The sequence below is a fragment of the Humulus lupulus genome, chromosome 2 (assembly GCF_963169125.1).
Source record: "Humulus lupulus chromosome 2, drHumLupu1.1, whole genome shotgun sequence".
Classification (NCBI taxonomy): domain Eukaryota; kingdom Viridiplantae; phylum Streptophyta; class Magnoliopsida; order Rosales; family Cannabaceae; genus Humulus; species Humulus lupulus.
This window is the reverse complement of record NC_084794.1, coordinates 76,487,126-76,559,214: the sequence shown is the minus strand read 5'-3', so window position 1 is coordinate 76,559,214 and position 72,089 is coordinate 76,487,126. Positions and strand designations below refer to the sequence as shown.

At 38.2% G+C, this 72,089-nt stretch overlaps 1 protein-coding gene across 2 annotated transcripts; it reads left to right on the top strand.

Moving 5' to 3' along the window:
• The first annotated feature begins 30,178 nt into the window (after positions 1-30,178).
• Positions 30,179-34,479, top strand: LOC133818058 (AAA-ATPase ASD, mitochondrial-like). 2 transcript variants are annotated; one of them, XM_062250745.1, is made up of 3 exons: positions 30,179-30,728; positions 32,836-33,896; positions 34,235-34,479. In XM_062250745.1, exons 1-3 carry the CDS (start codon positions 30,328-30,330, stop codon positions 34,321-34,323), a joined length of 1,551 nt encoding a protein of 516 aa, XP_062106729.1. In that variant the 5' UTR covers positions 30,179-30,327; the 3' UTR covers positions 34,324-34,479. The 2 variants fall into 2 exon arrangements, with proteins under 2 accessions (XP_062106729.1, XP_062106728.1); XM_062250744.1 differs by having other exon boundaries at positions 32,836-34,479.
• The last annotated feature ends 37,610 nt before the right edge of the window (positions 34,480-72,089 follow it).

The window sequence follows — 72,089 nt, the reverse complement described above, 5'->3', positions numbered from 1 at the left end:
ATTTAACTTGAGTGTACAGACTCAAGGGTCTGTCGCAGGGGCAGTGGGCCCTTGCAAGAGCGATATTTTTGGATTACAATGAGATGCCTATGTTGTATTGTATTACATCGAAATATGCATTGTGATTATAATTTTATGTTTTATGATTATGTTCACTATCATGTGTTTATGAATTGGTTATGTTTTGGGCTTGAGGGTTGTCTCCTATATAGCTCTTCTTGTTGGGCCTTGGCTCATGACTACTCTGTATGCAGATAAAGAGAAAGGAAGAGTGAGAGAGTTGTGGTGCCCTGAGTACATGTTAGGGACAATGTGACTATGAGTCCACTTGATATATTATGTTATGTTTTAATCAAGTACTTTGGTTGTAAAATAATTATGAGACTCTGGAGTCTTCATTTTCTTTTGAATGATGTTTTACTTTTTTCTAAATCAAATAAAGTAAACTTATGGTCTTTTGGGTCAAAGTAATTATTTTTATCTCGCGTAAGTAACCATCGGTAAGTTGGGGCGTTATAGTAGCGTTTGTAGAGCCAAACACTTCTTGTCTACTAGACTATAAAACAGATCATCCTGAGTACCTTTAGGATAGCCAACAAACAAGAAAACCTTGGTTATCTATTCGATCTTTCCTACTTTTTTCCTCACGACACCCCCAAATTTCCTAATGGCATAAACTAGGTTCACAACCATTCCATAATTCTAGTGGTGTCTTGGAGACAGCTTTCAAACGACACATCATTTAAAAAATGTCTGATGCGGTCTAGGCTGTATGCCTCCAAAAAAGATCTGGGTAAGAATTCGGTAGAGTTTAATAGCTTATCATAGAACACACATTTTCATAAACATGCGATTCACACCGCTCAGCAACATTGTTCTATTGCAAAGTCCCAGGTGCAGTTGTTTTAGACCGTTCTCCAGGTTCAATAAAAAAATGTTGGTTTTGATTATCCAAATATCCTCCACCCCTATCAGATTGCAAGATCTTTAGCTTTTTACCTGATTTGGTTTTAAAGCCATAGCAATGAATTTTTTGAACTTCTTAACAAATTCTCATAATTCCTATGCTTTAGGTACTTACATGAGTCTCTAGAGAAATCGTCAATGAAGGTGACAAAATACTCATAACCCCCCTCGCTTGAACATTCATTTCTCCCCAGACATCTGAATATACTAGCCCTAGTGGTTCCTTGGCCCTTTCTCCAATCACAAAGAATGGGCACTTTGTCTTTTTTCCCTCGATACTAGATTCACTTATAGGTAAGTCACCCTAGGTGAGTTCCCTCAAAGGCCTAGCCTTTTGTTAGTCTTTGAATCCAAACATAGCAAATATGACCAAAGCAAAGATGTCAAAGGTAAATTATTTTTAATGTTATTGATCTTTTGTCGTTTAACAGTCCTAGGTTTAGCTAACTTAAACAATCCATTATTTAGTACATAGGGTTCGTTTGGTTGCAATAAGTATAGCTCGTTTTCCATACATCCACCCCACAATTCACATCCATTTAAAGAAATAGGATTTTAATACTTGTGAAAGTAACTACACATTGTTGTTTATGTAATAAGGAAAACAAAAATTAAAATTTCTACTGAAAAATCCGAATAAAATAAACATTGTCTTAAAACAATATATTTATTTCCAAAACTCATTCAAGCTTATCGTTTTGCCTGGTTTGATATGAACAACCTTTGTTAGATTCTAAGCTTTAGCTTTTCATCCTTCACGACTTTCCTAATGCTAAAAAGTTGTAAAAAAGTACATGCATGTTTAGTAGATCATGATTCAACGATCTAAAACCGAAGAATCATCCTCTAAAATCTCATGCATCCAAGACAAATATTTCAATAGCTTGGTTTCCATATGCCTTGAGTATCGAGAAATCTTGTCCCAATTCCTAATCTCCTTGCATTTGGACACACTCCCCTTTAGTGTACTTATAATCAAGCCTTGCTCCAAGAAGCTTTGCAGTATTTGGTGCCTTGTCAGTTGACTTCTTGTTCATTTTGTTTGAATTTCTTCCTCATTTATCCTTTGAAGAGGAAGCTTAAGGCCACTTCTCCTTGAGCATGTTTGGTAGTATTAGTAGTTTTTTTCTTTGCTCAGTCAACCATCAAAAATCATCTTTGAAGGATTTGGTAATCATTGCATACGAAAAAATAGGAATATCTTTGATTATGATGAACTCAATGTTTTCCATAATCAACGCCATGTTGATGTTGGACAAACATTTCGTGAGGTTCTCACCATAAAGTAACTTTTTAGAGCTTAGAGAAAGTATGGGGTGGGAAGCCTAATGCCACGATTATCAACTAAGTAGAAATTAACACATTTCTTGATAAACATTTCTTCATCAAATTTTTAGAAATAGCATAACATAAAAAATGTTTTGAGATAAGAAAAATACTAAAACATTTATCTTCAATTTATTAGGTACTTCAACTAGCCATGAACCCATGTGTCCCGATAGGCGAGAGTCAGAATTATTCACTTAGTTAAATAGAGAAACATCTCAATTAATAAAAGGTCCTAGACTTTTATTAACTACATATACATTTGATCAAAGTAACAAAAACTCATGTGTTCTGGTAGGCAAGAGTCACAAATATTTCTTACTTTAGGAGTTTGATCACGGTTTCAATTATTATAGACTTAATTCCTATAGTCACTGTAGGGATGAGTCTATAGAGGGTCCATCTATCCTAAGAAATTTAACCATGTTAAGAAGTCCAATGTACACCTTCCGTAGGGAGACGAAATCAAAGCGCCGTGAGGCCTCACTGAACTCTAACCTTATTAAATAAATGGTGAACATCGAATTCAAATTTTAAAAAACTCATTATCAAATCTTTTAGTATTTTATTCTTTTGAAAATTACAAACTTAGGTGTTCCAAATTATTAACATAATCAATAAACCATAGTTTATAAATTTCCTATTAATTCTAAAAATACCATAAAAAAATTAATCCAAAAGTTAAAATTAATTTGTTTATAATAAATTATTAGGTCCAACTAAAAAGAGTAACCTAAATCAAGTCCAAGCTAGGTAAATGGATCTTAACAGTTCGAGCTTGTATGAAGGAGAGCTGGCTTCAGTATGTGGTACCCACTACTAAGGCTCCCTAACTTCCACACAAAACCCAAAAAGACAGAAATTTGAACATTCGTTTTATTAATTGTTATTCAATTGATTAAGCTCAATCTAGTAATGCAAAGCAAATGAATATTCACAAGTAGAACCACCCACAAGAGATGAATTTAAACTTTACATGTTCAATTGGGCCTAAATAAAACCTATCAAGATTATGACCCATTTTATTAGATCTTTTTCCCATTATCTAAAACAATGGACCACACTATAAGCCTATCATCTAAGCACAAATTTGCAAAATTGACAATTATAATGATGCATGATATGTTAATTAATTGGATTGGTCTAGCATACAATCTATATGAAATGTTACTAATGTATGCATGTATACATATATTACCAAAATAAATGAATAACTAAAAAAAATTAATCAATCACTTTTACAAATTCAATTAATTAATTAATCAGAATTAATTTTAACTCAACCAATCTTAAAATATTAATCAAATTCAAAATTAATTCAATTATTCCAATTTAAAAAAATATCATTATTCTCTTTTTAGAAAATAAATTACGAGAAAGATATTGCACATAAATGTACCATGATTTTTTTAATCAACCACCATATACAAAAATATGTTAACTAATCTGTATATATAGTTTCCAAAAAAAAAACGTCATTAATGTGTAGCGCACTTTTTGTTTTTTATTTTTTATATTCATAAATGTTAAAAACGTATAATATGTTATATATATATATATATATATAACTTTAAAATATAATAATAAAACATATATACATATTTTGTAGGCTAAAATAATATTTTTGTGAAATTTTCAAATTTTGATATCATGTACAGAATTTATGTGTTTTATATAACAAAATAATACACACATAAACATACAAAACTCATGAATAATATTCTTTTAGCATCACACATACATAAAACTTAAACATGCAAGCAATTACGCTACTATCCAATTAACCAATCTAACATCTCAAAATATCACATACATGTATATAAACATATAAACTAGCAACCATTGGCTCTAAAGGCATTTGTAGGAATTTATTTATAAGTCTAGATGCATGTTTCCTATAAATATATATCGAAAACAATATACATAGTAAAAAACATAAAATCATACAAACATGTGAATATTATAGAAACACGTGAGTACTTACAAGATGCATAGCAGAACAAGGACTATGCCCTTTTGATTTCCTAACTTTTTGTTCTTATTAAATGCTAAGTATTGCAATGGATCCAAACCGTTTTGACACAATACCACAGTCTTCCAAGTCTTTCTCTAAAAGAATCTAGTCTTCCAAGTATTTCTCTAAAACAACCTAGTGTTAAATGCTATATATATAAAGTATTATTCATTCATTTTATTTTGTAATATATGTCCAAATATTATTAATATTTTTTTTCTTAATAGGTCATTAATTTAACTTAATCTTGCCAAATATTTTTTTTTAATTAATTAAATTTACATAAGTATTTAACAAATTATATATATTTATATAATTAATTTTGTAGAATATATTTTTTTATCATTTAAATTTATAAATTATATATTGAAAAAATCTATATGTTATACATATATAAAGTAGGTGACTTATATGAGAATAAGTGAAGAAAAAAAAAGTATTAGGAAATTGAAAAAGAATTTAATTTTTTTGATAGCTTAAGTGATGAGCTAATATTTATACTTACAGAAATGAGAGTTATAAGGAGGTGAGTAGCTTAGAATCATTTATATATGATTTTGTGATTTTTTTTAAAAAACTTATTTAGCAAAAGAATTAATTAACAAATTAAAAAATTTATATAATCTCACATGGTTTACAATACATTGTGATGTTATACTTTTAAGGTATATATATAAAACACCATTCATTCATTTTAATTTTTAATATGTCCAAATATTAGTATTTTTTTTCTCATATAAGTGATTGATTTAACTTTTTTATTTAGCAAAGGAATTAATTAAAAATTTAAAAAATTCATATAGTCCCATATGGTTTACAAACCATTGTGATGTTATACTTTTAGGCTATATATAAAGTACCATTCATTCAATTTAATTTATAATATCTCCAAATACTAGTATTTTTTTCATATATTAGTCATTGATTTAACTCAATCTTGCCAATTTTTTTAGTTAATTAAATTTATAAGTATTTAATATATTATTTATATTTATATAGTTAATTTTGTAGGATATATTTTTATATCATTTAAATTTGTAAATTATATATTGAAAAAATCTATATGTTATACTTATATAAACGAGAGATACGGTGGTGATTTATATGAGAATAAGTGAAAGAAAAAGTATTAGGATACTGGAAAAAAAATTGAAATTTTTTAATAGCTTAAGTGATGAGTTAATATCTAAATCTATATCTATATATTTATATAAAGAAGAGCTATAAAGATGTGATGTGGCTTCCTAGAATCATTTATATAGGATTTATCTATTTTGTCATAATTTGTGATTTTTTTTTCTAATTTTTTTGTTCGAGGAAAAAAATATTATGAAATTGAAAAAAAAATTGAATTTTTTAGATAGTTTAAGTGATGAGTAGTTAATATATATGTTACATCCAGATTTCGAGAATAGAGATTTTGATCTCGAAACTCAAGCTCGTAAGGTGTAAGCTTGAAATAAGCATACTCGTCATGTAATCGGCATTAATGAGAAAGTCAAGGACAATCTCGCTAAGTAGTACATGCGATAACATCGGGATTGGTGAGCTCAGAAACTACGTGGTCTCGAAAGCCATAATGACAGTAGTTCAAACACTTGTATAAATCTCCCGATTTACTTCCTGCCATCAAACAAGACGGTTCGAGCTCAAGGATTGTGAGCTCGAAGAAGATGATCTCGGCAATGTTACTTGTTGAGAACATAGGCAAACCGAGGTATCGAGCTCGCGATGGGTGAACAGTCTTGATGGAATACGAGTCTAGTGTACAAGCTCGTAAGTTGTGTGTGAACATGTTTATTGTTATAGAATCCCTATGTTTAAGGGATCATATATAATCTGTTGTCAAATCCCAAATATCATGGGATTTATACGCATATTTTTATTTGCATTTATTTAATTGATTTGTATCATAACTCTCCAAAATCTGTGGGGAGATATTCAATAAACCACTCTATAAATATAGTGGGACAATTCATTTGTAAGGACTGAGAAATTTGTATTAAGAAGACTCTGCATAATTACTTCTAGAAAGTTTTGAGAGAATTCCAAAAAGTGAATAACACAGACCCGTGGACTAGGCAGATTTTAGCTACTGAACCACGTAAAAAATCGTGTCTATATTGTTTGTTTCCTATAGTATTTTTGTTTAATTGCTCTTCATTTCTAAGTTGACGAATAATGACATCAACAGTTTGGTGCTTTCATTGAGAGCCATTAGACAAGACGTGAGCCTGTTTAATCAAAAGGCCTCCTGAAACATCAATGGTCGCTGCAAGTAACCCCAGTACTGGTGAGCGACCATTGCCCCAGATACTTGAGGAGCAGACTCCTCATGCTGAGGACTACCCCCGATGGCTTGGAAAGCAGCCCATGGTGGATCTGAATCCTGAAGAAAGAAGTAATTCTTCCAAATCTCGGGGGCCACCTGCCCCCAGTCCTAATGAGGATTTGTATTACAATCCTAAAAGATATGTTCCTATTGTGGAACTTGAAAATTGCCAACCGCACAAACAGTTGGCAGAGGTAACAAAACGCAACGAAGAATTAGCTAGACAGGCTGCTAACGCCTAGGCACCTCCCTGGAGGCCTAGGGGACGTCCCCGTGGGAGCATGGCTGCCAGGAGGGCGGAGCAAGCGCCGCAGCCGACGTCTCAACCAAGGCCCCAGAGGAGTAACCGGGCTGAGGCTACAACCAACCCGACTACATAGTACCAACAGGAACGGGTAATAGCCGAGCCCCCTCGGCGGCTCAAAACCCGAAATCTGATGCTGCGTGAAACAACCCGGAGCCTAACCAGGAAAACTCTGGACCATCCAGACCCAACAATGGGAGACAGCCACTGTCACCCATAAGGCATCCACCATCACCAATAAGGCACCCATCACCAGTCTGAGGGTCCCACGAACTGCACATCGAAGGCATCTCGCAGCGGCAATCAAGATGGAAACCGACAGGCTAGGCCTGGACAGGGGAACGAAAGAGAGGCTACCTGAGACCGCAGGGCTTCTCAGCCTTTGGGAATCCAAATGTCAAGATCACAAACTTCTGGAACAAGAAGGTCAGTAGGCGACCCACCTCGTAATCATCGAGCCACACGTCTAGAGAGGGCTACAAGTTACGTAAGCGAAAGTTCTGACTACACTCAGTCTGTGAGCATTTATAACACTGAGCCAAGGCATACAGGGAATCGAGGGAATCACCCTGATCAACGGGATCATATAAATAATTGGGGTCGAGATAATCCCCCAAACCCTGATCTGCGCGACCATCTAAATGGTCGCAAACAACCAGCATATAACCCTATACCGAGACAGGGAGCTGGAGTTTTTATTAACGATAACTACCGCCCTTAGGTCCAGGCTTGACCTCCAGTGTATTTAGTCCAAGAAAGGATTGACCGATTGTAATGAGCATTCAGGCTCCTCAAGAACGACCATAGCAGGGATAAGGCTGAAGAGTCCGATGAAGAGCTCGAGCCTTTTACCCCGCATATCTCCAGCACTCCGTTTCCTCAGGGATTCTGGATACCTCATGTCCCACCATTTCACGGAAACTCAGACCCATATAGTCATCTAAGTACCTTCAACACCATCATGCGAGCCAGCAATGTTGGGCACAAGCTCAGATGTATGTTGTTCCCAGCCACACTTAAAGGGCCAGCAAAAAACTAGTTTGAGAAGTTTAAAAGGCATTCGATCTTGTCCTGGGATCAACTATCTAGAGACTTGAAGAAACAATTTAAGGCTATGATTGGCGTCAGGCCCGAGGCCTCAGCCTTAACGAATGTCCGACAACAGCAAAATGAGTCATTAAAGAGTTACCTCACAAGGTTTAACCTAGAAGTGGCCTGAGCTCAAGATGTAGATGATAGCGGTCACCTAATGGCTATTAGAGCGGGTATACTGCCAGGAAGACTTACAAAGGAAACCTATCAGGTCGCTAACCAAATTCAACCGGAGGGTTCAGAGGTTTGTCAATGTAGAAGAGGCGAGGTCAGCACTGAACATGACCTCTCAACCCATAACAACAACGACGAACATAAACTTTGCCTCGACCTCAGTGGCCCCACCAACTTCGAAACCCTCTGGGGATAACCCTTCTAAAAGAAAGAAATACGAAAGGAATAACCCCGAGGCTGATGGAGGAAAGAAGAAGAAAGGGGATAAATATTTCTCCTTATACAAAGTGTATACCGAGCTCAACAAGTCTCGGGAGAATATCTACTTGGCTAATGAAAACTAGGTCCCGTTCAGACGACCTGACCCCATGAGGAACCAAAAGGCAAAGAGAGATTCAAATAAATACTATAGATTCCATAGAGATATCGGACACATAACCACTAAATGTCGACAACTAAAAGACGAGATCGAAGGTTTGATCTCGAGGGGTTATTTCGGATAGTACGTCAGGAACTGAAACCCCAATCGAGCTTCAATAAGCAAAAGGGCATCAGCTACACAACCTGCCTAGAATAATAACTCCCAAGCTCGGGATGACGAGCGGCCCCCTCCGATTGATGGAGAGGATGTAATAACCATCTTGGGGGGACCTCATATCGCAGGTTCAGGCAGGAACGCCCAAAAAAGATACGTGAATGAGCTTAAGACAGGGGACAGTTCTCCCTAAGAACCCGAACCACGAGCTCCAAAACAATAGAAGGTTGAGACTCAACCCATAACGTTTACTGAAGAGGACACGTCACATGTCCAGTTTCCCCATAACGACCCCCTGGTCATAACTCTCCAACTCACGAACAAGAGGGTATGCCAAGTCCTAATTGATAATGGGAGTTTGGTGAATATCCTTTATAAAGCCACTCTAGAAAAGATGGGGCTCACACTTCACAATCTGAAAGCATGTGCAACAACATTGTACAATTTTTCAGGAGAAGGGATTACCTGTATGGGATCCATTGAACTCCCCATGACATTGGGAGACTATCCAATCTCAGTGACTAAGATGATGGAGTTTGTAGTAGTGGACCTCCCATCGGCCTACAACGTACTACTCGGAAGACCCGCCCTAGTTGGGCTGGGGGCAGTATCGTCTGTTAGACATTTGGCCATCAAGTTCCCGACTTCTAGTGGCATCGGGACATTGAAGGGGGACCAACTCACAGGAAGAGAATGCTATAACATCTCCATAAAGGGAAAGAAGCAAACGAGTGCATAGGAACTTGTAGTTATTCAGAACAAGGATGGGACGGTCTTCAAGATTGATGAAGAGATCGACCCCAGAATAGAAGAAAGGGCTAACCTCAAACCTCTAGAAGAGCTCGAGGAGGTCAAGCTCGAAGAAGTAAATGCCACAAAGATGGTAAAGGTGGGTAAGAATCTTTCTAAAGAAGCAAGATAGCAATTAATCTACTTCTTAAAAGAAAACCAGGACGTGTTCGCATGGTCACACTCGGACATGGTGGGAATCAGTCCAAATGTCATGAGCCATGCACTTAACATTGATAAGAGCTTCCCCCCGAAGCAGCAAAAGCGAAGACTCTTGGACGATGATAGAAAGAAGGCCCTCAAGGAAGAAGTCAACATGTTAAAGGCAAATCAATTCATACGAGATGCCTTTTAGCCTGATTGGATTGGCAATCCAGTGTTGGTTCCAAAAACCAACGGCAAATGGCGAACCTGTATCGACTACTCAGACCTTAATAAGGTATGCCCTAAAGACTGTTTCCCCTTACCTTGGATAGATCAGCTCGTAGATGCCACTGCAGGTCACGACATCATGTCATTCATGGTTGTTTATTCTGGATATAACCAGATTTCCATGCACGCGTCGGACCAAGAACATACGAGCTTTGTAACCGATAAAGGGTTGTACTGCTACAATGCCATGTCGTTCGGGCTTAAAAATGCTGGAGCCACGTACCAAAGACTAGTGAACAGGATGTTTTCCGAGCAAATAGGAAATAACATGGAAGTTTATGTTGACGACGTGCTAGTCAATTCTAAACATAACAATAACCATGTGGACGATCTTGCATAATGCTTTAATGTACTACGAAAGTATAACATGAAGCTTAACCTACAAAAGTGCTCTTTCTGAGTGTCTTCGAGAAAGTTTCTGGGATTTATAGCAAAATGCACAAGGAATAGAGGTTAATCTAGACAAGATCAACGCATTGATTGATATGCCCTCACCTCGAAAGCATAAGGATGTCCAGAGCTTAACTGGACGGATGGCGACACTAAGTAGGTTTATTTTGAAATCTACACACCGTTGTCTTTCTTTTATCAACCTTTTAAGAGGGAGCAATAAGTTCAAGTGGTCAGAGGAGCGCGAGCTTGCATTCCAAAACCTAAAGAAGCACCTCGCCGAACCACCAATCATGTCGAAACCTATCACGGGAGAAGTCTTGTATTTATACCTCCCTACAACCGAGCACACTATTAGTGTTGCGCTCGTTCGAGAAGAGAAGAAGGTACAAAAACCAGTATACAATGTCAGCAAAAGGTTACTGGGGCTGAATCGAGATACCCATTAATGGAAAAACTGGTTCTTAGCCTGATACACTCATCTCGAAAGCTCCGACCTTATTTCCAAGCTCTCCCTATTCATGTGCTAACTGACTAACCACTGCGACAAGTCTTTTCTAAACCAGAAGCTTTTGGAAGATTGTTAAAGTGGGCTGTGGAACTCGAAAAATTCGAGATCACATACCACCCGAGAACAACCATTAAGGGACAGGCCCTGGCAGATTTCATTGTCGAGTATACAGGAGTGTCTAATGATGAAGTTGTAACCCCAGCCCGCGAGTTGTGGAAAATTTTTGTCAATGGATCCTCCAACGAAAATGGATCGGGGGCAAACATATTACTGATTACCCCAGCAGGAAATCGGTTCCACTCCACTTTAAGGCTCAACTTCGAAGCATCAAATAATGAGGCTGGATACGAAGCACTAATGGCAGGACTTCGAATAGCCAAGGAATTCAAAGTAAAGGCTATACACTGCTATAGTGACTCATAGCTGGTGGTCAACCAAGTTTTAGGGGAATATCAAGCCTGTGGCGTAAAAAGGCCGCGTACCTAGAAAAAGCCAAGACTGCACTCGGACAGTTCAAATTCTACGCTATAGAGCAAGTACCTCGAGAACAAAATTCAAATGCAGACGTGTTGGCCAGACTCACTACAACCAGCGAGGCAGATACATTGAACACGGTCGCGATAGAGTTTCTATCTACCGCGAGTATCAGCAAGCCTGACGAAGAGGACGATGCATGATTGACTCTCAACCTACCTGGATGACCCCAATAGTCGATTACCTCAAAACTGAAATTCTCCCAGCAGAATGGAACGAGGCTCGGAAACTGATGTATCAGATCCTAAGGTATACTATTGTGGAAGGAAGGTTTTATCGAAGAGGGTATTCTATGCCATTACTCCGAGGTGTAACTCCACCCAAGGAAAAGAAAATTTTGGAAGAAATTCATGAAGGATTTTGTGGAGATCACACTGTGGGGCATAGTCTATCCAAAAAGGTGATAAGACAGGGGTATTTTTGGCCCACAGTCAAGGCAAATGCGTTCGAATACGTCAAAAGATGTGATAAATGCCAGAGATTTGCTTCAATTCCATGAGTTCCACCTACCGAGCTTACCATGTTGACCTCCCCGTGGCCATTTGCGGTGTGGGGAATCGACCTTATAGGCTCATTACCAACAGCCAAAGGTGGAGTAAAGTACACTGCAGTCGCGGTCGATTATTTCACGAAATGGACCGAGGCCGAACCCCTGGCCACAATTACCTCGAAAAAAGTTTTTAGACTTTGTGGTAAAAAATATCATCTGCCGATATGGGATGCCCAGAAAGATAGTGTCGGACAATGGTACCTATATTTGACAGTGACCTGGGTAATAAAAAGCTTCTCCTCCATTGCCCATTTTTGGGCATCTCATTTCTACGAAAAGAATGGGATAATAAAAAGCTTCTCCTTTGTCGCCCATCCCCAATCAAATGGCCAGGTCGAAGCAGTCAACAAAACCTTAAAAAGCTCCATAAAGAAAAGGTTAGAGGAGGGTAAGGGAAGGTGGCCCAAGGAGTTACCGCAGGTTTTGTGGGCTTATCGAACCACAGCTTGAACTTCAACAGGGCATACTCCTTTCTCCCTAGCATATGGATGCAAGGCCATGTTGCCGATTGAAGTCAAAATACCTACAATATTGAGCCATGCCTACAATCAAGCCTCGAACCAGTCCCAGCTCGAACAAAGTCTATACTTGATTAAAGAAAGACGAGAAGGAGCTCAATTGAAAAATGTTGCGTACCAGCAACGAGCTACCAGGCATTTGAATAAGAGGGTTCGAGATAGAAAATTCAGATTGGGAGATCTGTTATTAAGAAGTGTATTTTTTGGCTACACGAGACTCGTCTGCTCGGGTACTCGGGCCTAACTGGGAAGGACCTTACCAGATTGAGTCTATCATCCGGCCTGGGGTGTATAAATTGGCGAGATTGAACGGAGAGTTGATACCGCGAGCTTGGAATGGTGAACATCTATGACCTTATTATCAATAATGTAGGAAGGGTGTTTTAATGTAACCAAGCTTGTTTAATTTTCAGGCTTTTGTCAAAAAATGTTATTTTCTTTACTAAATGTTGTATTTTTTGAAAACTCTCTTAATCCAATAACCTATGGTCACACTCATAGGATATTAAGGGCGCATCAGTTGTAATGCCCCAAAATCCCTAATGAGGTATAATGGTTGGATTAGAAGGCTGGGAGGGCCATAATTGATTTATTATGCCATTAAATTATTATATACATGTTTATGTGAAATATATTATTATATGATGATAAATGCATGCATGTGGGTCCACATTTCATTATAAGGGAATTTCGATAATTGTATATTTTTATGCATGTTGGTGAATTATTGACGAGGCCACATTATAATGTGGATTTGTTCGATCTACTCGACATAAGACGATCTTTTAATGCTAGCTAGCGGTTTGGTCATAACAGGGTTAATTTCGAGGCTCGGGGTGAGTCTCGAGCTAATTTTGTGATTAGAACATTACCGGGAATTAAAGGGTAATGGGATATGATTTATTAGCATTTAAGAATATGGGGAATAACAGGAACTGGAGGACGTTAATTATGATTAACAGGATTAAAGGAGAAAGGACGGTTTTGCCCTTGGTGGCTGTTAAGGGTTTTACTTAAGCCTAGGGGTATTTTTGTCTTTTGACTAAGGTTATATATCCATTAAGAAGGCTGTAGAAAAGCTAAACCAAAACATAGCATCTTTTTCTTCTTCTCCTATTCATCATTTCTCCTTCTTTTCTCTTTGAATTTTTGAACTCCATTTGAGGAATCTAGCTAGGGAATCAAGCCTTGAGGGTCTAGGGTTGTGTTCCACCATTGAAGAGGGTTCCATATTGAGCTTGAGGTAAGATTTTCACCATAGTAACTCTGGTTCTTTCTTTGTTTTCCATTTGATTTTCAGCTGAAACTTTGATTTGGATAGTGAGAATTGATGAAAGTTTTTGGCAAAGGTTGATTTGGTTATGATGCCTGGGACTTGTATGTTGGATATTTTAGTTCATTTGTGAGTTTTAATGAGATTTTGAATCAATTTTTGAAGCTTGGAAGTGGTGAAATCGAAGGAGGAAAAACCAGGGTTGAATCAGCCTCGCTCTAGCGCTACAGCGCCCAAGGGAGGGCGCTACAGCACTGTCCAGGGCCATTCATCCCTGCTTGTAGCGCCTAGGCGCTAGGGGGGCAGCGCTACAATGCTACCCTATTTTTCCAGGGTCCTATTTTAGACACTTATGAGGGTTTTTGGCTCGGGGTTTCAATTCCCAAGGCTCGGGATCGAATCTACTAACTGTTTGGGTACGATTCGAGGTCCCGAGAGTGAGGTTTAGGTGAAGAACCTTTTATTCCTAATTTTCATTGATGGAAGTTATATTTGGTTATGACTAGGTGACTGCTAAGGAATCAAAGGATCGATCGTTCTCAAGGACCATTCTTTTATTATTTCTCGCCCGAACCAAAGGTAAGAAAACTGCACCCAGTATGTGACATGAATGGTTATTAATTAGGCATGTTGAGTGTTATATATGTGAACATTGATTCCATATTAAATGCTTAGCAATCTTGCTTAATAGTGAATGGCACTGACCTATAAGTCAGGAATTGAAAATAGTGTCAGTACTGACTATGAAGCTGTGACTCATTAGTCAAGTTCGACAGTAGTATTGAGCACTGGTCGTATGGTATTGGCTTATGAGTCAAGAACCGTATTAGCGTGTTTAACGCAAGCTGAAAATATTAGATCTAATCGACATAAGCATTATCCTTATAAGCATGAAATGCTTGACCGACCATAAGTTTGATGAAAAACAAAAGTTCTTGTCTAGTCTAATGGCTAGTTACTTAGAGCCAGGGCCAAAAGGCCCAGGTGATTGCATCGTCACATGGCTAAAGGCGCGAAGCCCAAGTTCATGACTCACTCATCAGTCACTTATCTGATTCAAGTTTGTGAGTCCATAGTCACTCATCTGGTTTAAGTTTATGTCTCCATAGTCACTCATCTAGTTTAAGTTTGTGACTTACTCATCAGTCACTCATTTGATTAGGGCTACACGCCCCAGCATAATTATTAGAATCTTGATATTATCTGATTAGGGATACACGCCCCAGCATAATTATTAGAATCTTGATATTATCTTATTAGGGCTACAAGCCCCATCATGGTTACAAGAATCTTGAAGTGATATTCACTTATCTGTTTAGGGCTATAAGCCTAGTATGATTATCATAATCATCAATTGATATTGTATACATGTAGTAATGAGTTTTCTTGCTGAGCCTTAACTCACGGGTGCTATGTGGTGCAGGTAAAGGGAAAGAAAAGCTCACCCAGCCTTGAGTGGAGAGCTTAGGTGGCGATGTGTACATATGCGGCCGCTTGACCTCCACGACCAAGGTGTTTCTCAGAGGAACTAGGGGTTAACCCTATATTTTGCCGCTTACGTCGGCGAGTTGTAATTTTTACACTATAATGACCATTTTGAATTGTAAATAACTTTGTAAACGCTTTTGTGGGCCCATGTATAGTTTTATGTTTTAAATAAAATATATCATTTCCTTTTTATCGAGATTTTTCAACTTAGCCTATTAATAATACCTAGATGCACGTTTATAACCAAATGACTCGTTTAGCGAGTTAAGCACTATTTAAAGTTCACAATAACAGTCTTGGAGTAACCAGGGCGTTACAACTTGGTATCAGAGCGTGCCAAGGTTTAGAGTTCTTGTAGACTGGTTGGGCATGTACACTCACCACTGAAGACAAGCTTGACTCATGGTTTGGTAACTATTTGTGTGATTATATATTTAACTGCTTAAATAAAGTATAAATGCTTTTCCTGTCTACATGAAATACATTGATAAGGCTGGGCCTTGACTACTACATCATAAGCAATAACGTGCTTATTAGTACTAATATTACTAGAGCATGCTTATTATTATTGTTCATTGTGAATTATCAATTAATACGTGTTAAAGGCTAAATGCTATGATCATGTATCCATTTGTATATCTATATAATTGTGGAATATGGGTGATTATCTGTTGATCTTGGACCATGAGGTGACAAGAGGTTTAGTTATCACTGCCTTACTAGCCACATTGACTATTGTAGCAAGGTTTAAGTTGTAAGAATGATTCCAAGATAGACAGATTCATCAGCTGGCCAGGATGATAAAGGCCAGAATAACAGACTGGGTCAAGAGAATCACCAGAATCAGATTCCACAACCAGCTCCTGATAATTGGCAGCAGTTGTTTAATGACTCGTAGGCCAGAGTATTAAGGCAAGAAGAAGAAATCTACCTCCTGAGACAACAACAAGTTCCTGCCGGGAATGTTTTGGCTGAGGCACCACCTGTATCTGTGCCAACAGTTGAGCAGCTGCCTAAGGTTGGAAGTAAATGGGAACCTCTTTATGAAAGGTTTAGAAAGCAGCAACCTCCAGTATTTGAGGGCAATGCAGATCTAGCTAAGGCAGAGAAATGGATGAGCATGATTACCACCATCCTTGACTTCATGAGAGTGTCTGGTAATGAGAGGGTGGCCTGTGCCACATACATGTTTCGGGAGGATGCCCAAATTTGGTGGGAGTTATATCCCAAACCATAAACATCAATGCCCTGAGTTGGGAAAAGTTTCAGACTTTGTTTAATGAGAAGTACTACAATGATGCCATCAGGGCTGTAAAGGCTGAGGAGTTTATCAGATTACTTCATGGGAGTTTATTAGTGACTGAATATGCCCTGAAGTTTGATAGATTGACAAAGTTTTCCATGGAGTTGGTGCCCACTGATGGGACCAGAAAGGAGAGATTTCTCTAGGGGCTATAGCCTAGATTAGCCTGGGATGTTCGTATCACCACTATGGTTGGAGTTACTACTTATGCATAGGTGGTGGAGAAGGCGTTCACAGCTGAGAGCGCAGAAAACAAGATCTGGCAGGACAATGCAGCAAGAAGAGAGTTGTGGAGGACAGGTCCTCCATTTGTGGGTTCAGGTAGGGGTGGAGGCCCGAGTGATCTACAGAGGAAGGTTCTTGACACCTTCCATGCTCCAGGTCCTGACAGGCGACCACGAGGTATTTCAATGGGTCGTCAAGGTGCAAGAGGCGCCATTTGGGAGAGTGTAGGGCAAAGGCCTACTTCTTATGTGGAGTAGTGGGTCATTTCAAGAAATATTGCCCTATGGCAAGAAAGGAAGAACCCAGAAAGGCGGACAGCTCGGCCCCAACTCGAGTGTTCGCATTGACTCAAGCAAAAGTTGAGGCTTCACCCTCAGTAGTTACAAGTCATCTTCTTAGTGCTACACATTCTTTTGTTGCTAGTAGAATTATTGATAGACTGTGTAGACCATGTGATTATTATGTTGTGGGGTTCGGGACCTTATTACCCACTAGGGAGTTAGTAGTATCCAGGAGATGGGTCAAATCTTTGCCAGAGACAGTGGAGGGCAGAGAGTTGTCAGTGGATTTGATAGAGTTAGTTATGACTGACTATGACATGATTCTGGGTATGGATTGGTTAGTGAAGTATGGGGTAACCATAGATTGCAGAAGGAAGATTTGAGCCTGAAGGTGAGGATCCTTTTGTGTTTGTTGGTATTGTGCATGGACTCCATATACCTATGATTTATGTTTTGAGGGCTAGAGATCTATTGCAAGGAGGTTGCATAGGATTCTTAGCCAGTGTGGTTGACACCACTCAGGTCATGCTAGTGAGACCATAGGAGACTAGACTTGTCTGTGAGTTTCTGGATGTGTTTCCAGAAGATTTACCAGGGTTTCCTTCGCATAGAGAAATTGAATTTGTGATAGAACTGGCACCAAGGACGGATCCAATGTCTAGAGCACCTTACAGAATGGCCCCAGTAGAGTTAAAAGAATTGAAAGTACAGTTACAAGAGTTATTGGACTTGGGTTTTATCATACCTAGTTTTTCACCTTGGGGTGCGCCAGTTCTATTTGTGAAGAAGGATGGTTCTCTAAGGATGTGTATTGATTACAGAGAACTAAATAAGATAACAATTAAGAACAAGTATCCTCTGCCAAGGATAGATGATCTGTTTGATCAGTTGCAAGGTAAAAGGGCATTCTCAAAGATAGACATTCGTTCTAGTTATCATTAGTTGAGGGTCAAGGAGGGAGACATACCAAAGACTACTTTTCGCACTAGGTATGGGCATTATGAGTTCTCAGTCTTGTCTTTTGGATTGACTAATGCCCAAGCTGCTTTTATGGATTTGGTGAATAAAGTGTTCATGGATTATCTGGACCAGTTTGTGATCGTCTTCATCGATGATATTCTGGTTTATTCTTAGTCAGAGTCAGAACATTAGCAACATCTGAGGTTGGTTCTATAGAGATTGAGGGTGCACAGATTGTTTGCAAAGTTCAAGAAGTGTGAGTTCTGGTTATCTTAGGTATCTTTCCTTGGGCACATTGTTAGTAAGGAGGGGATTAAAGTAGATCTAAACAACATTGAGGTGTTCAGAGATTGGCCAAGGCCAAAGAATGCTTCAGAAGTTAGAAGTTTCCTTGGGTTGGCAGGTTATTACCGACGTTTCGTGGAAGGGTTCTCTAAGATTGCTACTTCATTGACTGAGCTGACGCGCAAGAACCAGAAGTTTGTGTAGTCAAATAGGTGTGAGAATAGCTTTGAGGAACTGAAGCAAAGGTTGGTTATAGCACCAGTTCTGAGTCTTCCAACAGACCAGGAGAAGTTTGTGATATACTATGATGCCTCACATCAAGGTTTGGGTTGTGTTTTGATGCAGTTAGGGAAGGTGATTGCTTATGTCTCACGTCAGCTGAAGGAGTATGAACAGAGATATCCCACTCATGATTTAGAGTTGGCAGCTGTGGTCTTTGCATTAAAGGTATTGATGCATTACCTTTATGGGGAGAAGTGTGAGATCTAGACTGACCACAAGAGCCTAAAATACTTCTTCATGTAGAAGGACCTGAATATGCGACAAAGACGTTGGCTGGAGTTAGTAAAAGATTATGACTATAAGATTTTCTATCATCCAGGAAAGGCCAACATGGTAGCTGATGCTTTAAGCCAGAAGAGTCCGGGATCGATTTATAGTGCAAGGCTGATAGCCAGAGAGTTAGCAGAAGATATGATCAGAGCTGGTATAGAGTTGTTGGTGGGCCAGTTGGCCAATATTATGCTACAATCCACATTGTTGGAAAGGATAAAGGAGGGTCAGTTGGGTGATCCACAGCTGATCAAGATCAGAGAGGATGTTTTAGTTGGAGTTTCCAAAGACTACACAGTGTCTGAGATGGGCTTGTTGAGATACAAGGGTTGGATATGTGTTCCGTTAGACACTGCTATGAGATGGGAGATTAAGGATGAATCTCATACTACAACTTACTCTTTGCATCTAGGCACCGCGAAGATGTATCAGGTTGTGAGATCACTGTATTGGTGGCCTGGGATGAAGAAGGATGTAGTGGAGTATGTGGCTAAGTGCTTGACATGTCAACAGGTCAAGGCTGAGCATCAGAGACCAGTAGGGTTATTGCAGCCTCTAGACATCGCAGGGTGGAAGTGGGAAGACATCACGATGGATTTTGTGGTGGGGTTACCCAGGACTGTGGGTCAACATGATTCAGTGTGGGTAATTGTGGATCGCTACACCAATTCAGCTCACTTCTTACCAGTGAAGACTACTTATACAGTTGACCTGTATGCATATCTTTATGTTAGAGAGATCGTGTGCCTCCATGGAGCACCGAGGTCGATCGTGTCAGATCGGGACCCCACATTCACTTCCAAGTTCTAGGGGCATTTACAGAAGGCCATGGGATCACAGTTAAAATTCAGGACTGCTTATCATCCTCAAACAGATGGACAATCTGAGAAGACGATCGAGATAGTAGAAGACATGCTGGGAGCATGTGTGCTGGACTTTGGTGGGTCCTGGAGTAAGTATCTACCTTTGATAGAGTTTTCCTACAACAACAGCTATCAGTAAACCATTGGGATGGCACCTTATGAGATGTTGTATGGTAGGAAATGCAAATCTCCCATCCATTGGGAAGAGACCGGCGAAAGGAGATACTTAGGTCATGAGGCAGTTCAGAGGACTAGTGAGGCCATTGAGAAGATTAGAGCTCGCATGCTGGCTTCTCAAAACAGACAGAAAAGTTATGCAGATCCCAAACGTAGGAACATGGAGTTCCAAGTGGGAGACTATGTATTCCTTAGAGTCTCGCCATGGAAATGGCTGAGAAGTTTTGGGAAGAAAGACAAGCTGAGCCCTGGATTTGTAGGTCCATTTGAGATCCTAGAAAGGATTGGTCATGTGGCTTACAGGTTGGCCTTACCATCGATATTGTCAGTCGTGCATAACGTATTTCATGTTTAAACTCTTCGGAGGTATGTATCTGATGTGACTCATGTCTTGAGTTACGAAGATCTGGAGCATGAGGCAGATCTCTCCTATGAGGAACTGCTAGTCCAGATACTTGACAGAAAGGACAAGGCCCTTAGGAATAAAATGATACCTTTGGTTAAGGTATTATGGCGGAACAGCAAGGTCGAGGAAGCGACCTAGGAGCTAGAGTCAGATATGCAAAATTAGTATCTCGAGCTGTTTAGGTAAATTTCAAGGACGAAATTTATGTAAGGAAGGGATAGTTGTAATGCCCCAAAATCCCTAATGAGGTTTAATGGTTGGATTAGAAGGCCGGGAGGGCCATAAATGATTTATTATGCCATTAAATTATTATATACATGTTTATGTGAATTATATTATTATACGATGATAAATGCATGCATGTGGGTCCACATTTCATTATAAGGGCATTTTGGTAATTTTATAATTGTATATTTTCATGCATGTTGGTGAATTATTGATGAGGCCATATTATAATGTGGATTTGTTCGAGCTACTCGACATGAGACGATCTTTTAATGCTAGTTAGCGGTTTGGTCATAACAGGGTTAATTTCGGGGCTCGGGGTGAGTCTCAAGCTAATTTGGTGATTAGAACATTACCGAGAATTAAAGGGTAATGGGATATGCTTTATTAGCATTTGAGAATATGGGGAATAACAGGAATTGGAGGACATTAATTATGATTAACGGGATTAGAGGAGAAAGGACGGTTTTGCCCTTGGTGGCTGTTAAGGGTTTTACTTTAGCCTAGGGTATTTTTGTCTTTTGACTAAGGTTATATATCAATTAAGAAGGCTGTAGAAAAGCTAAACCAAAATAGAGCATCTTTTTCTTCTTCCCCCGTTCATCATTTCTCCTTCTTTTCTCCTTGAATTTTTGAACTCCATTTGAGGAATCAAGCTTGGGAATCAAGCCTTGAGGGTCTAAGGTTGTGTTCCACCATTAAAGAGGGTTCCATATTGAGCTTGAGGTAAGATTTTAACCATAGTAACTCTGGTTCTTGCTCTGTTTTCCATTTTATTTTCAGCTAAAACTTTGATTTGGATAGTGAGAATTGATGGAAGTTTTTGGCAAAGGTTGATTGGGTTATGATGCATGGGACTTGTATGTTGGGTATTTGGGTTCATTTATGAGTTTTAATGAGATTTAAAATCAAGTTTTGAAGTGTGGAAGTGGAGAAATCAAAGGAGGAAAAGCCAGGGATGAATCAGCCTGGCTCTAGCGCTACAGCGTCCAAGGGAGGGCGCTACAGTGCTGTCCAGGGACATTCATCCATACTTGTAGCGCCTAGGCGCTAGGGGGGCAGCGCTACCCTATTTTTCCAAGGTCCTATTTTGGGCACTTTTGAGGGTTTTTGGCGCGAGGTTTCAATTCCTAAGGGTTGGGATCGAATCTACTAACCGTTTGGGTATGATTTGAGGTCTCGGGAGTGAGGTTTAGGTCAAGAACCTTTTATTGCTCATTTTCATTGATGGAAGTTATATTTGGTTATAAGTAGGTGATCACTAAGGAATCAAAGGATCGATAGTTCTCATGGGTCGTTCTTTTATCATTTCTCCCTCGGACCAGAGGTAAGAAAACTACACCAGTATGTGACATGCATGGTTATTAATGAGGCATGTTGAGTGTTATATATGTGAACATTGATTGCATATTAAATGATTAGCAATCTTGTTTATCTATGAATGGAACTAACCTATGAGTTAGGAATCGGCAATGGTGTCAGTACTGACTGTGAAGCTGTGACTCATTAGTCAAGTTCGGCAGTAGTACTGAGCACTGGTCGTATGGTATTGGCTTATGAGTCAAGAACGGTATTAGCTTGTTTAACGCAAGCTAAAAATATTAGATATAATCGACATAAGCATTATCCTCATAAGCATGAAATGCTTGACCGACCGACCTTATGTTCGATGTTAGACCCTATTTGGATAGGTTTGTGGTAATTTTTATTTATGACAATTTGCTGTATTCCAAGACACCTAAGGACCATACAGAACACTTAGCAATTGTATTGCTGACTTTGAGAGACCATCAATCATATGTTAAGAAAGAGAAATGAGAGACTTCTGGATGACTGAGGTCAAATTATTAGGGCATGTAATATCTCATGAAGGCATTACTGTGGATCCTACAAAGATAAATTCTATCTTGCAGTGGGAAAGACCAAAGAAAGTTACTGAGATTTGAAGTTTTCTTGGGTTAGTAGTTTATTATCGTCGCTTTGTGGAGAATTTTTCTCAAATTTCTATGCCTTTGACAAAGCTAACAAGAAAGGATTTAAAGTTCGTGTGAGATGACAGTTGCGACGAAGCTTTTAGAGAACTTAACCAAAGATTGACTACGGCGACTGTTCTCACTGTGCCTAATAGTGATGAACCATATGTGGTATTCATTGATGCTTCTGGTACTAGTTTAGGAGGATTTCTCATGCAAAATGGCAAGGTTGTTGCCTATGCTTCACACCAATTGAAGCCACATGAGAAGAACTACCCTACACAAGACTTGGAACTTGCAACAGTGATTTTTGCCTTGAAAATTTGGAGATGTTACTTATATGGGGAAAATTTTGAATTATATTCTAATCATAAGAGTTTAAAGTATCTCTTTACTCAAAGTGACTTGACTTTGAGGCAAAGAAGATGGGTCGAGTACATGGAGGATTATTAAAAGCTTTTCTTTAGTTGCGCATCCCCAAGCAAACGGGAAGGCGAGGCCATGAATAAAACCCTTAAGGACACCCTGAAGAAGAGGCTCGAAGACGCCAAAGGAGCATGGCCAGAACAGCTGCCTGAAGTCCTTTGGTCGTATAGAACGTCTCACCGAATAGCGACAGGTCATACCCCATTTTCCTTAGCCTATGGATATGAGGCTATGTTACCTGTCGAGTTAGATCCATCCTCACATTGACGCTTAACATACGACCAGAACAGCCAACTGATGATGGAGTCCCTAGACTCAATTGACGAGATACGGGAAAAAGCCCAACTCCGAGTTGCTGCGTACCAGCAAAAGGTCGCCCGGTACTTTAACTCAAAAGTAAGAGAAAGAAAATTCAACGTCGGTGACTTGGTGCTACGACGAGTTTTCTTGAATACCCATGACCCCACTGCTAGAGTACTCGGACCTAATTGGGAAGGACCTTACCAGATTGAAGAAGTCCTTCACCCGGGCACCTACAAACTTGCACGCCTAAACAGAGATCTCGTTCCACGTTACTGGAATGGAGAACACCTGCGCAAGTATTACCAATGAACAGTCCTTTTTAAAAGGACTGGCTTGTATTAATTTTTACTTTTTACAAGTTTCGAAAAAGGTTAGCCACGTTGTATGGCTAATCCTTATAATTGTAAGATCTTTATAAGATCACTCGTAAAGACACATTTAGTCCATTTTTAATACGAGATTATAAGGGACTGTGCGCAGCAGTCATTCTTTCCAACTTTTGTAAAATTATTTTTACAAGTATTTGTTCATTACGTGTGTTGTTTTGCTGTTTTACAAATGTTAAATTTTGCAACGAGCAGTAATGTTCGCACAGGTCGTGGTCAAGGAAAATGACCAAGGACCTAAAGCTCCTCGATCACTTGGGGGGCATATAAGGTACATCGATAGCAAAGCATACCACAAGGTATGTAAACACATGAACAAAATAAGTGAAAGCATGCTACGGTACTTAGAGTATTTTTCAAAATTTATGATTTTGTTAAATCAAACCAAAGTACTATGCTAAGTTCGGTCATGCGAACAGGTATTATAATAAAAGATTATAATATCAAAGGCAAACGTTTACACCGCGAGCATTAGTGCTCGGATGTAAAAATAGAATTAAAAGGAATAAAAACCTTTACACCGCGAGCAGTACTGCTCGGATGTAATTGTTCAAGCATAAGCAAAAGAGCTGCCCTTGCAGCAATAAAATAAAAAAGATTGTCTTTACAAAAAGACCCGTGGGCCATAAAGCGAAAAAAAAGAAAAAAAAATATTAATTTTGCTGGAGGCAGGAAGGTCTTCTGGATTAGGTGCCTTTTGATCAGCCGGAGGTTTAGCCACAGCAGCAGTAGCAGGAGTTTGGGCCTTGGCTTTCTCTTCTGCCTCCAGCCGAGCAAGGCACTGCGTCATCAACGTCTTTTGCAACTGCTCGGAGAGATAGCTAATGTCTGCCTCCCGATTGTGCTTCCAGAAGTCATAGAAGCAAAGGAAGGTGGCTTCCTTATACTTCTTCAGAGTTTTAACTCTGTCCTCCTCGAGCTCGCGCACCCGTTCCTCAAGCTTCTTTACCTCATCCCTGCTGGCGGTCAGATCGAGTGTGAGCTGTTTGCACTCTTGGGTGTTGAGTTTGCAGTTCTCCTTCCATTTGTGCCGCTCGTCGATGGCTTTATTCCGGGCTGCTTCACTCTCCTGAAGCTCTCGGGTAAGAGTGGATTGGTCCTCGCATAGTTGCTCGTTCAGCTTAGCCAGCTCCTTGTTCTCCTCGAGCAGCTTGGTCTTCTCATCCTCAAGCGCTTGCGTAGCCTGGGCAAGCCTGGAGTCAAAATTCCTCTCTCGAGAGACCATCGTCTCAGCTCGGCACCAGCTAGCAGTCAAGGACAAAAACCCCTGAAGAAAAAATGAGTTAAGAAAGGAAGTTTAGCATAAATGACAAAGCAATGAAAGATGACTTACACTGGCTATCTCGTTCAGCCCCCTGTTAATGATTTCGTTGATATCCATTGTGGCAGTGTCAGTGATGGCGACTTGGAAGCGCTTATGCTTGGAGAGCCGATATAATCTCTCCCTGGCCATGCCAACTATGTGGCTGGGCAGGGAGCCTTCGGAAAATTGGTCTGTGGTCTCTTTATCTACGGCCTTTGAAGAAGACTGAGGATTGGCAGGCATGGGAGTTTGTTGCTCGGGGGCAGGCGGATGTGTTAAGTCCTCTTTGGAGGGGGCGTCGGTGGGAGCATCTTCTGTTCGGGCCTTCTTCGAAGGGGTCTTGCTACTTTCCCCACGAGCTCTTTTGCTGTCCTTCTTCAGGACAGAAGCTTCGGCAGCAGCTTGGTAGTGTGCAAAGAAGTCTCCGGAGTCCATGCCTGTACACAGAATGACATTTCAAACGATGAGATTAAAGGGTCGCAGAGAAACAAAGGTTAGAGCATAAGAGTTGCAAAAGTAAGGTACCTGAGCTACACCTACTGGTCGGAACATTATCTACTGAACTACCTAGTTCCTGAAAGAAATCTGAATTTAAAGAAGGAGCGTTCCTAAAGTTGCCATCCCCATCAAATAGGTGGATGAGAATTGGCAAGTTATTTAAAAATGAGAATGGTGTACCGTATACATCCGACGAGTCGTCAGACTGTTCGGCAGGCTCAGCAGCCTTTTGTTTCCCCTTGCCCTTGGGGACCGACGATTCTGCTGCTCGGTGGGGAGCAGCAGGTTCCCTGATTGTAACCCCAGTTGGCCTCCTCCTAGGAGGAGGTGACTGAGGTTGCCGCTCGGGACCCTGCTCGCGTCCCACGCCAGCATGGACACCACCCGCCACAGGTTCGCTGGTCGCAAGAGGGGAACCCTTAAGACCGGCCAACCTAAGGTTAGCCTCAGTGATCAAGTTTTTCACACTCTTAACAGCATTGGACATACTGGCTAAGAGTGTTGCCCTCGAGTCCATTCCTGGAGTGGGGGTCGGGCGCAACCATGGACCTGGAGTACAGTGGAACAGTAGAGTATTATGACAAGAAAAAATTTAAAGGACAAGAACTATTGGTTTAAGGCTCATTATTCCCCTTACCTCCTCGGGTGAATGCCAGGTTGTCCGCAGCAATGTCAGGTGTGAGAAAGTATTCCAGATGATACTTCCCCACATTGGAGATATGGGTGGTCTTGGACAAAAACGTGCGTCCGGTCTCATGATGGCAAAAATGGAAGAACCCCGTACCGTCTTGGTTGGGGTTGGACTTAAGGTCAAATAGATAATTGACCTCATGAGGAGAGGGGGCTAGCCATTTCTTGAGTTTGTAAAGGATATAGAGCGCGGTCAGCATCCTATATCCGTTCGGGGTAATCTGAAAAGGGGCCACCCCGAAGTAATTAGCCACCCCTTGGAAAAATGAATGCAGAGGCAAGGTGGCACCCACCTCGATATGGTATCTCGACCGTGCGCTATAAGCCCCCCCCCCCCCCTGGCAGGTTGGCTCGCTGGTCGATGGAAGGTCTGACTAGGGTCACCCCCGTCAGATTGTACTTATTTAAATAATTGGAGACCATGCGAATGGTCACCATGCTCGGAGATACCACGTGCCACTCGACAGCCGGCTGGTCAGCATGACAAGGACGGGCACGTACCTGAACTTCGGTCTCAGGAGGGAATTCTCCTCGACCACTGGTCGAGGGGGCATCAGTAGGAGGCTGACTTGGAGAGGGGTTGCGTCTTTTCCTGGCCTTGGTTTTTGTTTTGGCCATTTTCTGGGTAGGAGCTGGTGGAGGATTTGGGTTAGAACGTGAGAATGGAATTTCTGGAATCAACGTGGATGGATTCTCTTCGCCTTCGAGCAGTTGGGCTAAGAGTTTGTCTTCGATAGGTCTTTCTCCCCCCCAAGGGTTTTACATATGAACTGCAAACAGACAATGGAGGAGATAAGAAACAATTCGCAAAGTAGTGTGGGGAAGCTAGGATAACGTTGCTCGTGCTTAAATAGCCAGCAGCATCCTAATCCTACGCTAACTTCAACGTGGGTAAATAAAAAAAAAGAGGGAAAGAAGAATGTTTTCTGAAAAGAACTTTTTTCAACTCCTAAAGGGCGGGAAAATTTTTCAGTTTTTTCGTCTAGCTTAAAGGTTGAACATTTCGACAACCTAACGTCCCAAATCAGAAACTCTATCTATCAAAGTACTGATCTAACCCATACAAGGTATAAAGATGCACTTCTACAGAATATTAGGCGATTTATACCAAAAACCCTATTCAAGAACACAGACATATCAGAGCACAAAAATAGCATGCATGGCGAAGTACAGAGCTTAAAGGATGGAATCCTTACCTGAGAGAAGGAGGAGATTCAGAAGAAAATGAAAACTTGAGGCGGAAGACCTGCGGCACGACGTCGGACTGGTTTTCGAAGCTCTGAACACTGGCGCGAGTTCTTGAAGATTTTAGCAAAGTTGATGGGAAAAAATTTATTGAAAGAGAAGAAAAGCCTACTTATAGAGATCGAAGGGACAGCCAAAAGTCGGTAATCATCACTTCCCACTTTCGAAACGTGGGGAAGTGGACAAGCCGTTAGATTGCCTTTTTGGAAACCGAAAAGGCTTGATTAGACATAATTATGACACGGTTTTCGAAAGTGCACGGGGATTCTGACAGACGTGGGAAGACAAACGGTTGTTCCCTTAAGTTTCTTTATTATTGGTCGCACTAAACAAACTTGGGGGGCAAATGTTATCCCAAAAATCAGAAGTGAATGACATGGCAGGAATTAATTGCACGTGGCCGACACCTGGCAAAACCTGTGTTCGACTATCGACCAGGAAGATGTTCGGCGTTATGCGATTGGTCTCTTCGTACGACCAGTCTGGTCGTAGGCACGTAACACACGGAGGAAATCTTAGGCAGTTATGATGGAATCTGAATTTCTCTCCCATGATTTCCTGAGTATCCGATTATTTAGGAAATAATATCTATAACAAATCACTGTAAATCTTCCCTGAGCTTATAAATAGAAGAAGAGGGCTCAGGGAAGGGGGGCGATCTTTTGATCTTTTTCTTGTTTTCTGACTTTTAAATCGTTGGAGTTTAGAGTTATCATATCAATCATATTGTATTGTTCTTCAGAGGTTAGTGAAACTCATTGAACCCTAGTTCTTTGATCACTCCTTTGAATCTCACATCAATAGCAATCTAAGTGGACGTAGGTTATTACCAGATCCTGGGGCCGAACCACTATAAAATATCGTGTTCTTATTATTTTCGCTATTACCTTCCTTTCAACATATTTACCCACGTCAAGCGTATTTTGACTCCGTGTTAGTTGCCCAAAATCAGGGTCAACATTAAGCAAATTAAAATAGAATATTTTTGAGATATTTTACAATAATGATTATTTAAAAATAATAAAACCATATATTTTATAGCTTAAATAAAATTTAATTAAACTTAAACTTAATATTATATTAAACATATAATATAAAAAAAAACTAGAACAAATATGTTAAACAAAAATAAATTAATTAATTAATTGAAAAATAATATTTTTAAGATATTTTATGATAATTTAAATAATTAAATCATATTTATTTAAAAATAATAAAGACATACATCATTTTTTTTATCTTATAAATTTTTGTGATAATTTATTTTTTATCAAGTGATTGGAGCTCTTTTTCTTCATCAAATCCACCAACGAACGTTGTGAGATACATTAGAAACTAAAAATAGTTGATGCATGTATATTACTATCTACGTACACTATGAATTTTTCTATTATTATTTTATTTATATTATTAATTTATTTTTAGATATTATTGTATTTTATATATGTCATGTAGTTATTTATATATACTATAAAATTATAATTCATTTTATTATATATATTTTTAAAAAATAATAAATTATTTTTTATTAAAATTATAAATAATATTTATAAATTTAAAATTAAACAAATCGTACTTTATTTCTACCTAAAATATATATATATATATATATATGTGCATGCATGAGCTTTATCACGGGAGAGAGATTTTTTATTTAATATTTGTTTACTTAAAAGAAGCTTTTTGATTAGTTTTATAATTAAATATGTTTTATTATTATTAAAAAAATAGTAATATGAGTATAGTTTTGAGAAACTAACGGCAGTTAGTATGAAGGATTCATTTGTACCGAAATTGGAAAGTTGGGGACTAATTTACCAAAATAAAAAGGATAATGATAAAGTTGCCAAGCAACTTAAAAGATGGGGACTGATTATACTAATAAGCCAAAATTATATAACAATCGTAGATGAAATAAATATGATAAACATAATAATAATAATAATTTTTTTTTTTAAAAAACAATGAATAAAACAAGCTGAGAGATGTAATTGTTCAGGCTGGCGGCCTACGTACGCACCTTGATGTGGTAGCGGTCTCAAACTTTTCACTACGGTAATTTGTAACTGCTAAGTCTTTTAGCGAATGAAAGTAAAAAATAATTATATTATCCACAGATTTTAGTACTTTATAATATAACGTTTTAAAACTTTAATTAGGCCAACGCTCTAAATTTGCGTTTCCTTAATTTTAACTCTTGTTTCAATTCATTTTTCATATTCGCAAGACGTCCGAGAGCGTGATGAGATGACTTTTTACTGCTTACTAATTGTGTTTATAAAACAAGTTGAAAATAAGCTCGTATAGATCTAGATTGGATTTTTTGTAAGTAATACTTTAAATTGGACTTGAAAGAACATTAAATAGTTTCCAACATCATTTATAGATATATATAAATCGAACAAGCCAATATTAATGGTTTGGTGGCCGGCATAATAAGGTCATATTAAGTTGGACTTAAAAGACCATTAATTTCCAATATATATATATATTCTAATTGTTTAATGGAATATGGTTTTTTTTATTGTATTATGTGTTTTCTATAGTTAGCAAAATGACGTTATCCATAGAAAATATAAAATTAGTATATTGACCTAAGTCAAAAATTAATATAGTTGGATACCTCTCTTCATCCACAGTTGGTCTTCCTCTTCTAATATAAACAATTACAAGTGGCCATTAAACAAATTGTATTATATGATGAAATAATAACATAGATCACCGGCGGAGAAATTTACAAAAGTAACTTGGAAATTGTGTCCCCTAGCTTCTCCCTATGGCCATATCACAGTTAATATATAGGACTACTTTATTTTTTGGAAACTTTAACAAAAGTTAATTAGTAGCTTGCTTAATCAACAAGAAAGCCAAGTAGAACTTCTCCTCTATAAATAGCATAACATAGACACTTTGTTAAGTACAATTCACCTCACCCTACTAATTCTCTCTAGCTTTAAGAAGAATAAAAAGCGCTTTCTCCCACCCCACACAAAACAAAATGATGTTCATGATGATGGGAGAAACGTTGACTCAATTGACCACAGCAATTACAAGCTTTGTGCTTGTTTATGCCGCAATCAGACAATACCTTCCCCATGAACTTATGCCTTATATATCACAATATACCAACAAAATGGTGAGCTTTGTGTGGCCTTACATTCATATTAACTTCAATGAGTACAGTGGTGACAGTTTCAGGCGCAGCAAACTCTACGAGGACATCCAAACTTACCTCAGTGCCAATTCCACCACTCGAGCTCAAAAACTTAAGGCCCACGATGTCAATGATAGCAAGTCTATGGTTATAAGTCTTGACGATAACTCCGAAGTCAATGACGAATTCCAAGGCGTTAAACTCTGGTGGACTTCTCGCAAAAGGAGCCCAGTAAACTCGTCTTGGTAATTAAATAAGCAGTCACTCTTTTAATTATTTATTTAATAAGACAAAGTTTTCCCATAATTAATTAAAATCCCTATACGTCAAAACCAATAGGTTGGTTGTATACTTTTTTCCTTTTCATAAATTAAGATATTAAACTTCTTAGAAATATCATGATTTTTAAATTATTTTAAAATACTATATATTATTATTGTAGTATCAAAATTCATAAAAAAAAAAGGAATAATTTTACACATGTCAAAGACTTTCTATATATATTGACAAGTATACATCTTGAATTATTGTGAAGCTAATGTGGCATATTATTATTTATCTCTTCTATAAAAAAAAATGTAGAGATAACGATTTTTTTTTGTTTCAATGGTTTTTATTTTTTTCAGTTAACTTTATTTAACGAAATATTCTTATATTTATAGTATAGTGTAAATCTGACTTAAACTAAAATAAAATTAAATAAATTAAAATAAAATATTTTTAAGATATTTTACAATGATAATTTTTAAAAATAATAAATCATATATTTTATAACTTAAATAAAATTTAACTAAACTTAATATTATATTACATATAATATATATAATCTTAACTAGAACAAATATAAACTTAAACAAAAATTATTTAATTAATTAAAATATGATATTTTTAAAGATATTTTATGATAATTTAAATACTTAAGTCATATTTATTTCAAAATAATAAAGGCATACATATTATTTTTTTTTATCTTATAAATTTATGTGATAATTTATTTTTAATCAGGTCATTAGAGCTCTTTTTATTCTTCAAATTCACCAAAGGACATTACGAGATATATTAGAAACTAAAAATAGTTGATGCATATATACGATTGTTTACATTATGAATTTTTCTATTTTTATTTTATTTCTATTATTAATTTATTTTTAAATATTATTATATTTTATATATATGTTATGTAGTCATGTCAGGGCCGACCCTGTGCATAGGCGGGCTAGGCCCATGCCTAGGACCCACCCCTACCCAGGGCCCATTTTATTTAAAATTAGTTTAATTTTATTAGTTTAATTTTATATTACTAAATATTAGTTTAATTTTATTTAAAATTACATAAAAAAATTACATATACAAAAGGGTCCATTTTTTTCAAATTTATTAAAACTGTCTTAGGCCCACTTTTTTTCAGGGCCGGCCCTGAGTCATGTAAATATATATCTATGTCAACGTTTTGTTTTGATGTCATATGTAGAGATTATTGATATAAATATTTATATACTACAAAATTATAATTTATTCAACTATACATATATATAAATTTAAATTTAAAAATAGTGAACCAATTTTTATTAAAGTTATAGACAATATTTACAACTTTAAAACTAAGCAAACTATTACATATTGCTTTTACCTAGTATATATATAAAAAAAAATATGCTATGTAAATGATCTCATCATTGAAAATGAAATTTACCGGATAAGATTTAAATTCATCAATTTTTTCTCAAATAAATAATTATGTCTATTTGATACATCATTTTGTGCATTTAATATATCATTTTGTGTATATATGAGTATAAAGTATAGTTAACTACAGCTTAGCATCGAACTATATATATAAATATATATATATATATATATCTTACATTATTCAAAATGTTCTCTCCAATATATTTTCAATTTAAACTATTTGTTATAGTAAGCACAAGTTTGGTATGTTTACAAAAAAGCATATTAAAGAAGTTATGAAACGTTAAAGTAATAGTTTAAATTTGGTACAACCAGTTTCAAATTTTAGCTTATTAGAGAATCTACAACTATGTTATATGTTTACTTATTTTTTATATAGATTATTAGATTATTTAAAATAAATAAATAAATATGATATTAAATTGTTATTTTTTTATAATAAAATATTTTTTGTATTTTTATATATAATTAATAGTCATTTTTTTAAATCGTTAATTAGAGGTAATTTAAATTACTTTCCAAAATATAAATAATTTATTCATATTATTTTTTAGATAAATTCAACCGCTATATAATGTAATTTCTGTTATTATTCTATCCCTTCTGATATGATGCTGTAATTTTTTAGAGACTAATTAATTACTTAATATTGATGTGTTCCAGGTGGGGTTATCCTAACTCAGACGAGAAGAGGAACTTCAGTCTTAGCTTCCATAGACGCCACCGAGAGCTCGTCACCACCTCTTATCTCAATCATGTGGTGAAACAAGGAAAAGAAATAGCGATCAAGAATCGGAAGCGAAAACTTTATACCAACAGTTCCAAGGAGAATTATTATCGAGGCGGTAAAATGACTAAGTGGATCGGTGTCGAGTTTGAGCATCCGGCGAGTTTTGATACTCTTGCTTTGGAACCTATGCTGAAGCAGGAAATCATAAACGATCTCCTTAAGTTCAAAACCGGAAAAGATTACTATGCTAAAGTTGGTAAGCCTTGGAAACGAGGGTATCTTCTGTATGGTCCTCCTGGGACTGGAAAGTCAACCATGATCTCTGCCATGGCTAACTTTCTAGATTATGATATCTATGATTTGGAACTAACTTCGGTTAAGGATAACACTGAGCTAAGGAAGCTGTTTATCGATAGTTCGAATAAGTCCATCATTGTGATTGAGGATATTGATTGCTCGCTTGATCTTACTCGTCAACGAAAGAAGAAGAAGGAGGAAGATGAAGAAAGTACAGACTCTGCAAGTAAAAAGCCTAAAAAAGAAGATTATGAGAGTGATAGTAAAGTAACTCTCTCTGGGCTTTTGAACTTCATTGATGGGATTTGGTCTGGTTGTGGAGGTGAGAGACTTATTGTGTTTACTACAAATTATTTTGACAAACTTGATCCGGCTCTGATTCGGAGTGGAAGAATGGACAAGCACATAGAGCTTCCCTACTGTTGTTTTGAGGCTTTTAAAGTTCTTGCCAACAATTACTTGGATGTTGTGTCCCATGATCTGTTTCCGACGATTGAGCGTTTGTTGGGTGAAACTGATATGACTCCTGCTGATGTAACTGAGAATTTGATGCCAAAGTCTGACAATGAAGATGCTGATAATTGTTTGAAAAAATTGGTTGAAACTCTTGAGAAGGCCAGGGATGATGCAATAAGAAAGAAGGTTGAGGAAGAAGCAAAGTTAAAGGCTGCAGATGAAGAAAACTTGGATAAAGAGAGTGAAGAAAATTCTGCTAAAATAGAAGGTGCGAAATGTAATGGTACTTTGGCCAAGGAAGTGAAGGAGAATGGATTAGTCACCACTTAGAAGTTTGGGGACCAAATTATTAGTTGAAAATATATTTGTTATTTAATTACTTTAGAAAGAAAAAAAGTCTGTATATGCCAGCTGTATAAGGGGAAAAAAAAAAAGAAGAAAGAAAAAAAAAACCAAAACAAAAAAAAAAAGTATAGATGTCATTTAATTAAATTTTAAGTCATAGAAGTGGTGTTTTTGTGATTTAATGGAAACTAGGAGGTCTAAAGTATAATTAATTTTCATATATCCGTCATAAAGAAGAAGAAGAAGAAGAAGAAGAAGAAGAAGAAGAAGAAGGAGGAAATGATTTGCGTAAATGTCTTGTGCGATTATTGATGAATCTGTGAATCGTTATATATATTATCCAAGTGGTGGAGATGTTGGAAAGGAAGAAGTTATATAAATGTCTGGGATTAATAAAAGGTTGTAAATGCCTTTTACTTAAGCATAGACAGTATCTATAGACTAGTGGTTTTGTGAAATGTAATGTAAATTTCGTTTGAGTTGTATGTGTAGATGAAGTTGTAATTAGAGTTGTAAATGTGGGCCGCCCGGCCCAGCCCGGCCCACATTTTTCGTGCCTCCGGTAAATTCGGGCCGGGTCCGGCCTGGCCCATATTCAATTCGTGCCGTGCTCGTGCCGGCCCATTTTTGAAAGAATAGGCCCAGCACGGCCCATGGGCCCGGCCCATGTCGTGCCGTGCTCGTGCCGTGTCGGGCCGGCCCACTTTCGTTATTCGGGCCGGCCCACTTTCTATATTCGGGCCCAAATTTGGGCCCACTTTTTTTTTGCCAAAAAATGTGAGGATGGAGAATTGAACCCTCCACCTCCTCTTTAACCATCAATGGACTTACCACCAAACCAAATACATTTCTTTGTTTAAATTATAATTTTAGATATTTTTATATACTTTTTAACAATATTTTACACAAAATTATATCAAAGATAATTATTAGAATTTTAATACCTACTAATAAATGCTAAAAATTTAACTAACAAATCTTAAAATAAATTAATATAATTATAAAAATATAAACATTGAAAAAAATAAGACATATATTATCATTTTAATTTATTAATTATTGACAAATAAAAATTTATTATGATTATTAATGTCAAAATATCAGGTTTTTTATTGTGTCGTGCTTTCGGGCTAGTTTGTTCGTGCTTTCGTGTCGTGCCTTCGGGCTTGTCGTGCCGTGCCGTGCTAAGCCCGTGTCGTGCCGTGCCTGGCCCGAGCCCATATTTTTTCGTGCCGTGCTTGGCCCAAGCCCATATTTTTTCGTGCCGTGTCGTGCTCGTGCCTCCCGGGCTCGTGCCGGTTTCGTGCCGTGCTCAAAAGCCCGGCCCGTATTTACAGCTCTAGTTGTAATAACGTACCGGTCAGTTAAAAAAATTATAGATTTTGTGTACAAATAAACAATGTAATTAGTCTTTCCATGTAATAAAGATGTGTAATATGTTTAGTGGGAATTAAAATCGGATAGATGTGATTAGTGGGAATTAAAATGTGTATGTTTTAACAAAGTAGTAAAAATGAAGTAGTGTACCCATTTTAAGTGACTATTTCTCATTTGTAGTCATATTATTTAAGTTTTTTCTTTTTATATCCATCATTATAGTAACTATTCCTGATATACTATTTTTTATGCTCAAACACCACAACAAAGTGTACTTTTCAAGTAGTATGTGATTATAAAAGTAGGTAATATTAAACTAAATATATTTAGTAACTATTTTTTTGTTAATTAATCTTAAAAGTGGGTACTTTTCAAGCTATCACAACCAAGTAACTGCATTATAATCTTAGACCTCAATTACACTTTTCCGTTCTTATGACCCCTAAGTATTAGTGTAATTATACTATTTAATTACACCCATAAATAATATAAATTATCACAAATAATTTTTAAAATTTTTTTTTCTTTCAAATATATTAATATTTTCTTAGAAAAATATTCATATTTTATATTATCTTTTAGATAACTTTGCAAATATATTTGTCTTCTTTATATTGTTAACAGAAAATTATATTTACATATTATTTAATATTTTGTATAGATTTTTCATGTAGACAGTAGTCATAAAATAATTGAGGAAACCATAATTTTTTATTAGTTTTATATTTATACTAGATTTTATAATTTCATTTTCAAGGAAAAGAAAAATAAAAAATTTGCATAACAATTTTATGATCCATGTCATTGAAAACTATTTTTTAAAATTAATACAATTAAGTAATCATTCATTTACTGGTTTCTTATTCTATTATGTAATTGACTTTTAAAAAATTACAGTATCAAAATATGGATAGAAAAACATCACATAATAATGAACTGATGATAATTTTAAATAGTTAGAAACAAAATTTAGACTATATATTGTACGTCACAAATTTGTTGAACAATTCTATGCAACAATGTAGGGAAAGAATGTTTAGTAGTAAAAGAAAGCATGAAATTTGGAAAAGGAGATGGTGAATTAATAGAAGGGCTTTAGGTGGCTACTATTAAGTTTATTTGATTTATAATTAAGGTCAAACTTTTTTATTGTAAAAGTGCTTCATTACACTATCAAGAAATCGGGGCATCAGGGGAGATACTTTTTAAGGTATTCTAATTGTGGGGACAATTTATTATTGCCCCAAAAAAGTCCTCCGTACTAGTAGGTTGATTAATTAAATGAACTATTTGGGAGGACAATTGGACTTTTTGAAGTGATAAAGTCGCCCAGTGACCTAAAATGATGGGAATGTTACTGCAAATATTGTTCGTTCGCCAGTAAAAACAAGTTAACGGGGAAGATTATGTTAGTATTTGGGGCGATAATGTCACCCCAATTGGTTATTTAAAATGTTGAGAAATGTTATTACGAACGTTGTTCATTTGTAGGTAAATTTGTGCCATCGGTGACGATTCTTTTACCATTTGAGGTGATCGTGCTGCCCCAATTGGCAATTGAACATTTTTAATTTGAAATTTTAATAATTTGAAATACATTTTAATATCTTATTATTTATTTTTTTCAAACATTTTATTACTTATTTTAATTTCATATGTATTATTTTCAAATTTAATTATGTATAAAATAATAAATATTAACACCGATGTGAGACTAATGGTGATCAACACTGATCAATGACTTTTGACAACTTAAATCAAGTAAAACAATGTTGATTAGTCAAATTATTGATCTCTTGAAAACTCGTAGTTAGCGATTTGATCGTTGATTAGGTTTGAAATACCCCCATAATTATCCAAGGTCGTACAATCCTAGTAGATTAATGTGAGATTAGTGACAATCGACATTGATCAAAGACTTTTGACCACTAAAGTGAACTAGATTACTATTGTTTAGTCAAATTATTGATATTGGAAACCTGTAGGTAGCAATCCGATCACTGATTAGGTCTGAAATACCCCAAAAATTTTCCAAAAAGGTATAAATCTAGTAGCTCGATGTGAGATTAGAGTCGATTGTGGATGCACAAAATTTTCCCAAGAAGTATTTAAAGTAGGGGCCTCCCCGAAGGGTCGTGTACTTACCTATTCATATCTTGTCTCACAAACCATCACGACGAGGAACGAGACAGATGCCCCCCTTCCCCCCCCCCCCCCCCCCCCCCTCCTTCAGACCAAAGTTGCCTGAGTGCCTAGCTATGTGAGGTCGAGGTTGCATAAGTGTTAGGACACATAAGTAACCTCGTAATGCCCTTGTCTCATAAGGCTAGTCTCGCTATGCAAGATCGAGGCCATAAAGTTTACCTTGGCATTGAACCGGCTTGTAGGCAACCTCACATTACCCTCATGTCGCGAGGCCGGTCTCGCTATGCGAGATCGAGGCCGGAAGGTCACCTCAGCACGGGGTCATGAAAGAAGCTCCTTGCCTTAGTAAAGCCTTACATTAGTCGGCCCCTTAGTGCAAGCCAAGACGAATATTCAGCCCCGCATGCAAGTCAAATGCAAAGCCACTTCAAGGCAAGGCCCGTGTTTAGGCAAGCCTTGCTATGCGAAGCCTCATCGAAGTGGACACGGAGAAAAACCTTGCTAGGTGGAAGCTAAGCAGGCGGGGATGTGAGATGGGTCTCGCATAGCAAGATAATCTCCGAGGCGACGCTAGCGCGAGATAACTTCGAGGTAGAGCATGTGTCGAGGCTAGCTACGTGAGGCCTCAGCAGAGCCAAGCGCGGGGGTGAGCCTTGCTAGAGGATAGTTAAGCTAGCGAGGACGGGAACCAAGTTCATGTGTTGACTTGAGGACGTCGTCGCGTGAAATTGACCTCTAATACACCAACATGCTAAGTCGATCGTGATTGGAAGGCAAACTTGATGTTACCCAGACGCAAAGCAAGTCTATGGGATTTGAGACATGACGTCATGTTTGTATTGAATAGAAAAATATCAAAATACATAGCGGAAGGTAAGGGAGGGGATTTTCAAAATTTATTAATACCAGTCAGGATCATATATACACATATACATTAAATTAACACAAGCAAGGAAATAGAGATTACCTCTTGGACCTATCAAGACTCCTTGAGCCTTTTTCTAAAATCAACAATCTTTCTATCCAAGCGAAAGCTCACACCTAGTCTTCCAAGTCGTTCCTCTAACACACAAGGACGTGTGTGGGCACGTAGGATTCAATGATTGATTTTAAGCTCTCTAGATATTCTGAGAACATGAGATCTATAGAGGTTTGATTAGAGAGAAGGCTTATGAAATCTTCTAGAATTTCAGGTTTAGAAAAATCTTCTATCGATATTTTTTAGAGAGTCTGATAACCTAGAAAAACTTCTTGAAAAGAATCACTTTTATTTAAGTTTATAAATATAATTAAAACTATTTTAATATTATTCAATAAATTAAATAAAAATTGATCAGTTATAACTATTTTTAATGATTTAATTTAAATCATATTTAAAAAAGAATAATTAAATAAAAAAATTAATTTGAATTTCAAAATTCAAATCTCATGGATGATGTGGCACACATATGTGACACCACTCACTGTCTGGCACAGTGAGTGGCATGTGCCACTATTGTGGTATCCCTGATTTTCTCATTTGTTTATTTAATTAATTTTAAGTCAACATATTTACTCCTAAAATAAATATCAGTTAATTCAAAATTATCCTTCATTATCTTAAAAACTATCAATTTTAAATAATTATCTTATAATAAGATAATTATTAACTCTCCCAAATATTAATCCAAACATAATTAATATTTATTTTAACTAATATAAAGTTTTCAAATAAAAACTAATTAGTTAATTAATTCACAATTAATCAGCTGCCCATAATTATCACATAATTAAATCATTGTCCTGTAAAATTAATTCATTTACAATTTAGTAATTTTCTCTATTAATCTTTCTTGTGACATCCTTACCCTTAACAGTGTAGGACAGAGGCGACCCAAAGACCATAGACATATAATACGAAGCCCAATAAACCAGATTATTAATTAACTCTTTAATTCAATAATCTTATTTATTAAATCTATTATTACTCTACAATAAATATGAAATTGCACTCTAAGTATTTATAGAATTATAGTTACAGAGTTTTCTCTTGTAGTCTGTTGATGTAATTAATAAATGTAGTTATGTACTCCATTTATTGATTCATTAATTAGAGTTGGTCAAAACTAATGTTTTTCCATTCTAATTACCTCTTGCTCCTTAAGTGTCATTAATTCACTTGTGAATAATTAATCTATAATCAAATTATAGATTTGAGCTCAATAACTATTCAGTCCCAGAATTAACCCTTAAGGGAACCAATATTCAGTCTGTTAGGAAAGCATGTATATTATTATTGTAAAATCATGTTCTCAGCCATTCATGATATATTGAATGTCCAAAACAAAAGTCACTAACCTCATTATTTCAAGAGACCTTAACGAATGCATCAAAAGATCCAATAAATATAAATAGGAGTTTATGATAACTCAGGATTTAGACTGATTAACAAATGATCATCTATTATGATATGTATTAATCTTTATGGCAAACGATACATTTATATATATATAATCAATTCATATTGATCCTGTCATATATAATCACTGTTATATACAACACATTTACTAAGATGTCTATCCACATAAGTAGTCTGAATCTAGACTACTCGCATCCCATATGCTTACTAAACCGTTCTCGCAATCATTAATTAAAGACTTTGTACTTTAATACGTTGCTGACTATTTTATTCATTATATATGATTTTAATTCTCTCATACACATACAAGATAATATTCTCATAAAGGAATATGAAATTTTATGATATTTATACAAATTATTCAAACAATAATTATAGCATTCAAATATAATAAAATTGTACTTTCATTTAAATCAATGTAATGTCTTTTCACATGATTTTTAATGCTGTTATCCAAAAAATTAGCATTGATGACGTGGCAAGTGATCCCTGGAGACGTGGCTGACACCTGGAAGAGCTCTGCTAGGGTATCGACCAGAGGACGCACTAGAAGCAGTAAGCAGCCCAGTCTTACCTGCGACCAGTCTGGTCGATAGTTCCGCATGCAATGTCATATTACTGTAAAGGTCTTTGTAGATCCCGAATTTAACTCACACAATCTCCAGAATATCCGATTATTTAGGAGAGAATATTGGCAACAAAATCATGTAATCCCCCTTGAGCCTATAAATAGGAAAAAATAGCTCAAGGAAGGGACTTTTGGCTTTTGAATTATTTGAGATTAGAGTAATTCTCCTTGGAATATTGTATTGTTCTTCAGAGGTTAGTGAAACTCATTGAACCCTTGTTCTTTGATCACTCATTTGATTCTTATACCAATAACAGTCTAAGTGGACGTAGGTTATTACCAGATCCTAGGGCGGGACCACTATAAAAATATCGTGTTCTTATTACTTTTTGTCATTATGTTCTTCTCAATACATTCATTCACATAAAGCATATTCTGACTCCGTGTCAGTTGACCAAAATCTGGGTCAACATTCTGGTGCTTTCATTGAGAGCTTGATTTATCATTGCTAAGAAAACTAATGGCGAAAACTGGAAGGAAAGCTGGACAGGCGGTCGCTGCTGCGCCATCAAACCCACCTCCTCCTCCCCCTGCGAGCGTGGCGCGGATGATGATGCAACGCTGAAGAGTACCCTGGGGGCGTTGCAGGAGGAGCTGGCTAGTCTGAAAGCCAGTCAAGAGACTGATGCCAAAGTTGTGGCACGGCAGCAGCAGGAGATTGAACGGCAGCACGCGGAATTAAGCGAAAGGTAGGCGGAGATGGACCGCCGCCAGAGCGAAGCCATGGCAGCCCTCGAGGCGGCCTTGCAACTGGCAAGGAATCAGGTCGCACCTGTTTCGCAGCCTGACCAACCTGTCAATGGGCCACCCCAGAGGGGTCCTAATCCCAGCCCACCGATGCAGCCTTCGAGTCCACAAAGACCCGAGCAGCCTCAATGCCCCATGAAGATGTCCCGCTGGACCCTGAGGCACAGCCACCATCCCAAGCTGGTCGCGGCAACCCCCCGCAACAGAGGCAGAATAGGGCCGAGCATCAGCCTCGTAGTCCTAGACGCCGTAGGGGCGATGAGCCAAACCTACCGAACAGAGGTCAGTATCCCCCTGGTAACAGGAGGGACTCAGAGTTAGGCTCTGCGGTCCGGGGTCCCCCACGGCATGATAATGCATGGGGACACCACGACCAGCGCAGGCCGCCCTCTAACGTTCGGAACGTTTCAGCCAGGGACGGAAATCGAGGGAACAGTCAATCCCACCATAGCCAATCAAGGTTCAGAGATGGCCATGGGTATAATGAGTCCAACTCAGGCAAGGAAAACGTTGGCCGAAGGAATGAAGAAAGAGGTAAAGGCAGGAGCCAGGTACCTCAAGATGACCAACCCGATAGACGGGATGCTGGGGGGCAGCCCAGGCAAAATAATGTCTTCAACCGGCTCGGGGGTAGCGAGCAGCGGAGAAGAGACGAGGATTTGAGAGACATACTCAACGATCGTCGGGAGCGGCATGGCGAGAACGTCCCCCCAGCAACAGATGCCACAGCGATTCCTGCCGCTGTACAAGCCCAAATAGATGCCCTCAACCAAGCAGTGCAGCAGCTGGTCGGGGGAAGGACATCTTATATCGACCACGATAGGAGGAAAGGCACTCCTTTCATACAGAGGATAGCTAATGCCGAAACTCCAAGCAAGTTCAAAATGCCTACACTTCCAAACTTTGACGGGTATGGAGACCCAGTGTCTCATGTCAATAAGTTTGAAATACAAATGGACATTCAGAAAGTGTTCGAAGACGCTCGGTGCAGGATCTTCCCTGCAACACTTTCTGAAGCCGCGCAGGAATGGTTTTTTAAGTTCCCTCCCGCAAGCATAGTTTCCTAGGAAATGTTCGTAAGGGAATTTTATGGACAGTTCTATGCAGGTCGTGTGCATCCGACCGAAGCAAACCAACTGGTTGAAATTCGCCAGCAGGATGGAGAATCAGTGAAGGACTACATCCAGCGCTTTATGCGAGCGGCGGCTGGAGCGAAAACGGTGGGGGACGAAGGAAAAATGATGGCCATAACCGCAGGGGTTAAACGTCGTTATCCCCTCTGGAAAAGTATCCGAAAGGAAGGAGTGAGAACTACCCAAGAATTTTTGGACCGGGCTGATCGCTACATCAAGCTCGAAGAAGCCATTGCTGACGATGGAAGGCCCTTAGGCAAGGATAAGAAGGCTTCCGAACTCGCCAAAGCCACCAATGGGTCCAAGCCTAATGGCAACGGCAAAGGCAACGGGAACGGCAACAGCAATGGCAAGAATGGTGGAAAACGGCCGTATAACGAGCCTTCCACCTCCGACAATAAACGAGCCAAGGGTAATCGTTATGAACCTTGGTTCACTAACTACACGGCCCTCGTTGAGTCTCGGGGAGAGGTTTATCAGGCCATAAGTTCTAGTGTGCCTTATAAAAAACTTGGCCCCATTCGAAAGGATATTTTGAAAAGGGACACTACCAAGTTCTGTTGTTATCATAACGACTACGGACATGACACCAACGAATGCAACCAGTTGAAAGACGAAATCGAGTTCCTTATTAGACAAGGACACTTGAGAAGATACGTATGGGCCTCGGGAAATTCCCAACGAGAAGCTCCGGGTAGCAACGAGCAGGCGCCCATGCGCCAACGCTCGCCACCCTTACAGCCTGCCCCCGTGACTGGCACACTCTTAACCATCTGTGGAGGCCCAAACCTCGCGGGAAATAGCGGAAAGGCCAGGGAATGATATGCTCGGACTCTGCGCCATGACCAGGACATCGAGATGATGACTGTGGAGGATCGTGCACCAAAAAAGGCTTGGTCAGAGGAAGGTGAGATAACCTTCTCTGATGGCGATGCCCAACACGTTCGGTTCCCACATTCCGATCCGCTGGTCGTGGACATCCAGATGGCCAACATGATGGTGAAGAGAGTACTGGTCGATACAGGAAGTTCAGTGAATATCCTATATAAATCAACACTAGAACGCATGAAATTGTCCGTTAAGGACTTGGAGCCCTGCAACCAAACGATATACGGCTTCTCTGGAGAAGGACTCGCCCCCGCCGGATTGATCAAACTGCCAGTGATGATGGGTACAGCGCCTGCAACAAGGACATTACTCGCCACTTTTGTAGTGGTCGATTGTCCTTCGGCGTACAATGCCGTTATTGGAAGGCCTATACTGGTTGATCTGCGGGCCGTCATCTCTATGTGGCACTTGGCCATGAAGTTCCCAACAGACGCGGGGGTAGGACGCGTGTTGGGAAACCAGAGGGAAGCCAGGGAGTGCTACAACGCCTCAATCACAAAGGCAAAGAATAGAACGTCGAAGAGCACTACCTCAGATAGGTTGCAGATGGCAGTTGATACACAAGCCCAATCCGGTGATGAAGTCGCCAAATAGGGTGTTGCCCAAAGCGAGAATAGAGACTTAGATCCTCGCTTTGGGGATTTTGAAGAAAACGTTGGACCCGTCGAGGACCTGGAGGAGGTCCAACTCAACAAAGAAGACCCGACCAGAGTCGTAAAGGTTGGGAAAAACTTAGAGCCTACCACAAAGCACGCACTGGTGGAATTTTTGCGAAAGAACCAGGAGGTTTTCGCCTGGTCTCATAAAGACATGGCTGGCATAGATCCTACAGTTATCAGCCATGTCCTGAATATAGACAAGACCTTTCCACTCGTGCAACAAAAGAGAAGGCTGCTCGATAAAGATAGATCGAGAGCCTTAAAAGAAGAAGTTGAAAGACTAAAGGAGAATGGGTTCATCAGGGTGGCATTTTATCCATCGTGGGTCTCCAATCCAGTGATGGTTCCCAAGCTTAACGGCATGTGGCGAACCTGCGTGGATTTTACAGACCTCAATAGAGCCTGCCCAAAAGACTGCTTCCCACTCCTAAGGATCGACCAGCTGGTCGATGCGACTGCAGGGCACGAGATCGTCTCGTTCATGGATGCATATTCGGGCTACAACCAGATTAGCATGCACCCACCTGACGAGGATCACACCAGCTTTCAGACTGATACGGGCTTATACTGTTACAAAGTAATGCCCTTCGGACTGAAAAACGCAGGTGCGACTTACCAACGGCTAGTCAACCACATGTTTAAGGAGTTGATCGGAGTAAACATGGAGGTATACGTGGACGAAATGCTGGTAAAGTCTAAGAAGGCAGAAGGACATGTAAGGGATTTACAAAAGTGTTTTGATGTATTGAACAAATATCAAATGAAGTTAAATCCCCTTAAATGTTCCTTCGGAGTTGGATCAGATAAGTTTTTGGGGTTTATTGTAAATTCAAGAGGAATCGAGGCCAACCCCGACAAGATAAAAGCCCTGATCGATATGAAGTCGCCAGAAAGGATCAAAGATGTACAAAGTTTAACCGGGAGAATCGCAGCCCTAAGTAGATTTATTTCGAAATCAACAGACAAGTGCGTCCCTTTTTTCAATCTACTTAGGGGAAATAAGAAGTTTGAATGGACATGAGACTGCGAGCAAGCATTCCAAGCCTTGAAAGCCATATGGCACAACCTCCCATCTTATCAAAGCCGATCGAAGGAGAAACTTTGTTTATTTACCTAGCGATTACTAAAGTTGCTGCTAGCGCGGTACTAGTACAAGAGGAAGAAGGCATACAAAAAGCATTCTATTATGTCAGCAAAAGACTGATCGGGGCAGAATTGAGATATCCACCGATCGAGAGGTTAGCATATTGCTTAATCCTGGCCTCTAGGAAGCTACGCCCCTACTTTCAAGCCCATCCTATTACAGTTATAATTGACCAGCCCCTTCGGTAAGTCCTCCAAAAACCAGAGGTGGCTGGGCGATTATTAAAATGGGCAGTCGAATTAGGGCAGTTCGATATAACTTATTCACCGCGAGCAGCAGTCAAGGGACAAGTCTTGGCCGACCTTATTGCAGATTTCACTGAACTCCCAGACAGCAAACAGTGCAAACAGCCTAAAGCGCCTGAGCCTCAAGACAAAGCTCCTTCGTGGAAGTTATTCACAGATGGGTCATCCAACGAATCCCACGCTGGAGCGGGAGTGATATTGATATCGCCGGAAGGGCATCGATTTCACTGCGCTATCAGGTTTGACTTCACTGCGTCAAATAATGAAGCCGAATACGAAGCACTCCTCGCTGGATTGAAGATGGTGAAAGATATGAGCATAAAGACGCTTGATATTTACAGTGATTCACAGTTGGTGGTGAATCAAGTTCTAGGAGAATATCAAGCACGAGGCTTAAAAATGGTGGCCTACTTGAATAAAAAAAAAGACTTGCTAGCCCAATTTATGGAGTACACCCTTCAGAAAATTCCGCGGGATCAGAATTCAAACGCAGATGCCTTAGCCAAACTCGCGAGCGCGAAGGATGCTGACACTTTGAATATTGTGCCGGTGGAAAGACTGAGTAAGCTAAGCATACAAGCTGTCGAATCCAGTATGGAGATTCGAATGGAGGATACATGGATGGCACCTGATTTGGAGTATCTGACAAACGGTGCGCTACCAACGGATAGAAACAAAGCCATAACTCTACAAAGGCGAGCTGCTAGGTACATAATGGTCGATGGTGTTATGTACCGAAGAGGATATTCCTTGCCACTACTCAGATGCGTTACACCGGAAAAAGCTAAGGAACTCATGAAAGAGGTGCATGAAGGCTTCTGCGGGGATCACGCTGGGGGGCAGAGTTTGGCAAAGAAGATTCTAAGACAAGGCTACTTCTGGCCAACTATGAACGAGGATTCGGTGGAGTTTGTACGAAGATGCGATAAATGTCAAAGGTTCTCCAAGATTCCACGAGCAGCTCCGAACGAATTAAAACAGATGCAAAGTCCGTGGCCTTTTGCAATATGGGGGATAGATTTGATTGGATCCCTACCTACAGGGAAGGGCGGAGTAAAGTACGCAGTCGTAGCAGTCGATTCCTTCACCAAATAGGCCGAAGTTGAACCGCTCGCTACCATCACGATCAAGAAAGTTCTTGACTTTGTTATCAAGAACATTGTCTATCGATATGGCTTGCCTAGAAAGATAATTTCAGACAACGAAACCCAATTTGACAGCGACTTATTCACCGATTTCTGCAAAAGAAATGGAGTTATCAAAAGCTTTTGCTCAGTTGCGCACCCCTAAGCGAATGGGCAGGTCGAAGCCGTGAATAAAACTCTTAAAGATACCCTGAAGAAGAGACTTGTAGAAGCTAAGGGAGCATGGCCAGAGCAGCTGTCTGAAGTCCTCTGGTCGAATAGAACGTCTCACCGAACAGCGACAGAACATACCCCATTTTCCTTAGCCTACGGATATGAGGTGATGTTGCCTGTCGAATTAGATCCCCCCTCACATCGACGATTAACATACGACCAAGACCAGAACAACCAACTGATGATGGAATCCCTAGACTCGATTGACGAGATACGGGAGAAAGCCCAACTCCGAGTTGCTGCGTACCAGCAAAAAGTCGCCCAGTACTTTAACTCCAAAGTTAAAGAAAGGAAATTCAACGTCGGAGATTTGGTGCTACGACAAGTTTTCTTAAACACCCGCGACGCCACTGCTGGAGTCCTCGGACCTAATTGGGAAGGACCTTACCAGATTGAAGAAGTCCTTCATCCGGGCACCTACAAACTTGCACGCTTGAACGGAGATCTCGTTCCACGTTATTGGAATGGAGAACACCTGCGCAAGTACTATCAGTGAACAGTCCTTTTTAAAGGACTGGCTTGTATTTAATTTTACTTTTTACAAGCTTAGAAAATAGGGTTAGCCACGCTGTATGGCTAATCGCTCGTATATGCAAGATTCTATTTTAGAATCACTCGAAAAGACATGTTTAGTCCATTATTAATACGAGATTATAAGGGACTGTGTGCAGCCAGTCATTCTTGCCAACCTTTTTGAATTTATATTTATAAGTATTTGTTCATTACGTGTGTTGTTTTTCTGTATTATAAGTATTACTTTTTCTCCCGAGCAGAAATGTTCGAACAGGTCGTGGTCAGGCAAGTTACCAAGGACCTAAAGCTCCTCGATCACTTGGGGGGCATATAAGGCACATCGATAGCAAAGCATACCATGAGGTATGTAAACACATGAACAAAATGAGTGAAAGCATGCTAAGGTACTTAGAGTATTTTTCAAAATTTATATTTTGTTAAATCAATCCAAAGTACTATGCTAAGTTCGGTCATACGAACAAATGTTATAATAAATGAAAATGTTATAGCATCATGATGTAATCTCTTACACCGCAAGCATCACTGCTTGGATGTAACTGTTCAAATAAAAGAAAAGGTTTGCTGCCCATGCAGCAAATTCAAAAAAGGAATTGTCTTTACATCACGACCCATGGGTCGTATAATCAAAAGAAAGAAAAAATATTAAAAGCTCAAGAGGCATTGGGAGCAGGAGGGTCTTTATCAGCATTCTGGTTGACAGCATCCTCAACAACTCCTTCTTCCTCTACGACAGCAATGCTTAGGGAAGCAGGGACCCTGGCTCTTGCCTCCTCTTCAGCCAATTGAGCAGTGCAGTGAGCCAGCTCAGCAGTCTTGACATCTTCTGAAAGATAGCTGAAGTCGGCACCCTGATTGTGTTTCCAGAAATTGTAAAAACACCGGAGCGTCGTCCTCTTATATCTTTCCAGATTCTTGGAGTTGTCAAGCTCCAGCTGCTTTACTTTGCCCTCAAGAGTAGCAATGGCCTCGTCTTTGGACTTATGCTCCTCTTCCAATCTCCTGACTTCCTGATACTGGGTGCGGCTGGCATCTTGATACTCCTCCCTCTGCTTTATTATAGCTGCCTTCGTAGCTTCAGCCTCTGATAGCTTTTTCACCGCGGCATCCCTCTGCTGAGCCAGCGCCTCTAACTCCTTTGCGTGCCTGGCCTCTACAGCTAAAAGTTCCTTGGCTGCCTTCACCTGGTGCCTCTCGGTGGCCTTTGCCCGAGCCTGTTCAATGGTGGCTTGGGTGCGGGTACGAGCAGCAGTTGCAGACAGCAAGGCCTGAGGACAGAAGATAAAGTTAGAACCTATTACAAAGACTAAAAGACTAAGGCCTAAGAGATAAAGAGGCACTTACGCTGGCTATTTCGTTCAGAGTCCTGTTCAGGATTTGGTCGACAGCCATACTCTCTGCCTTGACCAGTGCATTTTTGACGCGGTCGTTCTTTGCGATGTGCGCGAGGCGGTCTTTAGCTTCTCGTAAGGCATGGCTCGAGAGTTTTGCCCCAAGAGCTTCTTCCCGCTTGTCTTGTTCCCTGGTGGGCGCAGCCGGAGGGTTCGGCGAGGGAGGAGGGGTCTGCTTCTCAGCAGGAGCCGGAGGATGAGTAGAAGTTTGCCCAGCTGGCACGTCCCTGGGAGCGTCTTCTGTTCGACTCTTCTTGGCCGGTCTCTGGCTTGTTTCGCCGGCCTGTCTCCTTGACGACTTTCGCCGGAGCTGAGGAACTTCCTCTTCCTCCTCAGCATTGTACAGGTCGAAGACGTTGGGAGCGGCCATATCTACATACAAGTAAAAACATACAGAGGGTAAGATAAAGGCAGATGAAAACTCTTTATTCAACGGAAAAGAAGGCCACAAAGTTAGTACCCGAGCTACAAATACTGGTCGCTATACTATTGACTCTATTAGTCACACACTTACTATCTGGCATGAAGAAGTCTGGCCCTAGATTTTGAGTATATGTAAAGTTTCCCTCCCCGTCAAACAAATGACAGGGAATTGGCAAGCTATTTCAAAGCAAAATAACTTTACCATTTTCATCAGAAGATTCCCCCAGGTCCACAACTGGCTCTTTGGCCTTTTGTTTCCCCTTTCCTTGGGGAGCAGAAGGCCTTTCTGTGGAAGGATTGCCCATGGGCTCCCTGATTATAACCCCTGTCGGCCTCCTTCGAGGAGGGGACACAGGAGGTTGCTGCTTGGGAACCCCCTCGGCAGTGGCATCGGCTACCACGGACCCTCTTGTTTCATGGCGAGGAGCCAGGAGGCCAGACAGCCTCAGGCTTTCATCAGCAACCAGGGACTTGACAGTTTTTTCTGCGTCTGTCATCCTGGCCAGTCTATCGGACCTCAACACCATGTCTGGTGTTGGGGTCGGACGTAACCATGGGCCTGAAAGACAAAGTACGGTTTGAGAAAAATGAAAGGAAATTCCTTGATTAAAAGTATCGACCAGTCAAAGACGGTACTTACCTCCTCGGGTGAAGGCCAGGTTGTTGCTGGTTATGTCCGGAGTAAGGAAGTACTCCTTACTGTACTGCCCCACGTTAGAAATGTGCGTAGTGTCACTCAGGAACGTCCGGTTTGTCTCCTGGTGACAGAGGTGGAAGAAACCCGTCCCATATTGTTGCGGGTTGGATTTAAGGTCGAAAAGATAATTGAGCTCGTGGGGAGTGGGTTCTGGCCATTTTTTGAGTTTGTACAGGATATAGAGTGCGGCCAACATTCTATATCCGTTTGGAGTAATTTGGAAGGGGGCGACATCAAAATAATTAGCCACCCCCTGGTAAAAAGGATGTAGAGGGAGGAAAGCCCCCGCCTCTATGTGATACCGAGACCAGGCGCTGTATATACCTCCGGGAAGGTTAGCCCTTTGGTCTGCGGCAGGAATTTTGATGGAAACTCCTGTGAGGGGATACTTCCTGAAATAGTTAGCAACCATCCGAAGGGTCACTACGCTGGTCGGGGAAATATACCACTCGACATCAGGCAGATTCTAATGGCGGGGGCGGGCTCTAATATGGATGTTAGAGTCAGGAACAGGATTGTCTCGATCGCTGGTCGAGGGAGCCCTAGCCTGCGAATTAGGCTGGGCAGAAAGGTTTGGACTATCGTCAGACTCAGGTCTTTTCTTGCCTACGGATTTGGAATGGGCCATTTGAGGAGGAGAAGGACGAGGTCTGGAAGAGGATCGTGAGAAGGAAATCTCGTGGACTCGGTCGGCCAGTTGTTCTTCGCCTTCGAGTAGCTGGGTGAGAAGATCGTCGTCGATGGGTCATTCACCTCCCCACAAATCTGGCATCAATGTTTGCAAACAGAAGAATTGGGAGGTGAGGATAAAGATTTTTTAAAGGCTTTTTAGAATAACGCTGGTCGAGTATAAAAGCCAAGCTTTTATACAACAGCATTCTAACAAAAAGCTAAATTTTCCGCACGAACAGTTTGAAAGACGGATCAAATGGTGAAAGTAAAAAGTTTTTCAAGAAAGCTTTTTCAACTCCCCTTAGGGCGGGAAAAACCTATTTTCCAACTAGCCTAAAGATCGAATTTTTACTTCGATTTTACGTCCTTAAAGTATGATCCTGACTATTAAACTAACTCGTAACCCCTTTTTGCCTACAAAACATTCTACTCACAAGCGTTTCAAACCAGAAGCAGATGGACTCAAACAGTCAACATACAGGAGCATGCATCATGAAAATTTGAAGCATAAGAATTCGAAAACTTACCAAATAAATGATCGTGGAGATGGAAAAAGGGTCTTTGGAGATCGAGGAACTCTCGGACTGAGTCTTGAAAATGCAGAAGAACGGTCTCTAGAGAAGATTAAAACTCTGGTTTTTAGGGTTTCTTGAGAAGACAATGGCGTGCGTAAAAAGAAAAGGAAGATTTCGAAGGTATTATTTAAGTTTGTCTGTGGCATTAAAAAAGTGTAATCATCAGTTTCCCTTTTTTGAAGTATGGGGAAGCGGAATGGCCGTCAAATTATTACTGGGGAACCGAAAAGTCATGATTAGACAGAAGTAGGTTACTTTTTCCAAGAACACACGAAGGGTTCTGACACGTATGGTGGGGTTGCCGAAGAGTCGTTCGCTCAAAAGTTTATTTATTGCTCGTGATAAATAAACTTGGGGGGCAAATGTTATCCAAAAAATTAGCATTGATGACGTGGCAAGTGATCCCTGGACACGTGGCTGACACCTGGAAGAGCTCTGCTAGGGTATCGACCAGAGGACGCACTAGAAGCAGTAAGCAGCCCAGTCTTACCTGCGACCAGTCTGGTCGATAGTTCCGCATGCAATGTCATATTACTGTAAAGGTCTTTGTAGATCCCGAATTTAACTCACACAATCTCCTGAATATCGGATTATTTAGGAGAGAATATTGGCAACAAAATCATGTAATCCCCCTTGAGCCTATAAATAGGAAAAAATAGCTCAAGGAAAGGACTTTTGGCTTTTGAATTATTTTAGATTAGAGTAATTCTCCTTGGAATATTGTATTGTTCTTCAGAGGTTAGTGAAACTCATTGAACCCTTGTTCTTTGATCACTCCTTTGATTCTTATATCAATAACAGTCTAAGTGGACGTAGGTTATTACCAGATCCTGGGGCCGAACCACTATAAAAATATCGTGTTCTTATTACTTTTTGTCATTACGTTCTTCTCAATACATTCATTCACATCAAGCATATTCTGACTCCGTGTCAGTTGACCAAAATCTGGGTCAACAAATGCATAAACCCTATTAATCTCCCACTTGCCCTCAAAGCAAGCGAGGCATCTCTCTCAATCCCATATTGCATACATGACCCATAAATGACTTTGCATCTGCCAGGTTTTGTTCCAACGCTATCTTCATAACTGTCAAATTACCTAGGTGCACAGTCTCTCTTACCAGATGGTATTTTCTTTCTATATGTTTTCCTCTTTTATGGCTTCTGGGTTCCTTAGAGTTAGCTACTGCTCCAATGTTGTCATAGTAGAAGGCTAGTGATTTCACCATATCTCTGGAACTACTTCCAGAACAATGTAGAAATTCCTAAGCCAAACTGCTTCCTTAGCTGCTTCACAAGCTGTTATATACTCGGCTTCCATAGTTGAATCTGCAATGCTGGATTGTTTAATAATTCTCCAGACTACAGCTCATCCACCAAGAGTAAACACTGACCCAGACGTCGACTTATGACTATTTTTGTCTAATTGGAAATCAGAATTAGTGTTTCTAGTAAAGTTTAACTCACCCCCTGAATATACAAGCATATAATCTCTCATTCTCCTAAGATACTTGAGAAAGCGCTCTACTGCAATCCAGTGTTCCAAATTAGGATTCGATTGATAACGACTTACAATTCCCATTGCATAACATATGTCTGGCATAGTACACAACATAGCATATATAAGACTCTCAACTATTGAAGCATAGGGATACTTTCTCATGTCCTCTTCCTCCTGAGGTGTCTTTGGACATTGCTCTTTGGAAAGAGTAATTCCATGTCTGGTCGATAACTGGCCTTTCTTGGAATTCTTCATAGAGAACATTTCAAGCACATTATCTATATAATTAGCTTGAGAAAGTTCCAAGGGCTTGTTCTCCCTATCCCTTAGGATTTGGATTCCTATAACATAGCTTGCCTCACCCAAATATCTCATTTGGAACTTTTCAGCTAACTACTTCTTCACGTTTGACAGTGTCTCTACATTGTGTCCAATGAGAAGAATGTCATCCACGTAAAGAAGTAAGAAAACTACCACTTTACCTTTGACATATTTATACACACATACTTCGTCGACATTTTGTTTAAAGACATATGTTTTAATTGTCTCATCAGAGGTGATGTTCCAAGATCTAGATGCTTTCTTCAATCCATAAATAGATTTTAGCAACATACATATCTTATGATCTTCCCCTTTCTCACTACTACAAAGAAGGCTTTTTAGGACTAGCATTGCGAGTCCTAAAAAAGTTTTTAGGACTTGCGAGTCACTAGTCCTCTATTTGAGAGTCTTAAAAATTGAGGTTTTTTAGGACTCGCATCACAACATGTTTTTACAAGTCCTAAAAAATCAAGTTGAGTGCCTTTAAGTAATTAAGATCTCGTTGAGTGCCTTTAAGATCCCGTTGAGTGTCTTTAAATTAAGATTTTAGGACTCACTTTGCATGCCCTTAAAAGTATTTTTTTTTTAAAAAAATGCAGCTACAATTTTCATTTTGATTTAAAAAAATATATCCCTTTGAGTGTCCAAAATATATTAAAAGAAATTTGAAAAGAAAATACTAAAAAAACGGCAAAAATTTTTTGCAAAAGAAATTTAAATTTCTCAACATGTATTGTAATAAGCTAGCTATAACATCATTCATTTTGCTATAACCAATTGTAAAAATGACATCGCCCATTCTTCTTGAACTTCGTCAATTTCTTGAGTAGTATATGGTTTGTTAGAGGTGAACTGAAAAAACAAAGAAACAAAACTTTAATTAGAATTATATTAGTGGTAATAAATTCAAAGCATATACAAAAATTATACTAGATTAAAATAATGTATAGTTGTATATTGTTTGTTACCTGTTTCGACAAGAAAGGTTTTATATGAGGGGCATTGATAAGTACATTATTCATCATCCTCATAACGTAATATCCGCAGTCGATATTGTTTGGTTGTTTACGACACTATATAAAGATTGGTAATACATGTACAATTCTTATTATTAAATATCTTAAACATCTTTACATATAGATAAACTAATATACAAATAGAAACATACCATAGGTTGGAAATACATTACTCCTGATGGGCGTTTGTTGATCTTTTGACGTGCTTTCATTCTTTCCGTGAAATACATCTCAAATACATCATGGATGGTTGTCCTGTTATCTAATGGTGCATTGAGAGGATCGAGAAAACAACAATAATGCCAATTGAGATATAATAAAAATAACATCCAATGCTCCCTGTTGAAAGAAAAAGTATTACAAAGTTTTTAACTTTAGACTCTATTTTTTTGTATCAATGAAAGCATATTAATTAAACTTGCCCATGGTTATAAGGCATAACTATCCAATCATGCTTTTTAGACGTGCAATATAACATCCTATCACATAAAGCACGAGCATGACTATCTGCACAACTCACGGAAGTAGAAACCTTATTCGGATTCATAAACAACAATGATCCTCTCTTTTCCTCGTCTAATAATAGTGTCTGGTACAAAATTCTACCAAAAAATATCATTAATTAAAAAGAAAACTAAATAGTTGATGAAAGAAAATCCGTACAATAAATATTATTAACTTCATATAGAGCATACCTCATGTAGAAGACAATGCATGATTGTCCAATCATCTCCTTTCTACAAAATTCAAGTATTTCATCCCGAAACAGAGCAAGTATTCACAAGCATGGACAAACACATCAAATAATGGACACTGCAATGAAATAATCATGTTTAGGCCAATCATTGACAATTTCATATACTTTTCTCAACCTAGGCGACAATGGAGATGGTTTTTGCACCTATTGTGACAATGACGCCTTAGGCGCTCGTTTTGGAACTAGTTTTTGAGTTTGTGGTGCTAATGGTAGAGAAGTTTTTTTCCCAGCATGCTTTCCTGTTTTTTTCATGACCTCCTAATAAATCCATAACAAATAATTAATAATGGAATAAGTAAATAAAAATTTAATAGTTTTATAAAAAATTACCTGTGTCGCTCCATTGAAGATGACTAGCGACTTGGGCCATTGTATCAAAGCCCCAATAGCTTGTTTGACTGTATAAATCTCACTATTAGGGATCGAGTTAACAAGTAGAGCATCAGGTTGGTCAGCAAACTCAATTGCACCGCGGTAGGTTTCTCCTATGTTTTCTCCATGGATGTCTGTGCTACTAGTAAATAGAATGTATCCCCTACCAACGATGTTGGTGATAGAGCATAATGCAAATTTGCATTCAATCATTTTATCCTGCACATATTTAGATATGTATAAATATGTTATACAAGTTCAAAATTTTAGATTTTAAAAAGATAAAGTTATACTTGATTTAAGCCAGGAGTGGGGATAAACATAGGTGCCTCTTCTGGTTGTGGGGGCGGTGGTGCTAGAGGTTGATGCTGCGATTTCTGTGATGTCTGATGAGATGGTATCGCTTGATCTATGGGTGATCCATAGTTGGCACTGACGCATGAGAGGATCCTCCAAAGCCACTATGTTGTCCTTTCATCTGTTCCATAAATTGTCGCATCATTTCCTCTTGTCTTTTGATCATTTCCTGCTATTGTTTCATTATTTCTTCTTGTTGACGATATTTTTCTTCCATCATTGCAAATCGAGTGTCAAGTGAGGAAGCCTCAAATTATTTTCCCTTTTTCTTACTGGATAGTGGGGTTTTCCAGAATTGGCTAGGCGTTACACTGAGCCCAATACCCCTCACTTGCTCTCTACTCTCAGGGGTGCCTAATGCCATAGTAAGCACATCCTTAGACCCATCAGGTTCAAATTTTCCATCACTCATGAGCTTAGTATAGTGCTCCTGCAAACAAAATATAAAAATATAGTTATTATCATTAAAAGTAAGTAATCCAATCATATAAAAAGTAGTACACTTACTATGTTGCGAGCTACGCTTGTTGCCTCGGTACCAACCGGCTCACCCTTTTTGTTCAAATGTCCCACCAACCACAACTGTGACCTATCGATTTCAGACACCTCGAGTCCAAAATTTTGTTGTTGCAGCCTTTCCAGTGCCAACAAATACCCACCTTGTGACATATGATGGCCGTGTTTATTTTTTTTCGACGATCTTGATGTATTTTTCTTTTATTCTTCCAATCATCAGTCATAGGTGAAACACAGAACTCATCCCATTCTGTTTTAGTGATCAACTGTGAGTAACCTCTTGGCATTTTGAATGTCTTGATGGTCGGATTTGCATTTAATTTTAAAATGTTCACATAAGTATTCAAAAGTTCATATAAGTATTGCAATGCCAAAATTACCCTAATCTCATAACTTTTTCTTTTTAATCAACATCCTAATGTTAATTAATTATTTATTTTCATATTATAAAAAGTCATGAAGTCATTATTTTGACCCTATATATACATGATTCTTTATCTTACGTTTTATGTGGGATTTTCATACGTTCATTTTTTTGTCCTCCAATAGTAATCATTCAACAATATTAATTGTTCATCAAAATGAGAAAATTCTTTGCAAGTCACATTACCTGAAATTGAAAAATGAAAATCAATGCCAAACAATTATTATTTATTTTTTATTTGTAATGACCTTTATTATTTGTCTAAAATGTGTCATTCTAATTTTATCAAAAAGCAAAAGAATTAAAAAATTGTTTGACAAAAATCTAAAACACCAAACCTATAGTTTTAAAAAAAAAAAGATAATCTATAACTTTTAAATGAAGAAATATTAGGAAATACTCATTTATTTCAATTGTAGTTAGAAATTGCACATGGGTATTGGTATTTGTTTTTTTAATCATATTTTAAGTTTTTAAATCAAAAGTATATTTATTTGTATATTAAAACTAGAAGTTATATTATTACCCTATATTATCTATAAATTAAAATATGAAATTATAATATTACCAATTAAAAAATATTTATAAATAGCATACATATATATTTATATAAGATAAAGTATTTATTTAAAAAAGGTCAAATTTTAATAATTCTATAAGAAAAAAAATAAAAGTCAATAAATAAAAATGACACACATGCAAGTTAGTGTAATGGGATATGGAATAAATAAATACAAAGTTCTCTCTACAAGAAAATATTTTGTCTAATTTTTAATTAGAATACTTTTTATAAATTATTGAATGTCTACGATTAAGTTTAGAATTTTACATATTATTGGGGTATTAAAATTATTAGCACATTAATATAATTTATAATATATAATAATATATTTATTATATATATAGAGAGAAAACTAAAGAAAAAAACTGCTGCTATATATATTTATTATATATATATAAATATTTATAATGTAATATTTAAAAAAATTAAAAAGAAAAACATGATGGGGGCGTGAACCTTACGTGAACGGGACCTCCGCCGAGAACCAGCACCGCCGAGAACCAAAGCCATCGAAATCCCATGCCGCCGCCGAGAACCAGCACCACCACCGCAAACTGAGATGCTGGAGTCGAGAACCCGTGAAGAACCAATCCCGAGAGCCGACACTTACTGCTCGCCTCCTCCGTCGCCGTTCACCACCCAAGCCACCGTTCACCACCAGCAACCACCGTCCAGCAAGCCTACCGAAATGCCCACTCGCGAGTCCAAACCTAATTAAAGAGTATTAAGGACTCCCAAAACAAGTTTTTAAAATTGTTAAGTAAAAGAGCATATAAAAAACACTCATTTTTTAGCCCATATTTTTTTAGGACTTGCATATTTTGTTTAGGACACTCATTGCGAGTCCTAAATTTTGTTTTTTTAGGACTCTTAATGAGTGTCCTAAAACTCCATAAACATTTTTAAGGACTTGCATTTAGGTTTGTGTCCTAAAAAAGTGTCCTGTAAAGGGTATTTTGTAGAAATGTCTTCACGAACCCTTATGGTTGTTGTTGCCGGTGAAAACTCGTCAACGAAATTAGATTGGAAAACTCAAAGGTTAGTATAGAGATATTTAGATAAGAACTTATAATAAGCTTGAGGAAAGATAAACATAGATCAAAAATGGAGTAAGCCTTTGTATATTGCTTAATAACATGTGTGTACAATGAATTTCCCAACCCCTCATTATGAGGGGTAAAGCTCTATTTATAGCTGGGCTCTAATGGCCCCTTATACATGGTGGTCCCTTTGGACAAAATAGTACATGAGTACACTGTCAGGGTCATGGCACAGGTGGTAGTGGTGTCTGAAGAGTGGTGGTCTGCTCTAGTACGTGTCAGGGTCATGCATGTAGTGCTTCCACTTTGGTACCATATTGTGCCTCCACTACTTGTCGAGTACGGACCTCATAAGCGTGCTGAGGGAGTGCTTGCTATGAACCATTCTTGTACTGCCACTACTTTTCTGGCGTGGACATAGTGTCCATAGTCTAATTCCTCTTGGTTTGCAAGTGTATTCCGTACCTGTATGAGCTCCTCGGGCCATACATGGGCTTTCACCCTCACAAGGTACCTTATTCTTCAAGTATTGGAATCCCAACACGTTATCATGGAGGATATGGTTCCAATATGCCTGGGAAGCAAGGTCCTCGGGTGAAGTGGGATGAAACATGCGAGGCTGTGCCTCGTGAGATGGGGCGTGTGTGATGGCCTCGCATCGTGACACCCTTGGCGCGAAGTGGGATGTGACATGCGCGGCTGTGCCCCGCGAGATGGGGCATGCGTGATGGCCTCGCGTTGCGACACCCTTGGCGCAAAGTGGGGCGTGACATGTGCAGATGTGCCCCGCGAGATGGGGCGTGCGTGATGGCCTCGCAATACCCTTGGCACGAAGTGGGATGCAACCTGCGCGGTTGTGCCTCGCGAGACGGGGCGCATGAGATGGCCTCGCGACACCCTTGGGGCAAGGTGAGGCTCCTGATGCAAGGCTGTCCCTCGCGAGATGGGGTGCATGAGATGGCCTCGCAACCCCCTTGGCACGAGGCGAGGCTCCTGATGCATGGCTGTCCCTCGCGAGATGGGGCGCATGAGATGGCCTCACGACAGCCTTAGCGCAAGGCGAGGCTCTTGATGCAAGGCTATCCCTCGCGAGATGGGGTGCATGAGATGGCCTCGCGACACCCTTGGCACGAGGCGAGGCTCCTGATGCAAGGCTGTCCCTCGCGAGATGGGGTGCATGAGATGGCCTCGTGACACCCTTGGCACGAGGTAAGGCTCCTGATGCAAGGATGTCCCTCGCGAGGCTTGCAAGGTGCGAGACTCCTCCTGACACGAGGCCCCTCCAAGCGCGTGGCACCCTTGGTGCGCGAGATGCCCTTGGCACGAGACCCTCGGGGCGGGGCTAGGTGAGCCTCACTTGGCGCGAGACACATGGCCTCGCTATGCGAGGCTATAGGTGCTTGGGCACTTAGGCGAGGCGAGCCTCACTATGCGAGGCACAGTGGGCCTCGCTATGTGAAGCATTGACTTTGGCTGGGCGTGGCCGAGACTCCTTCACAAGGCCTAGACGTGAGGCGCTGGGCGCGGCCGAGGCACCTCCATGAGGCCCAGGCGCGAGGCACTGGGTGTGGCTGAGATGACTTCTGCGAGACCCTAGCGCGAGGTGCTTAATGTCTCGTGTGATGGTCTTGCAATGCATGTGGGCCTTATGGTTGTTTGGACTTGATTTCTTGGGACTTTTTCCCGGCGTGGAATTCTTGTCCCTCATTTGGCATGAAGAGACTTTGTGAGGGTTAGGGCCTTGCACATATGTGGCCTCTTGGTGGCACGTGATGATCTTCTGACTCTATAGCATACTTGAAGCCTTCAGTGCCCCTTAGTCGCTCACTTCAATAAGGGACTAGAAACTTTTTTTTTTCTTGGTGGATTTTTGGTATCCACAGTTGTACCATATAGATACTTTCATCAAGATAGTCATTAAGGAAAGTTGTCTTCTCTTCCATCTGCCATATCTCATAATCATAGGCGGCAACTATGGATAAGAGGATGCGTATGGACTTTAGCATGGCTACAGGAGAAAATATCTCTTCATAATCACCACCCTCTCACTATGTGTAACCTTTGGCTACTAGCCTTGGTTTGAAAATCTCTATTTTCCCATCTAAACCTCTTTTCTTCTTGAAGATCCATTTGAACCCAATGGGTATGACATCTTGAGGTGGGTCTACAAGTTCCCAGTCAGAATTGGAATGCATCGATTCCCTTACTTGGTTCATTGTCTCTTGCAATTTTTCCTTTGCAGGATCTTCCACTGCCTCCTTGAAGGTCAATGGGTCATCCTTGTTCGTGTCAGAATTAAGGACATGTGCCTCATGTTCATAGCAGACAAGTTGTCTCACACTTCTCTCACTATGACGTAGCGCTGGGGTTTCCTTTCCAGGAACAGTGGTTTCCTCAATTTTTTGTTTATCATTTGATGATGATGATGGAATTTTATCAGTTGTGAGTTCCTCCAAAACTACCTTAATTCGAGGTTTATAATTAGTCATATAGTCATGCTCAAGGAAGGCAGCATTTGTGGAAAATAATACCTTTTGCTCCTTATGATTATAGAAATAACCACCCCGTGTCTCTGGAGCATATCCCACGAAAATGCACACTTCGAACCTTGAGTCAAGTTTTCCTAACTTAGGTCTAAGAACATGAGTAGGACAACCCCAAAATACAGAAATGGCACAAACTAGGTTTGTTACCATTCCACGGTTCCAGTAGTGTCTTGCTTATGGTGTTAGATGGAACTACATTCAAAATGTAAGTCAATTTTTGAAGAGCATATCCCCAGAATGATAGAGGAATAGATGAGTAGCTTAACATAGACATGACCATGTCCAACAAGGTCATGTTTCTTCTCTCTGAAACATCATTTTGCTATGGCATTCTAGGTGTTGTGAGTTGGGATAGAATACCATGCTAGAGCATGAAATCTTTGATTTCTAAATCCAAATATTCTCCCCCTTGATCTAATCGAAGTGTTTTAAGAGTCTTACCGAATAACTTCTCAGCCTCAGCTTTGAAGTCCTTAAATTTGCCAAAGGTTTCTAACATCATAAGAATTAGACCAGTATGACCATATCTTGAGTAATCATCAATAAAAGTGATGAAGTACTCATAACCCCCTCTAGTCTGTACATTGATTGGACCATAGACATCGTTTTGCACAAGCTCTAATGGCTCTTTAACTCTATTGTCTTTCGCTGAGATAGGTCGTTTGGTCTTTTCCCCTTCTAAACAAGACTCACAAACCTGAAGAGTTCCAACAACTAGTTCTCTCAATGGTCCATCTTTTGTTAACCGATTTATTCTGTCTAAACTAGTATGACCTAGTCTAAGATGCCATAGATATGTGTCATTCTCTTTTGAAACTTTTTGTCTTTTGTTCCCTTTCGGTTTAGCTACTTTAAAAAATTCTGAGTTATTTAGCAATCGTTCATTAGGCTAAAAGCATCTACAGTCCAAATGTTTATAATTACATGTCTATTTAAAGAAATTTAAGAATAATCATATTGTTACTAAAAATATTCAAATGTCACTACATGCAATAAAGGGAAATTAAAATACTAAAAGAAATAAACTATAATTATTCAAAAAATAAATAAAGTTTTCTTTCAATAAAAACTAAAACTAAATGGATTGTTCCCAACGCTTTTTCTGAATCACACGCGTTCTCCATCTTCCTCTTCAAGAACCTCATAAACAACCTTCTTTGAATCGTAAGATTCAACTATCTACACAGAAGAACAAACATGGTTAATGGACCTTGAATTTAAAATCCCAAATGAGATATCATTTTCCACTTAGTCATAAGAATGTATAAATCACATTTAGCTTTCTTATTCTTCATTATTTCAGTGATTGTTTCACGCTTGGTCGATAGGATTTTATTCTCATAAAACCACTGATCATATATGTGTCCATAAGTAGCATGGATGGTCTTTCATATACATTGCAGATTTAAGGCATCCAAGAGTATTTCTGATTTCATTATTTACTGTTTCAAGTAAATAATACCTTTCCATGTGGTTTATCCTAAACCACTTAGCATACTCAAACTAATCATTCAATGAAGTCTCTAATGATGGTTCTTGCATGGGTGGTATATTAACAGCTTCCATCAAATTCTCTCTCAGCAATAATATTTCAACATCATGTCTCCAAAATACAATATTTTCATCATTAAGTTCAATCACAACATTACAATCGTTTTGAAAGGACTATGCCTTCACCACTCCAAGTTTCCTTCAATCTTAGAAGGATATACAGATGCAAGCTGGATATCCAATCTTGGGGACAAATTGTCCACCACTAGTTGGGTATTTACACTTGGTGGGGGTGAAATTTCTTGGGGTTCTAATAAACAAACATGTATATCTCACTCCATTATGGAAGCAGTATTCATAGCTCTAGCTGCTACCGACAAACTGGCTGAAAGGTTAAGTGATTCTTTGATGGAGATACCTCTAATCAAAGAGAATGTATCCACTATATCAATACATTGTGATAGCCAAGCAACATTGGCTAGAGCATACATCAGAGTGTATAATGGGAAGTCTAGATACATTAGTCTAAGACATGGATATGTAAGAAAATTGGTTCAAAGAGGAGTCATCTTAATATCCTATGAGAGAACAGGTGAAAACTTGGCAAATCCTTTCACTAAGCCATTAACGAGACATTTAGTGGCTACATTATCTCGAGGGATGGGACTCAAACTCCCTTAAGAGATTCACGATTGATGGTAACCTATCTTAACACTAGTTACTTATCTAGTGTTAGGTTCAATAGGTAATAACAAGTCAATAAAGTGAATATTACTTGTACTCATAACGGTCCCATATGAGATGATGAGTACTTGTCAGTTACGGAATTGAGGGTTAAAACCGAGAGGTTTTTTTAATAGAATTCAATCTTGTGAAGACAAGTATTTTTGGTAACAAAATATTGTAAGAGTTCTACCTATATGGACCTAGGGGTGGTGTCGCCTCTCATGAGAATTTGGAGTACTCTCAAGAACGTCCATGAATGGAAAATGCACATGGCTATTATCGATGCAAAGCAAGACATAGAGGTCTCAAGTGAACATGGCAAATGTGTGTGTGTTATCACTGATTTGTTATCATGGAAAGATGGTTCAATGCCTAGTGCAACCAAATTTTCAACAAATTTTGTGATAATTACACTACAGTAAAGTTCAAGTTGAAAAACACTGTACTTTATGCACTAATGCAATGACTCTATAGGAGATAGTTATTATTTAATCAAGTAGGGGATATGTTATATTTTAAAATATAATGTTGATTGATTAAATAAGTGTTATAATAGATAACTATTTAATCATGTGGGGGGAATGTTATATTATTTTATAACATAATGGTTTAGATTAAATAAGTGTGACAAATAGTGTCACATATTGTAACATACAAATGAGAGTTACCACATTTTTTATAGTGTGTAACATATTTGAGAGTTACAATTTCAGTAACAAATTTGTAACTCCCAAATATTGCCCATTATTGTGTAGATTTGTTGTTACACAATATTGATTCGAATTTCTCAAAGCCATAAGTGAAATGGTTGTAGAGACTTGGTTTTAACCCCAATAATGTGTTTGGGGGTTACAAAATAAATTGGGAGTAGTTTGGAACCATTTGGAAAATTGCACAAAATTTGTGCTGAAAAGAGGTTGTGACTGTGGCCACTGGTGTTCTTGGCCGCGACCAGTAATGGCTCTGGCACAGCCAGTGAGGCTGACAGCCAAAGCCAATTTTCCAATTCAACTTTGAATGGTTCCAACAGCTCATGTAACTCCCAAAACTATTTTTTAATTCTATAAACATCCAATTAAACATTTGTTACAGCCACGGGGTTGGTGGAATTTGAAATTCAAAGGGTGTCTCAAAACTCTATAAATAGGAGCCTATTGCTCACTTGTAAGACACAATTTTTTCTATCCAGTAAAGCACTTGGCTAGAAAACACCTAGAGGCTTGATAATTCCATAGAGATATTTCCAAATTGTGAGAGTTCCCTTAGTGCTTGAGTTAGGGGAAAATAAGCTTTTGGACAAAGGTTTCAAACCATGTTCAAGTTGGTGATCCCCAATGCTCTTTACTTTGGTGGTGTGAGTGAAAGTGTTCTTTCTTGTTCTTGTTTTTATTTTCTACTATTGCTTTTTCATCTTACTCTTCTTTTCTATTTACTTGTATTTCTTATTTTGAGTTATAATCTTTTATTTCCTTTGCTACAAACACTATTACTTTATTTGTAACTTTTGTTTAGAGTTGTATTCTTCTATTCTCCTCTTCTACTTCTTCTCTTATTTTATTTGTAATTTTCAGTCATAGATTTGTAACATTATTTAATCAATCCTTGTTTATTTATATATTTTTCATAAAGTTTTAAGGGGTTTTTACTATTTCCATTGAGGCAATTTACTTTTTTTTTAACACTTGCATTATTCTCTCGGTTTGGACTTATTCATTTTCATAAGTTTTGTTATTCTCTTAGTTGCATAATTCCCGTCTACATTTTGAACTACCCTCTGTTTTTCTTTATATATATACTTCTTATTCATGCTATCATTTACCTATAAAATTCTTCGTCAACCATATGCCCTCATTTCTCTTCTCAGGTCATTTTATTCCTCATTTGCTAACCAAGCTATGCTTCTTTAGGGGTTTCAAGAGAATGCTCGAAAGAGACTCTTACACAACTTGTTATCAAATTTATTTATATTTTTTAGTCACTTCTGTAAAATACAAAATCATGTCTTGTTCAATATCATATATTTACATCGAATTTTCCTATTTCTAACGATTTTTCCATTCGAACTTTCCTCGATCAACTTGAATCTGCTATTCCAAGTTTCCTGCCTTTTGGGTTCATAGCCTCCCCAAGTTACATCTTCTATTATTTGCCCTTTTTCTCTTTTAGGTCCAAAATTATTTTACCAAGTGTGGTTTGAAGAGGAGAGTTTCCTTGTGAATAATCATCTCTCGGTTCCACGAATTCGTCTCGAGAAATTTCATGCTCGCTATTTGTATTGTGAAGGGGGTAGGGGTTGGAGTGTCCTGCTGGATTGGTTGTGTTGTTCGTGTTTTCTTCATACGACAAAGTGGTCTTGGTTGGTGGTGTCGTTTAGTACTCCTCAGTACCTAAAACTCTATACGTCGAAGGGTCATTTCATCACCACAGAAGGTAATCTTACTGTCAAATAGATTGATCCAATAGAGCTCTTCTAGATGTTACCAGCTCAGTAAGCACCCAAGACCTCCTACCATGGAAGGAAAAATCTCCTGCTAGGTGTCAATTAGAAAGACATTTGGAACCACAGGAACGTGTCTAACACCTTGGGTGGCTGCAGAGTTTGTGTTGTTTGTGCAGTACAACCCACAAGGTGGATATCCTACAACGCCACCTAAGCGTGGGAATACGTGAAGATACCCCCTTGACAGTACCAGGATACACTTTTTCTAGTAAGGTCATGAGCTTGTAAACCTCGTAGTGGGCCCGTTGACAAGCAAATGGGGCCTATAAGTCTAACTTATGGGAAATCGACTTTGATTTATGTGTAATCTAATCCCATTAAGGGAATATTATTGTAATCAACTTCTATTAGTGAGGTTAACCCTCCGGTCGCCTTTAAATAGGGCTAGGGTATCACTTATATAAAGTTTCCAACTTTAGAGCATGCAAAAACGCTGCCTAAATTTCTAGAGAGCTTGAGCTTTGCAAGTTCTTCATCCTCTATACAATTGATTCATGAACTAGGGCTACTTAATAGCCTGAACAAAGTAAATCTTTGTGTGTGATCTTTCTTTTCTTTATGATTTTTCAATATATTTGTAGTTGACAAAAAAACTAGTTAACATTTGCGTGTTTTCATTGAGAGCTTAAAGAAAGCAAGGTTTCAACAATGGCGAATACCAGAAATCACTCAATCACGAATGATGATCCTCCACTCGCGCCTGTTGGAGGACACCAACTTCCGCCTCCCATCAGCATCCTAGAGGTGGTAGAAAATGATGGGTATGACAGAAAATGTGGAAACATCTAGGGTTGCTCAAAAATATTTGCAAACTGCCCAAGCCGAATAACCTACCCAAACCAAACCAAATAAACCTGTAAAAAACACAACTCAGACAATCCAACGAAAATTTAAACCACCCAATCTAATAATTGGACAGGTTGGAAAATATTTTAACCCAACCAAATAAAACAAATAAGATTTTTTTTATATACATATATGTTATATAATATTACATAATTTTTTTTTTAATATTAAAAATAATTAAACCCTATATTTTTAACGATAAATTTAGAATATAATAATTTTAAGCTTGAAAGTTTTATGCTATACTTTTAGCTGATTGAATTTTATTATTTGAAAACTAAAAAAAAATACTGAAGATCGGTTTAAACGAGTTAACCCAACCAAACTGCCAAAATTATTGGGCGGGTTACACTTTTTTTTTCTTATTTGGGTGGGTTGCAGTCGGATGTTTGCAACCCAATATTTACACTGGGTTACTTAAAATATGTTATAATCCAGGCAAATCAACCAATGTACAATCCTAGGAACAACGACTCCTAATGCTCCACACAAGCCCAAGAACCATCAGAAGTTGTGGTCTTACAAAATCAAATGGCCTCCTAGCAAAGAAAAATGGAGACCCAAAAGACTAATACCGCCTCCTTGAAAGAGGTGGTTAACTTGATAAGAGCCACATTGGTTGCTCAAGGGTTACAGGTGATCCCCAGGTCGACTTTCTACCTGTCTCTCTAACTGACTTGGGGGGGGGGGGGGGGGGACAAAATGTGGAGGTTTGCAATAAGAGAAAAAAGAAGTGTTGAGTTATGGAGCCATTGAACATTCCACAATATGTGGCTCGTGATCTGGACATGGTGCTCGGACCCTAGGGAGAGCCCTAGGCCCAGTTTGTCCATGGAGCTCAAGGCATACCACCCAAACGAGTAATGAACAACAATGTGGGGCCACATGGGATACATCCTTTTATGCCCAACAGCCTTAGGGAAACCCAAGCTTGGGAGCACGTAGGAGGGAAGTAAATGGGCCTTCACAAGTGGAACCACCCACTAGAAAGAAATTTATACTTTACATTTTCAATTGGGCCCAAATAAAACCTAACATTTTATGAAAGTTTTATTTGAGTTTTCCCAACTTTTAACAAATAAAATTGGGCCATCATTATAATTATATTTAAAGCCCAAATGCAAATTCTAGATGCATGCTTCATATTATTTTACCATAAACATTATAGAAACATAGAATAACATGACATACATATGAACATCAGATTCGTAAATTAACATAAACACAAAGATGTAGAAACTTACGAATACGCAACGGAACTGGAACAACCCCTTCCTTCAATCTCTCTAACCCTTGATTCATTTCTATAGCGGAGTATTATAAAGAGATAGAACTAGATCAGCAACATAGTCTTCCTCACCAAGCTTTTGATCAACCTAGAACTAGTGTCGCCTGGTTCTCATCACATGAGATAGAGATCTAGAAAAAAAAAAAGAAAGTGAATGTCCAAGAAAGGATTAGATTGTCTATGTTTTTACTTACCCAATGAATCAACTAAGACTGACTTTTGAAAATCCTAGATATCATATTCCTTATATAGGCAACTTAATGGGCTTTATTTAAATTTAAAATTAAATTAATTAAAAATAATAAACCAAAAATAAAAGCCTTGGGCTGCCAGAAATGGACTTGGGCCCAATCTTTCTATTTTGAATTTAAATCACAATTGGGCCTAAAATCAAATCCTTTATATTTATTTATCTTTTAATTAATTATTTAAATCTTTATTCAAATTAACTAATTATAATTTGAAACTTCATTTAATATTATTTATTTATATTGACACCAATTTATCAATATTAATAAATTTTCCCACATATTCTCTTTTATTCTTTAAATCTCATTTCTCTGTAAAATTTACCAAAATTGATCAACTCAACTTTAAAAAAAATCCTAATTAATAATTAAATCAATTATTGAGACATTCTAGATGATCTACTCAAAGGTGATGCGGGGACTATGGTTCCTTGAATACAAGCTACAATAAATTTTCGTGAGTTTATTTATTAAATAAATTATCTCACAATTTATTAATTCCTCATGACTCCACTATAGATTTAGAATTGAACTCTTGAATTCATAGAACGTGTTTTCTAAACCACATATATGTTATCCATTGTTATAGCCATTACAGTCAGTCAATCCTCTATCGATGACTTACTAATGAACTAGGTGCAAATTACCGTTTTACCCCTCATTTGTATTTTATCCTTAACTCCCACTAAGTCCTTTGTAAATGATAAATCTGTGAACTTAATCACAAATATGAGCACTCAATCATTTACCCTTTTAGACTAAGCTATTAAGGAAGTCATATTTTCACCTCTCATACTGAAGCTATAGATTTCATGTCTATGATTAATAATCCCACTCAATTACACTTTTAAATCTCCAAGATGAAAGTATGGGCTATGTAGTGTCTCATAATTTTACTTAGCTAGATAGTAGTAGTAGTAGTTGTAGCTTGTAGTATTTTAGTTTTCGTAGATATTGGTTCAATTTGGGATTTAGTAGGAAACTCATAGAAATAGTTATAGATTTTATAATTTTAACCTATAGTTTAGAAATATTAATTATAACATAAGGTTTGACTAAAATAGCTGTAACTAGAAATATTATTTATTTTAACCTAAGGTTTAGATAGATACTTGTCACATGCTTTTTTATTTAAGGATTTAAGGATTTTAGATTAATAAATTAATAATGGATGAATCTAGAAGCTCTAGAACTTTCCAACAGCTCTTAGGATCACGTTTTACTCAGCCAAAGTTATTTTAACTAACATCAAATATGCTGAAAGTGTGCAAAATCGTGTTTAAAATATCATTGTATGCTGATATATCGCAGCTTTAGGGTCGATACATCTCCTACGGAAGATACGAAAAACACGTCGACTTCGCACGAACGAAACCACGAAGGCTCAAGGCATAGGTATAGGCGATATATCGGCCCTTAGGTTGGTTTTTGAAACTTTGTGGTATCCGAGCTAGAAACAGCCCTCAACCACTTAGAGTTGCTCTTGAACATTTTTTACCGAGTTCTGGACATCTGTTGAACTGAAAATTAAAATCTTTTTAATTATTATTCATTTTAAAATGGGTTAGTTTCACTTCTTGGACTCTATAAATAGGACCTAGTACTTAGCCATTTCATTCATCATTCAAGCATTCTTCAGAGGCTCCAAGTTGCTAAGTTTATTCTAGAGAAAAACACTAGGGTTTGGGATTTAAAAGCTTTTCAATCTAAGCTTTATAAACACATGGCAAGTACGATAGAGTGACATTTTAGTATCGAGGTGTAGATCGAAGTTCTAGTCTATCAAGGTATTCTTATCCTCAGAATTAGTTCATCATAGTTCTTTTATTTGATTTTCTTTCAGATCCTAACTTGATTTTATGGCTTCTTGGTTAGGTGTTTAAATTTCTTGAAACTTAAGGTTTTTGGTAAGTTTCTATCTTGATGGCTTAGATCACCTTTTTCATCTCCATTTCTTTAAAAACTCATGATTCTTACTGTTGGTTTTAGGAGTTTTCCAATCTCGTTCTTGTCTCCATTATCTCGGTTTTTGGTAAGAAAAAGAGGTTAGATTATATGTGTTATGATATGTTTATATGCTATGATATGTTATGTGCTATGTATATACGTATGAATATGTTTTTAGTCACTTGGGGCTTATAGTTGCTTAGATAGCAAACCCCAAGATTTTTATCATTATCATGGTTTAGAGTTATGATTTACCCTACCTCGATTAATAGATTGAGGACCTAGATGGGTTATCATATACTACCTTGTGATCTAACCTACCTCGATTAGTAGACTGAGGACCTAGATGGTCTTATCACATGCCATGGTAATGAGTTAATGGCCATTAATATTGTAGTCCTATATGATATACGTTTTACGTCGTACGTTTTATAGTATATGTTTTATGATATAGTCTTGTGATTTATGATATATATGTTATTAGTAGATTTTCCTTGCTGGGCATTAGGCTCATTCCTTTTATTTTTAGATGGTGCAAGAAACTGAACTTGGAAGGCGGGACAGATTCGTGGCAGCTTGGCATGTGTATTAGGGATGGATGGATTGAATAAACTGCGGGAAGATCGAGGATGACGTTGTTTAAAGTCTTTTAATTTATGTTTTATGTATTTCCACACTTAGTATTTAAATGATTGATTAAAGTTTATATTTTTATGTTTTATGTACTAAACAATAGGTACCCATACCTTATTTTGTATTTCGTACAGTATTTTGGATTTTAAATAAAGTTTTAATATTTTATGTATGTATATATTCCAAAATAGTAGTTATGTTTAGTAGTTTTTAATGATCATAGGTCTAGAATTAGTCGAGGCATTACAGGCTAAACCATAGGGTAAGCTGGTAACGAACAAGTCAAAAGGTTTAAATAATTTAATTAGTAGAATATTATCACTCAGAATTAAGATCAACATGACATGTGGTCAACGTTGTGACATTGATTAGATTCGATAACAACTATACTTATTTATCTATGTATAACCAATATCGATCCTAGTCCAATGTACCCATATACATTCATTCTTATCTACTTGGTCAATGCCTTGAATGAGACATCACACCCTGAATGTGTAAGTAGATCATATCGTAGATTACCATATCAGTGAAAATCCAATGCACTATCTGAATCATTGGACTCGTTCTTTTGACATATAATTACAATCATAATCCATTGTGACCTAGTCACTATAATTGTAACTATTTATATGTTCGAGATTTTATAAATGTTTGTATTATTCAAATAATCATGTAATAAAACAAGAAAGCAACATGGTTGTCAAACTAAATGATTTTTACTATTTTTACTACCAATATAAAATTGCGTAACATGGCGGTCATGATTTTATAAGGGCATAAAACTCAACACTAGGGAACTCAATAAGAGGAACCTATATGGGGTACCTTAGAGTAGTAAACCTTTGACAAAAAGACTTGCGAGAGAATTCTAGACCTAGGCAATGCAATAAGAGGAACCTGGAAGAGGTACCTTAGAATAAACCAAGTGTCGCAAAACTCACATGAAGTCCCACAAACTCAATAAGTGAAGTTTAGATGGAGCCTCGCAGAGTTAGGAGTTCAGGAATGCTCAGGAATAGTGGCGGACCCAGGATTCAACTATAAGGTGGGAATTTTTAAAAAAAAATAATAATAATATAATAAGCCAAAAATATATAAAAAAAAATTGAGACAATAATTATGACATATATATAATATTGAATATCAAAACATTAAAATCGATATTGAATAAAATAAAATATACACAATACAATAAAATTTTAACAAAAAAATTAGTTTTCAACTCATTTTATTGTGCATTTTTTGACACTTATGAATACAATTACATGTATTTAGAAAGAAGAACTAACATATCTACTTCTTAAACAATATGAGTCTAAACAAAGCTATATATTATGTTTTTCATTCATTAATGTTCAAATGAGAAGATTATGTAGAAGAAAATTAGACCAAAGTTTAATCTCTAAACAATGTGTGACTTTGTATTTCTCTTTTTTGGATATGGAAATTTGTATTTATACAATAGTAAACATTATTTAAAGCTAACAAATTAACAACAATAAATATTGAGCCCTCTAAAATAATGCATATATATATAAAAAAGGCCCTTGTTGGGATTTGAACCCTTGTCATTAAGATTTATATAAACTGGTTTTACCATTACACCAAAGCCTTAATTCTTAAATGTTAGTTTCAATTAAAAATATATACACTAATTAATTAAAATACATATATTTTTTATAATATTATATATTTTTTTTCAACCAGTGTGCCAACCCACTCTCGTCTCTATGTGGGTCTACCCTGCTCAGTTTCTAAGCTTGGTACCTGAGAGCCTGGCGAGTGAGAACTCTTGAATGGAACTCACGGAGTTCCGATCTCACCTAGAACTTGGGCCCACTATGATGTTGATAAAATAAAGGCTAAATAAGTTTAAAAATTTTCAAAACATTCAATCGTTATGTAAGGAAGTTGATAAACAATTATATTTAAGTCCAGTTTGCAAAGTTATTAGGCGACATGCAAAAAATCATGAAAAATCACA

Bases quoted from the DNA above. Each gene is read 5' to 3' on its own strand.
- LOC133818058 (XM_062250745.1), top strand. From the start codon at position 30,328: ATGATGTTCATGATGATGGGAGAAACGTTGACTCAATTGACCACAGCA. The intron at 30,729-32,835 runs GTAATTAAATAA...GATGTGTTCCAG, and splicing joins AGCCCAGTAAACTCGTCTTG to GTGGGGTTATCCTAACTCAG. The intron at 33,897-34,234 runs GTGAAGAAAATT...TCCGTCATAAAG, and splicing joins AGAAAACTTGGATAAAGAGA to AAGAAGAAGAAGAAGAAGAA.